At 47.9% G+C, this 60,249-nt stretch overlaps 4 protein-coding genes across 4 annotated transcripts in view; all 4 read right to left on the bottom strand.

The window, feature by feature from the left end:
• Positions 1-312: 312 nt before the first annotated feature.
• On the bottom strand, positions 313-15,976 carry LOC128908648 (E3 ubiquitin-protein ligase RBBP6-like). Its single transcript, XM_054199296.1, has 13 exons — positions 15,811-15,976; positions 14,826-14,925; positions 13,717-13,768; positions 9,781-9,825; positions 7,317-7,405; positions 7,102-7,198; positions 6,137-6,276; positions 5,698-5,873; positions 4,835-4,938; positions 4,259-4,392; positions 3,524-3,620; positions 3,366-3,421; positions 313-1,108 (listed from the first exon to the last, which is right to left on the bottom strand). The coding sequence occupies exons 1-13, from the start codon at positions 15,974-15,976 to the stop codon at positions 313-315; spliced, it is 2,052 nt and encodes a 683-aa protein (XP_054055271.1).
• Positions 15,977-23,385: 7,409 nt separating this feature from the next.
• LOC128908647 (kelch-like protein 10) lies at positions 23,386-28,674 on the bottom strand. The gene is made up of 3 exons (XM_054199295.1): positions 28,592-28,674; positions 24,415-24,558; positions 23,386-23,917 (listed from the first exon to the last, which is right to left on the bottom strand). Exons 1-3 carry the CDS (start codon positions 28,672-28,674, stop codon positions 23,386-23,388), a joined length of 759 nt encoding a protein of 252 aa, XP_054055270.1.
• Positions 28,675-33,868: 5,194 nt separating this feature from the next.
• On the bottom strand, positions 33,869-49,532 carry LOC128908645 (E3 ubiquitin-protein ligase RBBP6-like). The gene is made up of 13 exons (XM_054199294.1): positions 49,367-49,532; positions 48,382-48,481; positions 47,273-47,324; positions 43,337-43,381; positions 40,873-40,961; positions 40,658-40,754; positions 39,693-39,832; positions 39,254-39,429; positions 38,391-38,494; positions 37,815-37,948; positions 37,080-37,176; positions 36,922-36,977; positions 33,869-34,664 (listed from the first exon to the last, which is right to left on the bottom strand). The coding sequence occupies exons 1-13, from the start codon at positions 49,530-49,532 to the stop codon at positions 33,869-33,871; spliced, it is 2,052 nt and encodes a 683-aa protein (XP_054055269.1).
• A 10,712-nt stretch (positions 49,533-60,244) lies between these two features.
• The window catches only part of LOC128908644 (kelch-like protein 10), a 5,269-nt gene continuing 5,264 nt past the window's right edge, over positions 60,245-60,249 (bottom strand). The window contains exon 3 of the mRNA XM_054199293.1: positions 60,245-60,249. This exon is cut by the window's right edge and continues 527 nt beyond it. Within this exon, the coding sequence (XP_054055268.1) occupies positions 60,245-60,249 (5 nt within the window).

Genomic DNA, 60,249 nt, shown 5'->3' with positions numbered 1-60,249 from the left:
ACCATGAAGAGGTTCACAGTACCTGAAACTCCACCCAAAGTAATGAACGGTGGTTAAAACTAAGATGCCCCAGCAAAACCTTTCACGTTGCATTGTCACAACTCACAATTCTGAACAAAATGTTCACTTCTATAAAGCTCCAATGTAAAGATCCAGCTGCAATATTTCAAGGGCAGCACAGTCGCCTTCATGCCGTTACTTGCAACACTTGAATTCGTTCACATTTTAAGAAAATTTGATACAGATGACTTAAGAATTCATTCTTTTTTTCATTATCTGTCGTTCCGTGGAGTGACAGATTTCACTTTTTAGTCATCCTTCTCTTTGCTCTTCTTCGATTTTTTTCTTCTTGTGTTTGAGTTTTGTCCCAAACTCAGCATTGGGAAATCCTTTATTCTCATCCCCTTTTCTTCTCTTCTGGTGTTTTTTACATTCATTTCCTTTGCCATCTTCCAGCGGATATTCCATGTCCTTCTCATTTGATTGTGGTGGATCTTTCATGCCGTGGCGCTCTCTTCCAGAAGGTTTTTCAGGGTCACGTCCATCTCTATTATGACTTCTGTGGCTTTGCCCACCAGGAGAGTCTTCCCTGCGTCCCCGAGCATATGGCAAATTCTCTCGTCTGGTCCCAGGTGGACCAGACCTATCTGGAGAAATGCTCTCTCTATTTACTGCTGGTCGAGGTTGAGCGCCAGCAGCAAAGCCCTTGTAAAACTTTTCGTACCATTCTCTATAGTTCCGTTCCCATTCTCTGTATCTCTCCTTTTCAAAGCGACCTCTCAGGTCAACAGATCTGCCATGGTAAGCTTTCATATCATACGGGGGAACTTCTCGGTATCTCTTAAAGTACTGCCTTTCTCCATCCCCTCGAGGTATAGTCCGTTTAGTGGGAGACTGGCCTCGAAACGCTGGAGACCTTGACCTAGAGCGATAGTTACGACTCTTCCCTTTGCCTCTTCTTGGATAGGGTGGTGATCGCGAGAAGGAACGAGAAGGGGAACGCCTAAATGATCGAGAGTAGGAGCCAGAGCGGGAAGAACCTGATCTTGACTTGGAGTGGGTACACGAACTTCTAGAGTAAAATGAAGCACTATAGGGAGACTTGGACCTTAGAAAAAAAAACAACACAAAAACCATAAATGAAGTTAATTCAAAACAGTCACTCTCCTGGTTGATTTTTTTCCTCCCAAAATTAGTTGTTTGGGGGTTTTTCCCCTCTCCATATGCTTATGTCAAAGCTGCTTTCAGCTGCTGACATAACGCTACTGCAAATTGGAGAACGTGATAACATGTAAAAGTTTCTGCTTACAAGAGAGAACACCTGCTGCTTTGATAGTGTAAAAGCATAGAGGAAGGGTAAGTTTATATCCGCCATTTCTGTCACATGAACTGCCACAGCTCTTGATTGACTGAAGGTGGCCTATACTGGCTTCTGCTGGTCCGCAAAGGCACACGTGTTTCACTACTCAGGCACGACATGCAGTGCAAACCCTTTTTGGTGCAGTAAGACGCAAAAAGAGCAAGTCTTAATGGCTACAGTGCACTATCAAACATCAAGAAGACACGATTCAGCCTGAAGACAGTAAAGCTCCATTTTAAAATGCCCGCTCAGTCCATTTAACTTCACTACTGATTTGGCAATTTGTACAGGATGCAAAATACAGCAAAATACGGATTGTACAGCAATTCTACATACAGGACACTTCTAGCCACATGGCCTAGCAAAATTTTCCACATCATAGCTCTAACCAAGGATAGTGACGGCTTCTGAACTCAGCCTCTAGTACTACAACCCATTGCCATTACTCTAGGAAAGCTACTGGCAGCGTTACTAACAGAGCTGTTCAGACTCCTGCCCATGTGATTTTTGGGGACAGAAGACATGAGCTACCCTGAGCTTTTTCTTCACAAGTTTTGCTTTTATTAGTTTTTAAAGAACCATTTCACATTATTCTGCATATGTTCATTAGCATCATTCCTCCCCTTTAGGAAGAGACACACCTGCTCCTTAACAACTGCTGCCCAATTCTAACGGTCCGTCTGCTGTAGCCTCTGCCATATGTGAGCTAGTACCCTACATATGAAACCCCCATCGCTGCTAATCCCTTGAATCATCCAGTCCATCCAATGACAGAAGGATGGAGTGGAACTCCTCCTCATTCTTCTACACAATCTGCTTCTCCCTTACGGACTCTGCCCTGATTTTAAAGAGGAAAGAGAACAAAGCGGGAGCGTGGTGGCGAGCATTTTTCTCCCTGCTTTCTGTTCATTTGAGATGACACTCATTTCTTGATCTTCACACTTGCCCTCCACATCCTCATCCCCGGCACGTCCCTCAGTCTTCTCTCCTCATACTCAGCTTTGCGACTGTGCATGGAGGCTGCCCATGCTGAAAAGAGACTCCCATCTCCCGTGTGCCGAGTGCCCACCGCTCCTCTGCCACTCCTTGATACGCTTAATGCTTCCCACGTTGTTGATGACATATTTGGCCTGTTCTTGTCCCTGAACTGTTATTTTCTTCCTTACTGAATTTCAGATTTCAGACAATCTGTGGGATGGATCCTGGTTTCTGTTATTTATTTATCTTAAGATTTTAGAAACACAATGCACCCTTACAATCTACCTAGAACAAATTTATACCAAAAGGAAGGACGAGCTTGACACTGCGACAATAGATAAGGCAGGCTCCTCTCTCTCCCTCTGAGAGAAAGCAGCTTGGCTGTTGGAGATGACTATATTGAAGAAATTCAAAATTGTCAGAAACTAACAGCACTGACTTTTCCAATCATGTGCTCAATCAGTATCAACTAAGTTGTCAAAAAAAAAAAAAAGAGAATGTTGGAGTCTGGTTTCTATCAGGAAATCAATTTTTTCAGCTCTGTTCAGCCAGCAATCAAAAGCGTGGCTTTCCATCCGATCCTTTGATTCTGTTTCATTTTTATATGTAACTATAGTGTCCTCAAAAAAACGTCGTTTCTCAGAGTCCTCTTTTCAATCATGTACCGGGGTTTTATGTTAAATAATCTCACCGCAAGCACAGACTCCCTCCGTCAAAGCCAATTCAAATTAAGCCGTTTAAACATTAATTACCACTTGTATTCTCCACAGCTATCTGTGCATTCTTTCTTCATTGTAAATCAGCTGTTGTATAAGGTACGTGTTATGGCCTCGTTACAAGCAGTAATAGATTGAATTGCTGTGGAATACTTACAGTTCCCAGCCTGGTCTGCCACCTGCTGAGCGAGGTGTACTGGCTCTCGTTGGATGACGACCTTTTGGAGTCGGGAGAGGACAAAGAGAAAAATCCCATTCAGTGTATCTGAAGGCCATTTCTTTACAGAATTTCTGAAGTTATAGTTACTTACCAGTTGTGGGCACTGATTGTCCTTGGGGGCCCGGAAGACTTGGTAATGCTGGTTGTCTTCGTACAGGAACCTGACAGGCCTTGTGAGTAAATGCAGACGGTTGGAAAAGAAGCTCTACTAAATGCAAGAATCACTGCATATGTTGAAATACAACTTACCTTCTCTTTCAACAAACTGCTGACCGACAGCCAGGGAGATGCAGAAGGTTCAGCAGCAGTCACCAGAGCAGCAGGAGGTATAACACTATCAGCATTGCTACAAAAAAAACCCCAAATTTTTATTGTTCAAACAGTCTTTTGAAGGGCTACTGTCATGTCTGTAAATATTTCACATTTACAGTGTTTCAGTGTTTATTATCCAATCTGTACGCGTCACTGACTATGCTGTGTATTACTGAGGATGACTCTGACTTATCGTAATATTGATTATAGAAATACTGTAGAAAGAAGTACTGTGAAAACACCTGGCCTATTTTACCCAGGATTGTGCTTTTACACTTTTCATGGAAATATTATTTCCTCGGTACTAAAGAGAAATTAACCCACTCAAGAAGGTTTGCCATAACAAAATGGTTTCTTTAGGAATTGCTAGCCCCTTCAAATGAAAGGGCTCCTGGGGAAAAAGCGTTCCTCTCTCAGGCTAAGCCTGTACGGAATGACTGATACGGGACCCAAACAAGCAATACTTCTGAGAACATTCTTGCAGGAGGCACACTTCCGACTTTTCAAAGTGTCCTCTTTCAAAGTGAGGACTTTCACTAAACAGAACTTCCGCAGTTATCTGAAACTGTCACTAATGAGACGTAAATGGCTGGCAGCGCAGCTCAAGGAGAAGAATCTAACTTTGGCATCCTGGTGTCTTTTATGTTCATGTTGATCTACAGATTTACTTACTGAAAAGGTCCAGGAGGTGCAACAGTCATAGTCATGAGTGCTGGTGGAGGTGGTGGCGGCTGCTGCTGCTGCTGCTGAATCGTCTGGTGGAGCCCTTTTGTGTAGCCACTTCCATTGCTGAAGCTGTTCACAGCCTAGAGGCAGAAAAACATTTACCACAAGGTAATATGAAACTTCAGTAGATACATGAACAAAAGCCTCCACAGAGTAAAATTACTTGTGTAGTCCTGTAAATGCTGTCAATCCTAAAATGAATCAACACACAAATACATGCACACATCGCCTTAAACACTGAGAGTAACAACTGGTCACTCAGAGTACCTGTATCTAAAATACTTCAGTGTTAACACCGAATTTGACAGTAAGGCAATCACGTTAAACAAAAGCGCGACCTGAATTTGCCCCACTGTCTCTAAAGAGTTGTCAGCTTCTCCAGCAACAGATAATGGATTTGAAAAGTAAATGTAGCCGATTTAATTTAGCAGGTTTTGAGGAGATGTAAACTAATATTTTCTTCCCTTTTGGCTTTTTACAAATAGACTTGTCTTACAGTTTACGTAAAAGTCATCCTGTTACCTTGCGTAGGAACATGTTGGCAATTAAAGCATCAGGGGAAACGTCTGTCTGATGACACGTTGGGCACGTGTGTTCCTCAGACTCCAGCAATGTTGTTCTAATGCCTGTGCGTAATTAGAATCATCAAAGTAGGTTTAGCCAACAAAAGGAAATTTTGGAGGCTCCAATCAATCATAAAAAGAGATATATGATTAATGAGTGAATATGGTCTTGAATTGAGAGCATGAAGCTATAAATGTTCAACCATGGAAATCATTTCTAGGATGCAGCAAATAACTGTGCGGTTTTGATATTTCACTAACGTAACATTTGAAGACGGCTGCGTCTGGATGTTTTGACTGTCCTTTTTTCCACTCTCTAGTACAGTGAGAAGTCACCACCCTCCAGGTTAATGAATAAAACGCACCTCAAAAGAACATCAGAAGGACTGAGTTGCGAAGGTTTTAACCAGCTCTCCCGTGGAGAAGAATGTGGATTAAATGCCTAACTATCGGTTTGTGGCAGACCACAGTAAGGTTGGCTATACTGAGCCGACCAGAGTTGGCTATACCATTTTGTGTGAGGGAAAGGGCTGTGAGAAAAACTAAATGCATTCAATATCTAATACTGTAATCACCTGCGCAGCTGTGCACTCTTCTCACGCTTGTCCTTCCGCATGTAAAGAGGATTTAACAAGATACGTAAAAAAGGAAAAAAGCTTTCTGCCTTTTTTTTTCCTTTATACGAGAAGAGTCCTTTCCTATTCAGTGGACACTCAAGTATGGAATAGAACTGGTAACAAAGACATTTTGTCATCTCCTGTTTCTGCTTTCAGAAAATCAGATGTGGTGTTTGGAGTGAACGAACCGGGGAGTAACACTTACATTCATCACAATAACTGTTTCCACAGCAGGGAATAACGGCCGCATCAGTCATTATCTCTTTACAAATGAGACATAACAACTCATCTGGAACAGGGTCTTCGGAGGAGGAGGAGGAGGAGGACGGCTCCGCTGGTAAGAAGGGAGGCTTCTCCTTCTTTCCGCTAGCATAAGCTTCCCTGGAGGGCCGGGTGAGGAAGGAAAAATTTAACAATGGGTACGGGAAAACTTTTCCAAGCTCTGGAGTTCCCGGGGCATGAACAGTAGGACCGCCCTATTTTAGTACGAGAAAGCATCACGGATTTTGAGGTTAACATACAATGACAATGCTTCCTCCCCCGTGGTTACAGATGCCGGCCAACTTGGCTGCATTGCCACTCAGACATTTACGCATGGTTTCTCTCCTTCACCTTTTGGTCAGCCCAACTAGTTCCATACTTACGCATTAATAATTGGTATTGCATATGTTCCGCTCTTTGTCAGCATAGCACCCTTTGTATTGGGATCTTTCACCTCCATCATGAAACTCCTTGGAATGCCCGTGCTTTTCTTAATTCTGGCAACAGGCTCAACATTTTTGTCCTGTTAAGAAAAGGAATGCAGACATAGCTCGTCTTAAGACCCACACTTAAAATGACACTTTGATGATTAATTTAAGCAGCAAAAGCCCTTAATTCTCTCCTTCTACCTAGCCTAAGGGTTACTCGACCAAAAATACTTGTTTTCCTACAGAAATATAGCCAGGATGTTTCAAGGACTTGAGCAGCATTTTGAACTCCGTGGACATTCTTTTGCTAAACTTCAGCTTCCGCAAGGATTACATATGGCTTAGCTCACCATCCACTCAGAGGAGAGGCACAAACCCACTCCTCCTCCACAGCGCAATGCAGAGGGAGAGCCCCATTCAGGGCTCTGAACCAGTCACTGGAGAAACTTAGTTCACCATCGATATGTACGAAGGTTGCATATGCATTCGGCGACTAAAGTTAGATGGCGTGAATACTCAACCAGAGACTTGTGTCATTAAAACACACAAATATTCAATAGGTGGGGTCAAGAGAAACATCTTCCTTTTATACGGAATTCTAAACACTGTGAACTGTCATTAAAAAGCGTTAAAACCAGAAAGATTTTTAATAGTATTGAAATACATAAAAATACGCATGACAGTTCACAGAGAAAGATCTATGGACATATTTAATAGCTACGACCAAGAAAAAAGAACATTTTACCTTTTAAATTCCAGGTTTCCCTTGAATTTTGAAGGGGTTTGCAACATTGCCCTATAACCTCTGGATTTCACCCCACGAGAAACAATGCCTAATCTGAGTGTTCTTGTATTTGTTATGTAATTGCCAGGTGAAAAAGGAAAAGCGAAGTAACACCAGAAGTCCCCTGCACTCTTACCCCATTCGTTGGGCAGTTCTTTATGTAGTGGCCAGGTTTTCCGCAACGAAAGCATATATAGGATGGTGGAGGCGTATCCCAGGGTTTGGTCATGTAACTAAAGGGTTTTTGAGAAAAGAAGAAAAAGGTATGCACGTGTCTCTCTTGTTAAAACAAACATCTCTACAATTTGTCCACAATCTTCAAAGAACAGATTTGACGTTATCGACACTTACTTGATTGGATTGTATTCACGGCAAGACTGCATCATCATAGCTTTTATTTTGTCTTCTTCGGAAGCATTGGCTGCAGCCAGATTGTCGGTCTGTTTAAGAGGTAAGCATTTGACACACGCATTAGAAACACATTTGCGCCCACACAGCCAGAGACGAGACCACTCACCCCATCCTGTAAAGAGCAGCACAACGCTAGCTGGGGCTGCATGAAAACAGCTGCTTATAGAAAATACTGTTGTCCTGAAGGTGTTCTGGGCAGTCCTTACGCCATCACATGACGTTTATGTGCCCGTTAACTTCTTGGGCACTCAAAACCTTAGGCTCTGTTTGCACTTCACATCAAGACTCGTGTAACCAATCCAGTTTTCTTCCAAGCGGACTGAAGCCATGTGTAGAAAAAATGACGCTACCCAGTATTCTTCAACTGATTTTTAAGCTCCAGACTACTGGAAGGAGGAGATAGCCACTGTACGTTTACTGGAGAAAGAGGTATGCAACTATCAGTATTTACGCTCTGCAGCGTTAAAAGGACACTCAACTCAAGAGTCGGGGAAGCTCTTTCTGCTTGCTGAAATTCAGCTTCAGACACAGAAGTGTTAAAAGGAATCAAGCTTTTTATAATCCCTCAGCAAGACAACAGACTCTTTGCAGTAGAAGTTTGGCCATCACGTGCTCTCGGCAGTCCAAACCACGTGTTTGGACTCCCCCTACTAACTTCTTCATATTAAGTGATTTAACTACAGTAAGGAAAACCTGCAGGTTTTTTCCAGTTGACTGTGTCCTTTTAACATACAAATTGTCATATAAGCCTTGTGCACCGCTAGATCTTCAAATTATGGAAGCCCGCTGGATTTCTTTAAGCAGCATTTCTTAAAACGCTTTTATTACACACAAGCCCAGTTACAAGCCGGGTCTAAGGGACTGACTGTCAATGATTTGGACCTTCAGGTACCCATCCTTCAGATCAGCCCCTCGTGGCTTTGGTTTTATATGCATTCATTCACAAAAGCAACAAACTAGTTTCTACATTTTATTAAATGGTTGTTTCTTAGACATAGTGTTTTCTCAACAGTAACATAATCCAGAGGGACATCTCTGAAATCATTTCCATTAACATTTACAGAAAACTTTACAGACGCTTCACTCATTTGTTGGAACCCAAACGGTTTACAAAGCACGTCCAAAACCCACAAAACATTACTAGGAATAGACCAAAATTGAAATACAGCATTTAATACGTCGTAATCACAAACCAGAAGCCTGATAACACATTGCCTCCATGCTAAGCCAGTCTGCACTAAAGAGGTCAGAGAAAGTAACAGGTTTGAGCTGCCGTATTTTTCTGAAATACTTAAATTCTCTCAAAAGCCTAAAAGTGTACCCCACTTGGACAGTTTTTCACATTTTAGAGTAAAACTTCACGTGAGGTTCCAGAACTTCACAGACAGGACACGTTTAGGGACAGCACTGATGGAGACCACTGTCTTTTGGTGGATACCTTCCAAACTCTTTCTGTTTTTCTTTATTCCCCCCCACAAATGTACACATTAGGAAACGTGTCTCACACTGCAGTGAGAGAGGGAAGAAGTTCCCAGCGGGAAAAGATTCCTCTTTCTTGGAAATGAACTCCCGCCTTTATTATAATCTTTGTAACTTTAAAGACTGGTGTTTTAATTGGCTAGCGCTACGCCTTTTCACAAGGTGCAATTGCTAGGGCTTTCCCAGACAAAGTTACGCATTGTTGAGCAAAAAATGCAAGCAGTTCCAGAGCAAAACACGGTATTACAACAGTTTCAGAGGTCACATCTGCTAATACGCCACACATAGACATTGGTAGATTCCAATAAATGATTAGGCGCTTTTTCAGAATTTACACAGTCTGCGTGCAAACAAATTAGGTTGTGTTGCTCACTGTAGATGCACTACAATTTATGAAGTTGTGCAGCTCTCAAAGAATGGATCTGTAACTGTAATGACCGGCAATTCAGAAATAGCCATGCAAGTGTCCGCGTTACAGAAACGCTTCTATTTTGGCTGTGGCAAAGCCCCCTGAAATGTCCACACCTTGCAGCCAATTCCATTCTTCTGTAAAAAATGTTTTCGTTTCCAACACAAAATTAACGAGATGTATGAAAAATGGTAAACAGCGTCTGAAGGGCTTCTTTTTTGTCTCTTGAAGATGAGTAATCCTGCAACGTTACGTTGAGGCTGATAAGGTACTCCCCTTCTCTCTGCCCAAGCTGGGAACTGCTCTTTACAGGATAGTATCAAAATACACACGCATTGTAAAGTTAAAATAAATACTTTAAGTTATTGAAAATTAAATTAAGGTTTTGTTCACATTACAACAGCTATCCAGCTATAGACCACAGCATCAGAGTTAAAAATACAAAGCAAACGATTTCTTTGGGGAGGGAGTAGGGGTAAGTATTTGACAAGATTATATATATATACATATATTTACCTTCACAAGCTGGGCCAGAGAAAGAGGTGCAGGAGAGTCATCAATCTGTTCACAAAACATGAAACACATATTCAAGTTCCACAGTCAAAACACAGCGATAGTTCACCTCTACTCTAGTCTGAGAGTAACACTATACCCTCTGGGCGTCACTGAAAGAGGCGTTTCAAACCCGGTGTAATTTGTCTTTGTCCAAAACAAAGTCCAAAACTATGAGAGCTTAGGAGTGCCCGTGTGGTTAATGAGAAGAAACTAAATGAATCGAACTGGCTTGAGATGAACTGCTTGCTCCCGAATACCTCAGAGAGGGACCCTTGTCAAATGCTCACAACTGCTTGAAAGTCGAAGGGGTAAGGCGGCTGTCAATTTTCAGCTGAAAAGGTTTTTAAAAAAATATTTATTTGAGAAGGACCCATCACTGCGGGAAACTTATCTTCAGCGTAGTTTGTAAACTAATGGTTAATTTCCCATCATTGATACAGGCACATGGTTATGCTTCTAGGAACAGAGTGTAGCTGCCTGTCAAAATAAAGCACCCGCACATCGGCCCTGGAACATGAACTCTGCCCCTCCGCTCAAGAAGGTTAAAAATGCCAAGCTCGCCATACCCCACAAAGCCCAAACAAAAACAGCAATCCAAAACATCAGCCAATAAAAAGAACCCATCACCTTGTCTAGAAAAAGAATAAGCTGCTCAAATTCCTGAAATGAAGGGGTTTACTACGACAGAGATCCTTGCAGTCACTGACACAGCCACACTAAAAGGATCCCCTTCCGTGCTTTGGCTGTAGTAACAGCAGGAGAGCAGCACACATTTGCAAGCGTGGAATGACAGCTAACGTAAGAGCAAGGTGATGAAGCAATAGCCAAAGAATAAGCTTTTGTGCATCCTGTTTAAAACAATCTTAACTAATGTTAAGTTTGCTGCTTTACTCTACAGCAACAATTGGCAAGCTTTCCAGTGATTTATTCCTACCACGCTAAGATCCAGGTTCTGCTTTGAAATACATCCAGAAACATGCGTATTTCAAACAAAACAAAACAAAATCCCCACACTTTTGACCAAGACCTGAGGTAGGTTTCAGACTAAAGCTAATTGTGTCTCCAACACTAGAAGCACCTGAGGCTGCGCTGATTTACAGTGAGAGAGAGGTCACGTAAAGAGCGATGCGAGGCTTCTGCCCTCCCTCCTTTGGTTTTTTGGGGGCTTTTTTGAGACACCTCTGTTAGCTGGTGGTAAGATGCTACTTAGAAATATAATGCAGACATGGCAGGGAACACACGAGGCGAAAAGAATGGTAACTTTATTTATGAACATGTGATTCCTGTTTATACACATGCTAGCAAACAACAAGAAAAATAATGCTTTTCAAAAAATAAAAACCCATCGGAATTAGATCAAATACTACAAATGTGGCTTACATAAATGCACTACATTAAGTGCTGGGGTCACCGGGTCAGTTAAAGTAACTCCAACTCGAGTGATCGGATCCAGTGATCCAGGGTTAGTGTAATGCCTCACACCACTCTAGTGAAGAAAAAGCAGTTCTACTTCAAATAACGATGAAAAACTAAAACCATCACACAGTAAGTTTTATACTACAAGGACTATTTTGAAACACACAGTTTCACACCGTATTCAAGCCAAGTGCCAAATCCAGACCTAGACCACTACCAGTCAAGTATTTCCCTGGGTTACTGATCTAGATTTTAGCAGCAGACTGACAGCGTTTTCAAACCTCAAGAAAAATGCTGCCCCTTTTCCCAATGTAAATTCAAAGTGGTGGTATACTAAAGAAAGGCTTAACCTTTGGGAAATGAAAGCAGCATCCAACCCTGAAAACACCCAGATCCAAAAAGGTACTGCAGGCAGAAGTTAAGAAAAGTGACAGGGATTTTACCCACAAATGCACCACGCTATGCACAAATGCACCAGAGCGGGCAGGGGTGAGCGGCCCTGCTCCCTGCGCCGCAGGGAGACCCTGGGCACAGACCCCAGCCCCCCAGACCCAGACCCCAGCCCCGTGCCTGCCTGGGCACCCAGAAGCTCCCTCCTCTTTGCAGGCAGCCTTTGGGCTCAGTGCTGCTCCGCAGGCAGGGATCATCTCCCAGGGCTCCAGCCTGGAAAGGGGCAGCGGAGGCACCAGCTCAGGCTCCGGGCAGCACCCAGCTGCTCCCAGCGAGCATCCCTCCGGCACCAGCCCAGGGGACCCTGGGCTCCCCGGGGGATGTGTCCCCCGGTGCAGGGAGGCCCGATCCCAGCAGAGCATGAGCAGCCCAGAAAGGCTTCTCCCAGCCCCTGGCCTTGCAGGGGTGGGGGGAGAGGGCAAGCCAAGCTCCCGGCCCTCCGAGCTCCCCAGAGCAGGGTGCCCACCCCACTCCATCCCCACGGTGCCTGCTCCAGCCTGCCCGGGCAGTGGGGGTGCCCACCTCCCTGGAGTGGGGCCCTACCTCTGGCAGCACAAGTGTCCTCTCCTTTAGGGCTTTCATGATGCCTCCTAAATGTCAGCACACACAGAGAGGTTTTGGGCCCCAGGAAGGGCTGGGTGTGTTGTTTGAGGGGTCAGGAGCAGGGGCAAAGGGCTGCGTGGGGAGCAGGGGAGCAGTGCTGTGTTGTGCCCGTCACCAGGCACCGGCAGTTGCAGCTGGAACACGGGCCATGGCAACAGGAGCGCAGTGGGGACGGGAACAAGCCCCCTTACAGGGCGGGCAGCTCAATACATACATGCCCCCCAAAGTTAATAATCCCAACACATTAGACTTCCTCCCTGTCTTAAGCGGTTCTTCCTAACCATGCCCTCATTTAACAAGTGGGTTTGCCCAGAGCATTGCAGACTGTCTTTGGGACGCTGGGGCAAGTGCAGCACGTCCTTCCAAAGAAGTCTGGATGTACCGACATGCCAAGGAAAAACCCAGCCTGTCCTCATCTACAAGTGCTAGCCCAGGCTCCAGGCAGCGCCTTCTGGGCCTTTGAGCCACCGACCCTTCACCATCCTCCGTTCCTTACCATCTCACCATACAACAGCTCTTACGGGTTAGTAGATGAGCAGCCACAAGAGAAGCCCAAAGGCAAAACCCCAGAGGAAACACAGCTACAATTCTGAAAAGCAATCAACAGGTCCCAGTGACACCAAGGGGTCACTGCAGTCTACGGGCAGGGCTGGAACGTGTACTTCTGGTGGCATTTGATCCAAGGCACCTCCTACAGAGCACCCAGCCCTGCTGGGACAGGCGATGCTCTCTGCCTTGGCTCAAACAGTATCACTTCAATTGTACAGTTTTTAGGAACAAATACCCAAGTATTTAAGGACATGAAAAGGAATCGGAACTGTCCTCAAAACGTATGGGATGTGTTGGGATCGGTATTTGTTGAGCCCCCGAGTCAAAAGCAAGAAACAGTACCAAGTTCAGCAATAATGGTTTCTCAGTGGCTTTTGAAAACATTTTCAAAAAGCATTAGGCAAAAAAGTACTTAAAAACAAAAGCTAAGTGATACAATGGGAAAAGGGAAAAAAATACGCTCTAAACATTTTTTGTTGCAACAAACAAAGACCCCACACACCCCCATACAAACATACATATTGGCTAGCTACAGACAGATGTAGCACATCAGTGTGCAAACCTTGAACCAGCATGATCTAAAAACCATCATATATCACCTGTTCAACACAAAGTCATACAGGAAATAGCCTGGCATGTTCAATATGAAATACAATGCATTTGAGGCACAAATACCAATATTCACATTCGAACTGCGCAAGCGATGGCATTACTCAGTCTTTACTACGCTGAATAAGATACACTGTATTTGCAATATATACTGTGTTTTACTGGAAAATACATGAAGTTAATGTTTGCAGAATTAACACAAGGCTATTTGTTTAGGATTTGCTTAGAATGTCTTGTTTAGAATTAAGGGTGTTGAAAAAAGGGTGAGATTGTGTTTTTACATACCGTTTTTGATGTTCCACTCAGTGGCTCAGTTCCGCCTCTAGAAAAAGAAATAAAGGTGATCAGAACTTTAAATAAAGCACTCGTAGCAAACATAAAGCAGTGAAAACAGATCACAAAACCTGAACATCATAACATTATGTTCTAAATAATCTAGTGAATATGGAAATTCATTTGCATACATAAACTGTTCTCTCTTGGTGCACTCAGTGCAACTAATAAAACCCTCCAAAGTCACGTTTCTTTGGCCATACAGTGGTTTCTTCATCCATTTACCTTGAAGAACATACTACAAGGCAAGTAACGCATGTTTGAAAGGCCTCTCCACCATTGCAGCGTACTTTCATCATTCCCAAACATCGGCCCCTCTCCCAGTGGTTTCTGCCATGTTTCCAGCTGAAGGAACAGAAAGCTCACCTGCCTGGTTAATTGTCAACATTAGCACAGCAGTGCTGGTCTGTCCTTATCCCCACGTACGGGTGTTTGTTTGATCTTTGATGCCAGCAGCATCTACCCTCTCATTTTGGGGCAGCATGACAATACCCGGGGAGGGTGCCAGCCAGCCAGAAGCGGAGGATGCATTGACAAGGTAGCACTAAGCACACATATTTCAATACATACATTCACCCCCAAAGCAAGGCCACGTTTATAAGCACAAGGCTGCCGTGTCCAGAATTACTAGGGAGTGCCTGAAGGCATCTCCTCTGAGATGGAAACAAATTATGAGTTTACACTACAATGGCTATCTGTCGTTGCTATAAAAGCAATAAAAGCAAACGCATATAATAAGGGAGCTCTCCACGGAGAGGAAACAGGATCTACAACTTGGGTCTCAGAAGAGCCAACCCCAAGGACAAACCCAGGAGAATCCTCTTAAAAGTTACCGTTGATGGAGTTGGAACCCCATCTCCCAGCAGGCCTAAAAATGTCAGCCTACTTCGGGACAGATACGGTAACATCTGCCCCACGACGACAAACATTTACTGCAGCTTTAACGAGAGAGATACAAGCAGAATGCCTCCGTAAACTAATAGCCATTAAAAAAGTTCACACGTTGAAACCCCTAGCCAAGAATTCAACACTTTATGGACACTCACATGGCAGATGTTTTGCCGGCAGCTTTAACTCCTCCAACAGGGATTCTTCTCACAATTACCGACGAGTTCTTAGCAATCAGGGCGTTGTCATCTGTGTACTCTGGAACAACATAAACACAGAAAAAAAATCAGCCAATTTGTAAGAACGCATATTAATTTGTAATTACATAGCACTCCAGAGGATCCTTTTGCAGCTATAAATGCAAAATCCTATACGTAACAGCGCGCTGTTATCGTCTCAACATACTAAGAGGACTTTTCAAGAAGCACATACTTCTTCACTGAGTTGTGATTACGCATGGAAACAAAGAAACACACTTTGTAAAAATGCTATGACGTATATTACAGTAATACTTCAGGGGCTAATATATTTATGAGCATCAATGTTTCACCTAAAACTTTCCTTTCGGTTTCTCAACTGCCATAACAGGATCTCCGTGTTTGGCCTATTTCAAAACATTTTTTCTCCCGGTGACAACAACTGGGCCCATCACAGTTTATTGCCGTCGAACGTTCTGGGTTTAATGCTCTGCTTTACACAGACCCAGCCGTTACAGAAGGGACATCAGCCAGGCAGCCATTCAGCCTGCTGGCATTCGTCAGGCTAGAAGTTCATTAGCAACTGAAGGCAAATTCAGAGACCCTTCTGCAGCAAAGCCCTTCAAGCAAATTAAACCTTTTTCAAAAGCTCTTCACAGTTTTAGTCAACACTACGAGAAAAATCCGGGACTCCCAAAATGTACCTCTACCTACTCTGCGAGGCCCCCAGCACAAGTCACAGCTCCCGATGGCGGCCGAATCTCATCATGGCTTCCCGCCCCGCTTCATCCCCGCCCCGCATCCCTCCTGGTGCTCCCCACGCCCACGACACGGGCCCCGGCTGGACCCGGGCCACCTGGGGCGACCCGCAGAGAGCCCAGCATGGCTCCCGCAGGCCGCGGCCATCATGGGGGGTCCCCGAGGCCCTGCGCTACGCCCCACGCACCTGCTCCAGTCTGGGCGTTGCTGATCTGCAAGTCGCTGGTGGCCGCCTTCAGCTTCTCGCGGGCCATGATCTGGCGCTTGAGGTCCCGCAGGCAGATGTTCAGGCCGCTGAAGATGACCCTGTCATACGCCAGCTTGGCAGCGAACTTGTAGTGGATGCACGACATGGTTGTGGCCAGGTGGTCCAGGGGCCACGGCATCCACAGCGGTACCAAGTGTGGCGGCCTCTGTGCTGGGTTGGGCTGGTGGCAGCGCAGGGAAGGGCCCGCCGAGGGGCCGGGGAAAGCGGTGCGGGCTGAGCCGAGCTCTGTCCCTGCTCCCTCTCTCCCACACAGTGTTGCCAGGCCTGGCCAGTCACTATGGCCACTGGGCAACGGCCCACCGCCCCACCCCCACGCCTCAGGGGACCCAGCGCATTGTGACAAAAGGGCTGTCACTGCCCCTGGCTGCTGGTGTCCCTGGTGTCCCCTGGCCTGTCACCGGCCACTGTCCTGTCACCCCCCAGGTCTGCGGGGTCCCTCCTGTCACCCCCAGGCTGCCACCCCCGCTATCCCCTCCTCCGGGCAGCCAGACGAGCCAAGACAGCCTGGGGGAGATGCAGCCGGCTCTGCAGTGTGGCGCCCGGCTGCCCGCACCGCAGGGCCAGCGAAGGCAGGGGACATCTCAGGGGGGCTGAGTGTTCCTTGGGGCAGCTACCGAAAGGTCAGCCAAAGGGGCCAATGACCACCCGGTTTATGGCCACAAGCCAATGTACTTCCCAACCATGGCACACCCACAGCGGCGTGAACTCTGTCTGGAGAGGAGGACTAAGAAGTCAGGAATGAACCATCGGCGTTAGGAGATGCCCCAGGACAACCTTTCTTGCTTTCTCAACCATGAAAGCTGCTGCTGCAACAGCCCTAGCGCAGGAGTTCGTGCCTTGAATGACCAGGTCGAGTTCTGTTGAGTAATATGCTACGGCTTGCAGGTGCTTCCGGCCCAACTGGCTATTCCTTTCTGTTCATATAAATATAAAAGCCTTCTTGTGGTCTGGCAGGGCTAAGGAGGGAGCTTCCACGACTGCTTGCTTTACATCTTTAAATGCCTTTTGGGTTTCCGGAGTCAGGAAATCCTTTTGATTTCAGTGCTGTCCTCTGTATAAAAGACATCATTAATTTTGCTCTTGGTGTCTATTTTTCCTGTTAATGGTCATTTGGAAGCCCAGGTTTTAATATGGTAGCCTTGCCCGTAAGCCTGTGGTGGATTATACGTATTCATTCCACAACTCGCCCATCGCCACAGTCCAAACCACAGCAGCAGAGGAAAAAAGCCCCACTGTTGGATATGCACTAAAAGCCCATCCTCTGCCAGAAACACTCTCCTGGGAACCTGTCCCGGTGAAGTCTCATCGGTACAGGGACGGGCATCTATGTTACTTTTGAAATTTCACTGAGGAAGGGAAGGATACCAGCCTTCCACCAAGACGGGTTTGTCACTAGTCTGAAAGGAGATCCCTGGCTATGCCTGGAGAGCAAACCTATTCACAAGCTCACACGCTCTCCAGGGGCTGGGCACTGGAAATGCCAATAGAGCTCTTAGGGCCGTACAGATGAAAAGGGGAGTCTTGCGCCTGGAACCTTCCATAGATTTGTTCCTATGCCTAAAGGCAATTGGTTTTCCTCCACAGACAGGCTGGGCAGTCTCACCTTGGTGCCCGGCAGGATCACGCAGCAGATCTTCCTGGAAACTCTGCTGAGGCACATGGAATATAGGGAGTGCAATGATAGGACATGGGGCAACGGTTTCAAACAGAAAGAGGGTCGATTTAGATTGGATATCAGGAAGAAATTCTTTACTGTAAGGGTGGTGAGGCACTGGAAGAAGTTGCCCAGGGAAGCTGTCGATGCCCCATCCCTGGAAGTGTTCAAGGCTGGGTGAGGCTTTGGGCAGCCTGGTCTAGTGGGACGTGTCCCTGCCCATGGCAGGGGGGCTGGAACTAGATGATCTTTAGGGTCCCTTCCAACTCGAACCATTCTGTGATTCTGTGATTCTGTGATCAGCGACAGCCAACATGGCTTTACTAAGGGCACACGGTGCCTGACAAATTTGGTGGCCTTCTACAACGGGGTTACAGTGTTGGTGGATAAGGGAAGAGCAGCTGACATCATCTGACTGGACTCGGGCAAGGTATCTGACACTGTCCCACATGACATCCTTGTCTCTAAATTGGAGAGACATGGCTTTGACAGATGGACCACTCGGTGGCTAAGGAATTGGACGGATGGCTGCACTCAGAGAGGTTTGGTCAACAGCTTGATGACCAAGTGGTAAGCAGTGATGAATGGTGTTCTATTTAACATCTTTGTTGGTGACATGGATGTTGGGATTGAATTCACCCTCAGCAAGTTTGCCGACGACACCGAGCTGTGTGGCACGGTCGACACGCTGGAGCCATCCAGAGGGACCCGGACAGGCTGGAGAAGTTCAATTGGGCCAAGTTCAAGGCCCTACACATGGGCTGAGGCAATCCCAAGCAAAAATACAGACTGGGAGGAGAATGGTTTGAGAGCAGCCCTGAGGAGAAGGACTTGGGGGTGTTGGTGGGTGAGAAGCTCAACGTGAGCTGGCAATGTGCACTTGCAGCCCAGAAAGCCAACCATATCCTCGGCTGCATCAAAAGAAGCATAGCCAGCAGGTCGAGTGACATGATTCTGTCCCTCTACTCTGCCCTCGTGAGAACCCACCTGAAGTACTGCCTCCAGCTCTGGGGCCCCAGACATGCAAAGGACATGGAACTGTTGGAGTGAGTGCAGAGGAGACCACAAAAATGACCAGAGGGCTCAAGCCCCTCTGCTGTGAGGACAGGCTGAGAGACTTGGGGTTGTTCACACTGGAGAAGAGAAGGCTCTGGGGAGACCTTATAGCAGCCTTCCAGTACTACCTAAAGGGGGCCTACAGAAAAGGTGGAGAGGGACTCTTGGTCAGGGAGTGGAGCAATAGGACGAGGGGAACGGTTTTAAACTGAAAGAGGGTAGATTTAGATAAGATATTAAGAAGACATTCTTTTTGCCGAGGGCGGTGTGCCGCTGGCACAGGCTGCCCAGAGAACTTGTGGATGCCCCATCCCTGGAATTGTTCAAGGCCAGGCTGGACAGGGCAGCCTGGCCTAGTGAGAGGTGTCCCATGGCAGGGAGGTTGGGACTAGATGATCTTTAAAGTCCCTTCTAACTCTACCCATTCTATGACTCTATGATTTGCCAGCAATGTTTCAAGTCACACAATACCCAGTTGAGTTACAAAATGTCACTAAACTTAACGACAGCAGCCTCTTTGCAGGTTTCTAACTCAAAAGCAAAACCCAGAAAGCCTGGTCCTTCCATGTGGCTGGCATCTTCCCATGGCTCTTCCTCAAGGCAGGAGAAATGACCCTGAATTTGGAAGTCCATGGAAATTTAGAAGTACGCATAGTCCTCTGGCAGTCATTACTTATGGGCCAGAAGTCAGAAACGAGTCGGACTGCACCAGAAGTGGCACTGCCCCACCTGCAGGAGACATATTGGACCAGAAATGATGGTTTCAAGATAGAAAACACAATACAATCCACCAAAACAGCAAAAAAACCCCAAACAGATAAAACATTGTACACAAAACAAAGACCCCCATCTAAACCTTAAAATGGTAAACAAGCTGAAAAAGAGGACGCTCCACAAAAAGAGACCATGCAGAACACAGGATAACATAAAAATAACATAACCCCAGGAAGCCAGGGCCAACACACCCGGATCCTGTACATAACAGTAAAACCTGGGTTAAACACTCCTGGGGAGAAAGGTTGAGGCCCTCGGAGACTTTGAACTGGCCAGCCATGGACACCGGGCTTCAGCTCATCATTTCTTTGTCAGATGTCAGATGACCCTGTCCTCCCTGTGAGACCCCTCAGGGCAGCTGTACCCAGCTCCAGGGGGTGGATACGGCCTCGGCGTTATGGTGAGGTGCTTGCTGGCAGCAAGATCTCTCACGGAGGCACTGGGAAACCCTGGACCCTGACACCCTGCGCATGTACCTCGTCCCACGATCTGATCTAGGAACATCTCCTTCTGCCCATCGCCGCCACGGGGTGCAGAAAGCAGCGCCATTGGCCCTGGCGTGGTCCTGAGCCATGCCTCAACAGATGACTCTTTAACCAGCTGGCTTGAAAAGAGGGAAAATTGCCCAGAATTAAGCTGTGCTCTAGTTTTTGCAGGCAGTGGGATTTTTTGAGCTGCCTGGCGGTGCCGCTCCGGAGGAGCGCTCAAGACCCAGGGCGGCTGCCTGTACCTGCGAGCAGGCGGTGCAGTGTGCGCAGCGGGAGCCAGCGGTGGTTTGTGTGGCTGTTGGACGGCTTTGGGCTCTAAATGTGCCCAACCTAGTACGCCTGGGTCCTTTCTCCTTACAGGTTGTATTTAGAGCTTAAATGGTATTATTTTAAAAAGCAAAACCAACAAGCAAACAAACGCAAAACCAACAAGCAAACAGACAAAAAAACAGCTGGCTGATTCCCCCCCCGCCCCGAGCTGGGCTTTTTCCCCACAGTCCCAGCCACTCTGCAGGGCGACGTTCATCACCAATATTAGGCAGCAGGACTGAGCCCAGGGAAGGGCTTTTGCAGGCAGCGCATTCCTTGAGGCGCCTGGTAATGCCACTGCTGGGGGGTGCTCAAGAAATGGAGTCAGTTGCCCGTAGTTGCTATTTGTGGTCCCTCCTCATCGCTCTCTGCCTGGCTCCCTGCCCCCATCTTTTAATTCCTCCCGCCCTGTCTCTAGCCCATCACTATTTTTTCCTTTCTCTGTCTTTCTCTGGCCGGCTCCCTGATCTTATGCTTTTCATCCCTCCCTCCCTGCCATACAGCCTGGTTTTCTCTTTGCTATTTTTGTCTTTCTCTACATCTCTCTCCCCCACTCCCTGCCCTTCTCTCTTTTCTATCGCTCTGTCCACCAGCCTGGCCTCATCTTCCTTGCTGTCCTGCAGCCCGTCCCCTTTCCTGCCTGTCTGCCTGGGCCTTCCCTCTTCCCTCTGGGCCTCCATCCCACTCCCCGTCCCCTTTTGCTCTTCCCCCACCTCAGCCCTGGAGGCCGTCGCTCTTCTGTCCTTCTCCGCCTCCTCGTCCTGACCCTGGCCCCTGCCCTCCATCTCTTTCCCGCTCTCCCCCTGCCCCTCATCAGCATTTCTCCTCCCTCCGCTCCCTGCCCAGCTCCCCCCTGCTCTCCCCGTTGTCCCTCTGGCCCTTCCCACCCCTCTCTGCTGCTCTCTCCCTCTCTGCCCTCCTCCTCCTCCCGGCTCCACCAGGGCCTTGGGCCGGGGCAGCCCCGGGGAGGCGGCTCTGGTTCCTGCGGGGGTCAGAGGGCAGGAAGGGGCGCCCCGGGGCACGCTGGGAGCTGTAGTCCCGGCACAGGGCTCCCGGCAGCCATGTTGTGTCAGGGGCTGTAGCCTCTGCTCCCGGCGCGGCCCGGTCGTGTAATTGCTGTGACTTTCGCTCTCTAGAGACCACACATGCTCTTATTTTTTTGACCACCAGTCTTAAATAACATACAGAAAACCTACAGTAAGCCCATCATGAAACAGCTAAAACTTCTGAGTCGTAAACCGTAGCCCAACCCTTTAGCACCACAAGTGCTGCTCACCTGTCCTTTCTGAAGGGGTAGATTACTGGCCTTAATGGTTTATGTCCCTTCAGTACTGACCCTTCAGCCGATGTCTGCTGAAATTTACAGAGACAGGCTTGGTATGGCTGGGTAACTATGGAATGAAATAATTACCTTGGCGTCGTTCTTCCTTCTTAGAGACCTGATATATAGAAGGTTCCTGCGTCAGCTGAAAAGGCAATGGATATTTTGGAATCTTTTTCAGAGAATCAAATGGCCTAAAGACAATCATAAATGAGCCGGAAAAGGCTAACATGAAGGCTGTGTATTAACTGTATTTTTGTTAACAGAGCTCTCTACCCATTAGAGCGCAAACCATCTCATGATGCCTGCAATATCAAGTCACAGTGTCAAGGAAAAGTGGTTGGAACAGCATGCATGCATACATTTACGTCTCATAATCCCATCTTTAACAACCACCTAAACTCAAACTAACACAGTCAGGTAACTGAGGCATGACCATTAGAGGGAATGGATGACCTTTCCACAGTGAAAGTAAGCTCTCCAGTGAGGGCATCTCTGCTTTTCTCCAGGCATCCTTCCCCTTTATTTTACCTACAGCAAATTCTCTAATGACAAACTTGCTTGCAGACGGTTGCAGCTCTCCAGGGGTAAACCAGCCTGATGCACTGAAGACAAACTCTCTGAGAAGAGATGGCTAAAAAATACCAGGACGTCTGGGAGGAACACTTTGTCTGGGCTGGCCAGAGCGGTCTAGCTGGGGTTCAGCTCTCAGGGCTGGGCACATGGCAGCAGCGGACATCGTCCCTTGTTACCCTTTACATTGCTTTTAACCCAAGGTAAACTGTTTTAAACCACTGCAGAAAAAGACTTGGCAGCAATGAGGACAGCACCGCCCTCATCTTCGCCTGGCCCACTGGCTCCTGCGTTGCCACTTTTGGGTGAGCGGTGGTGCCGTGTGCTGTTGGCGGGCAGGAGAGGTTCCCCAGCATGGCCATGCCGTGCTGGGAATGGACTCTGCCCTGCCTGCAGAGCCTGGGCAGGGAGCAGGCAGCACGCCGGCAGGGAGGGAGGGAGGCAGGGAGGTTTTGGGGTACCATCAAGCTCCAGACAGTTTCTTTTCTTGCTACTAAAACTCTGTAAGATTGGTTGTTAAGCTCTGCCATGGCAACTTAACGCAAGGCTACCTTGCCTTACCCTGTGGTAACTTTTAGTCATAAAGGAACACACCATGATGCATTACGGCATCCACAGACACCACTGTCAGGGTAGGTGTGCAGGTGGACTTCCAAAGTTCAGAATTTCTAATATAACCGTGCCACCCATACAAAAGGCATTTAGAGATGGAAAATCAAGCGCCCGCAAAAAGCGGGGATGAATTGGTGTTCTAGAGGAAAAAGATTCATCAAGTTGAAACAACTGAGGACAATAAAGCTTATTAATTGATCACAGATATTGAGCCACTACCCGACAGCTGCTGGAAAAGCAGCATGGCGAGCTGTAGGCAATCCAGGAGACTGCCAGAACCGAATGCCTTGAAGATAACTTCTTGAGCCAGGTGATAGACAGCCCCACCAGAGGAGCGGCCATACTGGACCTGAAGGGCACCAACGCAAATGAGCTAATGGGTGACATCAAGATTGGAGGCAGCCTGGGCTGCGGTGGTCAGGCGCTGGCGGAGTGCACAGTCCCGAGGGGTCTGGGCATGTGGGGAAGAGTAAAGTCAGGACCCTGAATTTCAGGAAAGCAAACTTCCAGCTCTTCAAAGAGCTGGTCAATAAGACCTTCTGGGACACTGATGAAAATCTAGTTCCTGTGAAACTGATAGAAATGGCACTTGCAGATTTGCATGAGGGACGTGTAAGTACAGGGAACATGGACTACAAATTCATACCACTGCGCACGTATGAGTTCAAAATTTTTAAGCAAAGTCTTAACTGTCAGTAACGCTGAGTTTATTTAGAGAAAAAAAATCCCTTCTGTCCACACTTCCACCCTTCCTTGCCCAGCAAGACTACAACGTGCTGCCTCCTGTTCTGCAGGTCATGAGCAACCCATTTCAGAACGGCCTCGAACACGGCCTCTTCTTTCACAGGGAGCTCATCCTTCTCCAGCAGGCGTTCCAGGTCATTGAAGGAGAGCGCCACAAACTCTGTGGACACCCTGCTCACCTCCTCAAAGTGATGCAGGATGAACTCATGGGCTGCTTCTCGCAGGTCAGGACAGTAGTAGTAGCCTGTGAATCTCCAGATGCCGACACAATTTTCCAAGCACAGCTGGGATTTTAAGAACTCGCAGCACAGTCTGACGATGTCCAGGACATTGAACTGGTCTGCTGCGATGAGCAAACTTTCAACGTTGTCATCCGTGACCTGCACTGTCCCGGTGTAGGCATATTCCATAAGGAGCCTCATCATTTCAGAGGAAGTGCCGGGGATCTTATAGACCTTCCTCTCGGCATTGCTCCAGTTGCTGGAGAACAAAGCCCTGAAAAAAACAAAGCAGCGCTGGGGAAGAAAGTGGCCTTGCTGTGTGACACCCTGACCCCATTATCCCCTGTGCCTCCTTCCCCGGCCACCAATTTGGGCACTAGCAGTAGCCATGCTGGGAGGCCGGGGAGTTTTATGAAGGAATCTTTTACTAGCCGGTTGTTTTAATAAGGAGCCACAGGGCAAGTGGGCACCTTGCTTCAACAAGAACACCAGAGAGTAACGGTGTGTGGGGAAGGCAAACCAGGCCAGCCAGGCTGGCCACGCTCCCAGCCCTGCACCGTATCTGGGGCTTCGCCAGACACCACTTCCAGCGCTGCTGTTCGATCCCAGCTTGTGGATGAATGTTGGTGTCCGAGGAGGTACCAGGACTAGGGGGAACTGCTGGAGGAAAGTTTGAGGGCCGAGGGAAGCGCTGGAGATACACGAAGGCACAGTGTGGCACAGAGCAGGAAATACTGTTTGGCCCCATCCCCTCCTCCTTCAAGCACTCACCTGAAGTACGGACTGCAGCTGGAGAGGATCATCTTGTAAGCAATGAATTCAATGCCGTCCACGCTGATGATCCCATCGCCCAGCTTCCCTTCTGGGTAAAGCCCATGGAAGGCGGGGCAAGCCACTGCACTCATCTTCCTCTCCCTGGGTGAGGAGGAGTATGCGGTGCAAGCCAAGCTATCGCCCACCTCGAAGCCTGGGGCAGTGGGAGATGCTTCTCTCTGGGGTGCTCACAGCACTTGGTCCTTGCCCTCCCTCCAACATCATAGTAGAACCCCTGCCTGTCCGGTGGATCTGGAACGTGCCCCATAATGACATCACAGACGTGGGGGGGACCGGGACCGGCCGTGAGCCCCTCCACAGCCCCTCTGTGGGGCCGAGGTCTGGGTCCCCACGGTCCATGTTGCCGTGGGGCAGAGCCGTAGGGTCCCTGGGCTCTGTGGACTTCCACACAGGAGAGGAAATAAAAGATGTACACAGCTCTAGGCACCGTCTCTAAAAGACTCCAAGCTTTTAAAAGAAAGCAAAGAGGGGGAAAGAGGCATTTGGGAAACAGGAAAATAGACAGAGAAAGCAAGCTTTCAAAACAAGTAGCAGCGTATATTGCTCACTGTAAGGCATTATTGCCATGAGCATCTACCGTAGCTAGAAAAGAAAAATGCTTGCCAGCCTCGCCTTGGAAGCTTGGTACCTGAAAAACACTTGTGTTTAACAGAAGCTCTCTCAAGAGCTAGCGGTTTGAGGCAGCAACGCTACCAGGTTCAAGGCCCACATCTCCTCAGTGCACATGCTTATGTCAGTTTTGCAAAGCCAGCCAGAAAGCTGAATGGACCCTGAAAATACCAACCGCCTCCTTCCACTAATGCCAGTAAAAATGCCACGAATACAGCAGGATTGGAAGTTTTGTTATAAATACATGAACTGCAACAGAATCCTAATCGTCTGCTCATGTAGTATATGCATTTTCAACCCCATACAACAAGAAAAAATGCAACTCCACTGGCAGTCTCTAGAAAAGACACAATTCTAGCAGATAGGACTACATATGAAGACATGTACAGGTCTATGCAACTTGGTGGGGTTCCCATGGGTATTTGGGGTTCCCGGGGGGGATATTGAGGGTTTTTTGGGTCCTGTGGGTGGGACTTAGGAGGCTCTTGGGGGCCATTAGATGGTTCAAGGGAGGCTTTGGAGGGCATTGGGTGCCCTTGGTGGAGTTTGGGAGGGGTTCCAATCCTCGTGTTTCCAATTTTCCCCAACAGGGTAAAATTCAACTTCTTTTCGGACGAGACAGGCCAGCATATGTGTTAAAATGGTGCAGGTTTCTTTTGATGTAACCAGGAACAGTGGTGCGTACAATGATTTGAAAAGAAATGTTGCAGTAGAAAATCAGCAAGGGCGGCAATCTGGTAAATGATCAAGAAATGAAAAATTGCACGTTCATCCCTTGCCTTGGAGCTGCAAGGGTTGCTTTCCCATTTGAAACTCTGAAGTGTCACTAATACTACATATATTAAGAACGCTGGTACATGGGGAAGGTGGATTGCTTTCGCACACCAGTTCTTTTCTCATTTACAAACGTGTCACAATTGGCAGCAGGTCTCCTTTCAGAAAAGGAGTCAGAGATGTTCATATTCAGATACATCCAAAGCTCATTTATTGCTTTAAACTTTCAGTAAACCAAGTCGCTGCTGGGTGCCCGGAGTCGGATCCCTTTTGGTGCAGAAGAGCAGGAGAGGGAAATGGCCGCTGGCGAAGGCAGGGGGCCGCAGGGCCAACCTCCTCTTTGAGGGTGCAGACGTCTCCTCTTTTCCATCGGTCACATTGATTTCTCTGCAGGCAGCAGCTCCTTTTCTGAGCAAACATTTTTGGCAACCAAATTTCTGCTGTCCAGACACAAGTGGGATGGAGGATGCCCTTCTAAGCAGCTGAAGCAAGGAAGCGCAGGGAAATGTCACTCCAGTGTTAAAGGTGATCTTTTCTCGTTAGACACAGCAAAATCCTTTGAGTGGCCATTTGCAGGTTTGACGAGGAGGAACGTGGGCCAAATGCTGAGGCTCTGGTGCATGCCAGTGGGATAGAGGGGATGCCCGCGGCGTGATGGAGAAGGAAGGGGGAGCCCTCTCCCCTTCGGGAGGGCACAATTTTGCTCACAGGCTGGTGTGGCTGAAGCCTGGCCGGCAGCTCAGCACCACACAGCCGCTCCCTCGCTCCTGCGCAGTGGGGTGCAGGGGGAGCATCGGAAGGGGGAAAGGGAGAAAAGTGGTGGCTTAGAAACAAGGAGAGCGGAAAAGAAAGCCCAAGGAAAACAAGGGATGCAAAAGAAAGCCATTGCCGACCAGCAAGCCAGCGATGCCCAGCCAGGCCCCGAGCAAGGGCAGACCCCGCCCACCTTCGCCCCCCACCCCCACCCCGTTTCATTGCTGAGCACGCTGTGGTAGGCTGTGGGATATGCCTTTGGGTGGTTGGCCTCAGATGTCCCCACTCTGTCCCCTCCCAGCCTCTTGGGCACCCCCAGCACACTCGCTGGCTTGCAGTCTGAGGAGCAGAACAGCCCTCGGTGCCGCGCAAGCACTGCAAGAACTAGCGCATCCCGGGGCCCTCCGGGCTCTTTTCAGCACAGCTGCAAAACAGAGCCCCGCACGAGCTGCTGGGAAGAATTCTCATCGTTAAGCTCATGAGACGCTCACAGGTCAGGACGTGTTTGGCACCCTTTTACAACCCTCCTGGCCTTCACTCGCCTGTGCCAGCGCTTGAGGCTGCTCTAGGTTCTGCCAGTCCCCCTGGGCCATGAGGGTCCCAGCCAGACCAGCCTCCAGACGTGCCAGGCCCCACACACCCAGGGAAAAGGCCCGAGCAGAGAAGAGCTTCCCCTGGGGCGAGAGGATCTGCTGGGCTCAGCGGGCAGAGGAGGAGCTCAGGCAACACTTCAGCAAAGTGCAGATGCCCAAGTCCCTGCCGGGCCCTGCTGGGCTGCACCCTCAAGTGCCCGGGGAGCCGGCAGATGGGCTGGGGAGGCCACTCCAACAGGGAGCTGTGCCTCACGACTGCACGCAAGCAACCACCAGCCCCGGGCTGGGGCGCAGCAGAGCCAGCTCTCTGCTCAGGGAGAGCCTCTTGCCCACACTGCCTGCTGGGGCCAGCAGGGGCAGTGACTGGCATGTTTCCCCTGGGCAGGGCTGGCAGCTGCGGGAAGGCCTGGGCAGGTCAGGTGACCCAAACTGACCAATGGGGTGTTCCCTCCCAGCTCCCACGCTCTGTGGAAAAGGCGAGGCATCAATGGCTTGGGTCTGCATCAATGGCTTGGGGCTGCATCAATGGCTTGGGGCTGCATCAATGGCTTGGGGCTGCGTCTATGGCCCCTGGCTGAGGAGGACCCTGCCAGTTTTTCTACCTTCTTTCCTTATGCACCAAATGTAAATGAAGTGGCTAGCAGGGTACGACAATATGAAGGCAGTCCCTCTTGTCCCCTTCCTGTTGCAGGTGTGGAAAAAATGACTGAGAAAATCGAGGAAACGACCAAGACAACAGCCAAGCAAAACGAGGTAACAGCTAAGAAAAATTACAAACTGTTTTTTCAACTGTCCAGGCTGGAGAAAGAATCCCACTCTTCCTCTGAACCGTCCCACTCTCGGCCATTCAGAAATAACACCCTCCCACGAAACCCATTCAAGAGAAACAGGACCCGCTCTGGGATTTCCTGTGGCTTTGCCGCTGCGACTATGGAGAGCACAGGAGTAAATGGGGTAGAAAATCTACCCCGGTACCACGAGCACGAAAGCTTGAGTTGCAAGGCAAAGCAGAGCAAAGAGAGAATTCTTCCAGGAGGGTGGCTGCTCCACTCCTTGGTAAGCGGTTCTCTGGTCCGCATAGGAACTCCTCTGCTAATAGTGCAGTGCGCAGTGTACCCTGTTGCCTTCGAATCATAAAGGGGCAAAATCTGTCACTATTTCTGGTGGGACAGGCGGGTCTCGAGAACTGACTGCACTGGAGGCTGAAGTGAGCCTAACAGGGAATAAAGGGGAGCCGCATCCCGTTGTGACTGGCCCTGTTGCTCCGTGCATCCTTGGCATAGGCTGCCTCAAGAGAGGGTATTTCAAAGACCTGAAAGGGTATTGGTGGGCTTTTGGTACAGCAGCTGGAGAGACTGAGGACAATACACAGCTGTCTGCCTTACCTGGCCTTTCCGCTGACCCGTCTGTGGTGGGACTGCTGAAGGTTAAAGAACAGCAGGTGCCAGTTGCTACTGCCACAGATCATTGACGACAGTACTGCACCGACCGAGACTCCCTGATTCCCATCCAGAACCTGGTTCGTCAGATGGAGACCCAAGGAGTGCTCAGCAAGACTCGCTCACCCTTTAACAGCCCAATATGGCCAGTGTGGAAGTCTGATGGAGACGGGAGATTAACAGTAGATTACCATGGCCCAAAGGAAGCCACACCACCACTGACTGCTGCTGTGCCAGACCTGCTAGAAGTGCAACATCAACTGGAGTCAAAGGCAGCCAAATGGTATGCTCCAATTGACCCTGCTAATGCATTTTTCTCTCTTCCTTCAGCAGCAGGGTGCAGGCCACAGTTTGCTTTCGCCTGCAGAGGCATCCAGTATGGACTGCCCCAGGGGTGGAAAGACAGCCCTGCTATTTGCCATGGGCTGGTCCAGACTGCACTGGAGAAGGCTGGGGCTCCAGGACACATGCAATACATTGATGATATGATTGTGTGGGGTAATGCAGCAGAAGAAGGTTTCAAGAAAGGTCAGAAAATAACCAAGACCCTTCTGAAAGTGGGTTTTGCCATGAAAAGAGGTAAGGTCAAGGGACCTGCAGGAGACATCCAGTTCTTGGGACTCAAGTGGCAAGATGCTCGTCGCCAGACCCCAATGGATGTGATTAACAAAAGAACAGCTATGTCGCCACCTCCTAACAAAAAGGAAACACAAGCCGTTGCAGGTGTTGTGGGTTTCTGTAGCATGCACATTCCAGGTTATAAGCAGATTGTGAAACCTCTCTATGAAGGGACTGGAAAGAAAAAGGATTTTAGGCGGGGTCCTGAGCCACGACAGGCCTTTAAGCAAATTAAACAAGAGACTGTGCATGCAGCAGCTCTTAGAGCAGTCGGAACAGGACGGGACATTAAAAATGTGCTCTCCACTGCAGCCGGGGACAATGGACCTACCTGGAGCCTCTGGCAGAAGGCACCAGGGGAGACTCGAGGTCGACCCCTAGGATTCTGAGGTTGAGGATACAAAGGCTCCAAGGCCAACTATACTCCAGCTGAGAAAGAAATTCTGGCAGCATGTGAAGGAGTTGGAGCTGCTTCAGAGGTAATTGGTACCCGAGCACAGCTCCTCCTGGTGCCCCCATGGCCAGTGCTGGGCTGGATGTTCAAAGGCAAAGTTCCTTCTACTCATCATGCTCCCGATGCTACCTGGAGTAAGTGGGTTGCCTTAATCACGCAGTGAGCTGGAATAGGAAACCCAAATTGTCCAAGAATTGTAGAAGTGATGACAAACTGGCCTGAAGGCAAAGACTCCGGAATGCCACCAGAGGAGGTGGTGTCTCGTGCTGAGGAAGCCCCACCATATAACGAACTCTCTGATAAGGAGAAACAGGATGCTCTGTTCACTGATGCCTCTTGTCGTCCTATGGCTCCACTCCGTGATCAAGGGTCCCTCCCCACCTTTCCTGTAGGCCCCCTTTAGGGACTGGAAGGCAGCTCTAAGGTCTTCTGGTGCCTTCTCTTCTCCAGGCAGAACAATCCCGGCTCTCTCCGCCGGTCCTCACAGCAGAGGGGCTCCAGCCCTCTGAGCATCTTCATGGCCCTCCTCTGGACCCGTTCCAAGAGGTCCATGGCCTTCTTGTGCAGAGGACTCCAACAAACGTGTAAACACACGTTGTTCTCATCTGCGGCAGCGCTCAGGTTTCCACACCGTGCTCTCACAGCCAGAGTTTGTAGAGACAGGCCCAGGTCTGACTCTTGTTCTTCAGTTTGAGCATGACTGTTCCTCCTCCTCTTATCTCCTGTGTGTTTATACACTATAAAATAATCGGCCAAATTTGGAGTGATATTACAACAAATATGTAAACACAATCCAGCTCTTTTCCCCTTTGAAGGTAGGTACAAGGTTTACTCTTCAGTCGGCAGAGGTGTAACGCCATCCCTCGGCTTGTAAAAGGCCCTTTGGCTCGTACCCTGACTACCCAAGCAGTTGTTTTATCCGAAACATTGTTTAACATACTCTTTTCTCTGGCCCATGATCCTGGTATTTTACTGACCTAAATTTCCCTGAAGCTGGTTACAATCAACCTTTTCTGGTGAAGACTAAGGAAAAATGTATTTGCCGCTACTGTTCCAACCGTTATTTCTTCTCTCTCGTTAGGCAATAGATATAAGCTTTTCCTTCCTGGCCTTTACTTTTAAAATGCAAAACAATTATTAGGGGCTCTAACTAAAATTCATTTCGTGTCCTAGGTTTCTTGATTTTACCTCTAGCCATGCACGACATTATCCTGTGCCTTATGCCTTTGTCTTCTTCACACAGTTCTTTTTTTCAGAGCTGTGGATGATAACCGCCGAGTCTGTCACCCACTTTGGGGGAGCTTTCTGTTTGGTCATTTCCACTTAGATTTTCCAACCACCTACGTCTCTGCCTGAGCTTTTCCAGCTGAAGAGTTGCCACGTGTCGGTGTGTTCAAACCGCTCAGACCCGTTCCGCCTCACCTGAAGAGGGGAGATGAGGTATCTTGGTCCAAGGGTTTTCTGAAGACAGACCGTGGGATCTGTGATCATTTCCATGGAACGGACCACACTTAACCTCTAGCAGATGACCAAGCAGTATTGTTCCAGAAGGAACATACTAAATTTAGTCACTGAGTCAACATCTGTTTCTTATGTCTGAACAACAGTCCAAACTGATTTTGCTCTGTAAGCGTGCTTTCCTTCACTGTGGTTTCACCACCTGAACTCTCTGTAAGCGTGCTTTCCTTCACTGCGGTTTCACCACCTGAACTGTATTTCACCGCCTGGAGTCAGACGTGTTCCAGCATTTACCCTCACCCAGAGCGCCCTGTTCGCATACCTCCCTTCACACTGCTGTCGGCACTGCCTAAGAACTTCAGAAATTCGGTCAGGAGACTTCTAAACACGCATGTAGTAAAAATTAACTACTCAGGCCGGAGCATAGCTGCATTCCAGGTGTTCTGCAGCTCAGAAAGCCTGGAAAAAAGTAATCATAAGAAACTCCACATGCAGAGTAAACTAAATTCACAGGAGACTGAAAAATCACCTGGAATGCTGCTACAGTGCTCTGAAAAGAGAGGAGAGTTTAACTGAGCTTGACAGGCTTCGACTACAGCTTTTTTGGCACAAGGTGATATAACAATAGGGGATTCTGCCTGGTTTTATGGAGCTATTCCATAAAGAAACGTCCAAAATTTTACTTCCATGCAATTACTAAGTATTCTGAACCTTGATAATAAGGCATACTTCACACATTCCAACTCTTATAAGAATCCCATTTCACCGAGTCCTAAATTTTCAGTCTCTCATTAGGCCAAAGTATGTTCACAGGGACTGGTGAGAAAGAAGTCTTTGGTTTTCAGTGGCCTCATCATCACGAGCACAGACCATGCAAAGGGAGAGTCGGAGCTGCCTGAAATTCTCACACATCTGGAGTTGGCTTTGGTGATACGAGTTCCCTGGAGCATACATAGGAAATGCCGGGTGAGCACGCTGAACGACTAGGATGGACCGGTGCTTTTTGATTCTGGGAAGTCAAAATTTGAGTCGCTGAACTGGAAAGCCTGCTTTGCCTTGTGCAGAAAACACCTGAAATCCACCAGGAACGCCCTGACACGAGAAGGCACAAACTACAGGAACTGAAATCCAGGACTAATTCTGGTTTGTTCTTGTTTTAACCCTGAGAAGTAGAGGATGCCCAGTCTCTAACCCAATATTTAAAATGTGATAGTCACCCCCACTGCAAAGCAAGATGGATTATCCCTAGTACTATTTACTATTTACTATTCGCTATTCCTGTATAGTCCTAAATACCCCAGTAACAGTACCTATAAACTATGACACTTTTTGAACAAAATAGTCTCTGCGAATGGGAAGCCCTAAAATGCTGCTTTAATTTATCGTACTTCCAAACAGAACTCCTTTGGGGCAAATCCCAACAGCCAAACAGTCAAGGGCTTTCCCTACTGAATTCAACCGTTACCGTGATGTTATGCCCTTAATGCACAACGAGAAGTATTTCCTACCGTGCTGGCTTTCTGGCAGTGGAGCAACACCCACCACTGCCACTTCTTTTTTTTTTTTTTTTTTTTTTTTAAATTACGTCTGTCTTAAAAAGATCCCGCTAATTAAATTTATGCCTTCTAGATTGTCACTGTTCAAAGCAGTTTAAAGCAGAAGCCTGACTTTCTAGTGGGCTTTCTTCTTCTGCCAAACTCATCTGCTGAACCCCACTATTAATGGAAGGGTTAGGTCTGTGTCATGGCACCACCATGTGAAAATGCTACTACTGAAGGTTCTGTTTCAAAAACACAAGCATCCTGGGGATCAGCAGAGTTATGAGAGGAAATACAGATTACAGGGCATCTTAAAGCATGTGTGTAAATGTTTGCTGGCAAATGACAACAGCTTTCTAAACAAACTAGAACAATGTTGAAATGTGACAGCTTCACACGTAACAGTATTTTAAAACAGTCAGTCCCAGCTGTTAATACTGGCTGTACGTTTGGGGCCATATGCTACCTTTTACAATATAAAACCAAGTCCACTTGGCACGTGAAAAACGTGCACCTCTCAGCAATACCTCCCCACGTTGCGCCAGTTCAAAAGATTTAAAGTCCTACCAGTCTTTTCAAAACCAAATGCGTTGCTGTGTTATTTTGCACACATGTAAGCTACCAGCAAGCTTTTACTGCTGGCGTTTTTCTGTCGCTAGTCTTTTCTCGGCTAATCTCCCACTCTCACTGGAAATCTCACCACGTTGGACGGTTTACTGAAAACATTTTATTGTAATCAAAAAGTGACGTATCAGGGCTCTGCGTATTCTGCAAATCATTCTGCTGATATTTCATAATCGGTTGTAACAGCTGCTTCTGGCAGGCAATTAAAAAACATACTCAACCATGAAGAGGTTCACAGTACCTGAAACTCCACCCAAAGTAATGAACGGTGGTTAAAACTAAGATGCCCCAGCAAAACCTTTCACGTTGCATTGTCACAACTCACAATTCTGAACAAAATGTTCACTTCTATAAAGCTCCAATGTAAAGATCCAGCTGCAATATTTCAAGGGCAGCACAGTCGCCTTCATGCCGTTACTTGCAACACTTGAATTCGTTCACATTTTAAGAAAATTTGATACAGATGACTTAAGAATTCATTCTTTTTTTCATTATCTGTCGTTCCGTGGAGTGACAGATTTCACTTTTTAGTCATCCTTCTCTTTGCTCTTCTTCGATTTTTTTCTTCTTGTGTTTGAGTTTTGTCCCAAACTCAGCATTGGGAAATCCTTTATTCTCATCCCCTTTTCTTCTCTTCTGGTGTTTTTTACATTCATTTCCTTTGCCATCTTCCAGCGGATATTCCATGTCCTTCTCATTTGATTGTGGTGGATCTTTCATGCCGTGGCGCTCTCTTCCAGAAGGTTTTTCAGGGTCACGTCCATCTCTATTATGACTTCTGTGGCTTTGCCCACCAGGAGAGTCTTCCCTGCGTCCCCGAGCATATGGCAAATTCTCTCGTCTGGTCCCAGGTGGACCAGACCTATCTGGAGAAATGCTCTCTCTATTTACTGCTGGTCGAGGTTGAGCGCCAGCAGCAAAGCCCTTGTAAAACTTTTCGTACCATTCTCTATAGTTCCGTTCCCATTCTCTGTATCTCTCCTTTTCAAAGCGACCTCTCAGGTCAACAGATCTGCCATGGTAAGCTTTCATATCATACGGGGGAACTTCTCGGTATCTCTTAAAGTACTGCCTTTCTCCATCCCCTCGAGGTATAGTCCGTTTAGTGGGAGACTGGCCTCGAAACGCTGGAGACCTTGACCTAGAGCGATAGTTACGACTCTTCCCTTTGCCTCTTCTTGGATAGGGTGGTGATCGCGAGAAGGAACGAGAAGGGGAACGCCTAAATGATCGAGAGTAGGAGCCAGAGCGGGAAGAACCTGATCTTGACTTGGAGTGGGTACACGAACTTCTAGAGTAAAATGAAGCACTATAGGGAGACTTGGACCTTAGAAAAAAAAACAACACAAAAACCATAAATGAAGTTAATTCAAAACAGTCACTCTCCTGGTTGATTTTTTTCCTCCCAAAATTAGTTGTTTGGGGGTTTTTCCCCTCTCCATATGCTTATGTCAAAGCTGCTTTCAGCTGCTGACATAACGCTACTGCAAATTGGAGAACGTGATAACATGTAAAAGTTTCTGCTTACAAGAGAGAACACCTGCTGCTTTGATAGTGTAAAAGCATAGAGGAAGGGTAAGTTTATATCCACCATTTCTGTCACATGAACTGCCACAGCTCTTGATTGACTGAAGGTGGCCTATACTGGCTTCTGCTGGTCCGCAAAGGCACACGTGTTTCACTACTCAGGCACGACATGCAGTGCAAACCCTTTTTGGTGCAGTAAGACGCAAAAAGAGCAAGTCTTAATGGCTACAGTGCACTATCAAACATCAAGAAGACACGATTCAGCCTGAAGACAGTAAAGCTCCATTTTAAAATGCCCGCTCAGTCCATTTAACTTCACTACTGATTTGGCAATTTGTACAGGATGCAAAATACAGCAAAATACGGATTGTACAGCAATTCTACATACAGGACACTTCTAGCCACATGGCCTAGCAAAATTTTCCACATCATAGCTCTAACCAAGGATAGTGACGGCTTCTGAACTCAGCCTCTAGTACTACAACCCATTGCCATTACTCTAGGAAAGCTACTGGCAGCGTTACTAACAGAGCTGTTCAGACTCCTGCCCATGTGATTTTTGGGGACAGAAGACATGAGCTACCCTGAGCTTTTTCTTCACAAGTTTTGCTTTTATTAGTTTTTAAAGAACCATTTCACATTATTCTGCATATGTTCATTAGCATCATTCCTCCCCTTTAGGAAGAGACACACCTGCTCCTTAACAACTGCTGCCCAATTCTAACGGTCCGTCTGCTGTAGCCTCTGCCATATGTGAGCTAGTACCCTACATATGAAACCCCCATCGCTGCTAATCCCTTGAATCATCCAGTCCATCCAATGACAGAAGGATGGAGTGGAACTCCTCCTCATTCTTCTACACAATCTGCTTCTCCCTTACGGACTCTGCCCTGATTTTAAAGAGGAAAGAGAACAAAGCGGGAGCGTGGTGGCGAGCATTTTTCTCCCTGCTTTCTGTTCATTTGAGATGACACTCATTTCTTGATCTTCACACTTGCCCTCCACATCCTCATCCCCGGCACGTCCCTCAGTCTTCTCTCCTCATACTCAGCTTTGCGACTGTGCATGGAGGCTGCCCATGCTGAAAAGAGACTCCCATCTCCCGTGTGCCGAGTGCCCACCGCTCCTCTGCCACTCCTTGATACGCTTAATGCTTCCCACGTTGTTGATGACATATTTGGCCTGTTCTTGTCCCTGAACTGTTATTTTCTTCCTTACTGAATTTCAGATTTCAGACAATCTGTGGGATGGATCCTGGTTTCTGTTATTTATTTATCTTAAGATTTTAGAAACACAATGCACCCTTACAATCTACCTAGAACAAATTTATACCAAAAGGAAGGACGAGCTTGACACTGCGACAATAGATAAGGCAGGCTCCTCTCTCTCCCTCTGAGAGAAAGCAGCTTGGCTGTTGGAGATGACTATATTGAAGAAATTCAAAATTGTCAGAAACTAACAGCACTGACTTTTCCAATCATGTGCTCAATCAGTATCAACTAAGTTGTCAAAAAAAAAAAAAAGAGAATGTTGGAGTCTGGTTTCTATCAGGAAATCAATTTTTTCAGCTCTGTTCAGCCAGCAATCAAAAGCGTGGCTTTCCATCCGATCCTTTGATTCTGTTTCATTTTTATATGTAACTATAGTGTCCTCAAAAAAACGTCGTTTCTCAGAGTCCTCTTTTCAATCATGTACCGGGGTTTTATGTTAAATAATCTCACCGCAAGCACAGACTCCCTCCGTCAAAGCCAATTCAAATTAAGCCGTTTAAACATTAATTACCACTTGTATTCTCCACAGCTATCTGTGCATTCTTTCTTCATTGTAAATCAGCTGTTGTATAAGGTACGTGTTATGGCCTCGTTACAAGCAGTAATAGATTGAATTGCTGTGGAATACTTACAGTTCCCAGCCTGGTCTGCCACCTGCTGAGCGAGGTGTACTGGCTCTCGTTGGATGACGACCTTTTGGAGTCGGGAGAGGACAAAGAGAAAAATCCCATTCAGTGTATCTGAAGGCCATTTCTTTACAGAATTTCTGAAGTTATAGTTACTTACCAGTTGTGGGCACTGATTGTCCTTGGGGGCCCGGAAGACTTGGTAATGCTGGTTGTCTTCGTACAGGAACCTGACAGGCCTTGTGAGTAAATGCAGACGGTTGGAAAAGAAGCTCTACTAAATGCAAGAATCACTGCATATGTTGAAATACAACTTACCTTCTCTTTCAACAAACTGCTGACCGACAGCCAGGGAGATGCAGAAGGTTCAGCAGCAGTCACCAGAGCAGCAGGAGGTATAACACTATCAGCATTGCTACAAAAAAAACCCCAAATTTTTATTGTTCAAACAGTCTTTTGAAGGGCTACTGTCATGTCTGTAAATATTTCACATTTACAGTGTTTCAGTGTTTATTATCCAATCTGTACGCGTCACTGACTATGCTGTGTATTACTGAGGATGACTCTGACTTATCGTAATATTGATTATAGAAATACTGTAGAAAGAAGTACTGTGAAAACACCTGGCCTATTTTACCCAGGATTGTGCTTTTACACTTTTCATGGAAATATTATTTCCTCGGTACTAAAGAGAAATTAACCCACTCAAGAAGGTTTGCCATAACAAAATGGTTTCTTTAGGAATTGCTAGCCCCTTCAAATGAAAGGGCTCCTGGGGAAAAAGCGTTCCTCTCTCAGGCTAAGCCTGTACGGAATGACTGATACGGGACCCAAACAAGCAATACTTCTGAGAACATTCTTGCAGGAGGCACACTTCCGACTTTTCAAAGTGTCCTCTTTCAAAGTGAGGACTTTCACTAAACAGAACTTCCGCAGTTATCTGAAACTGTCACTAATGAGACGTAAATGGCTGGCAGCGCAGCTCAAGGAGAAGAATCTAACTTTGGCATCCTGGTGTCTTTTATGTTCATGTTGATCTACAGATTTACTTACTGAAAAGGTCCAGGAGGTGCAACAGTCATAGTCATGAGTGCTGGTGGAGGTGGTGGCGGCTGCTGCTGCTGCTGCTGAATCGTCTGGTGGAGCCCTTTTGTGTAGCCACTTCCATTGCTGAAGCTGTTCACAGCCTAGAGGCAGAAAAACATTTACCACAAGGTAATATGAAACTTCAGTAGATACATGAACAAAAGCCTCCACAGAGTAAAATTACTTGTGTAGTCCTGTAAATGCTGTCAATCCTAAAATGAATCAACACACAAATACATGCACACATCGCCTTAAACACTGAGAGTAACAACTGGTCACTCAGAGTACCTGTATCTAAAATACTTCAGTGTTAACACCGAATTTGACAGTAAGGCAATCACGTTAAACAAAAGCGCGACCTGAATTTGCCCCACTGTCTCTAAAGAGTTGTCAGCTTCTCCAGCAACAGATAATGGATTTGAAAAGTAAATGTAGCCGATTTAATTTAGCAGGTTTTGAGGAGATGTAAACTAATATTTTCTTCCCTTTTGGCTTTTTACAAATAGACTTGTCTTACAGTTTACGTAAAAGTCATCCTGTTACCTTGCGTAGGAACATGTTGGCAATTAAAGCATCAGGGGAAACGTCTGTCTGATGACACGTTGGGCACGTGTGTTCCTCAGACTCCAGCAATGTTGTTCTAATGCCTGTGCGTAATTAGAATCATCAAAGTAGGTTTAGCCAACAAAAGGAAATTTTGGAGGCTCCAATCAATCATAAAAAGAGATATATGATTAATGAGTGAATATGGTCTTGAATTGAGAGCATGAAGCTATAAATGTTCAACCATGGAAATCATTTCTAGGATGCAGCAAATAACTGTGCGGTTTTGATATTTCACTAACGTAACATTTGAAGACGGCTGCGTCTGGATGTTTTGACTGTCCTTTTTTCCACTCTCTAGTACAGTGAGAAGTCACCACCCTCCAGGTTAATGAATAAAACGCACCTCAAAAGAACATCAGAAGGACTGAGTTGCGAAGGTTTTAACCAGCTCTCCCGTGGAGAAGAATGTGGATTAAATGCCTAACTATCGGTTTGTGGCAGACCACAGTAAGGTTGGCTATACTGAGCCGACCAGAGTTGGCTATACCATTTTGTGTGAGGGAAAGGGCTGTGAGAAAAACTAAATGCATTCAATATCTAATACTGTAATCACCTGCGCAGCTGTGCACTCTTCTCACGCTTGTCCTTCCGCATGTAAAGAGGATTTAACAAGATACGTAAAAAAGGAAAAAAGCTTTCTGCCTTTTTTTTTCCTTTATACGAGAAGAGTCCTTTCCTATTCAGTGGACACTCAAGTATGGAATAGAACTGGTAACAAAGACATTTTGTCATCTCCTGTTTCTGCTTTCAGAAAATCAGATGTGGTGTTTGGAGTGAACGAACCGGGGAGTAACACTTACATTCATCACAATAACTGTTTCCACAGCAGGGAATAACGGCCGCATCAGTCATTATCTCTTTACAAATGAGACATAACAACTCATCTGGAACAGGGTCTTCGGAGGAGGAGGAGGAGGAGGACGGCTCCGCTGGTAAGAAGGGAGGCTTCTCCTTCTTTCCGCTAGCATAAGCTTCCCTGGAGGGCCGGGTGAGGAAGGAAAAATTTAACAATGGGTACGGGAAAACTTTTCCAAGCTCTGGAGTTCCCGGGGCATGAACAGTAGGACCGCCCTATTTTAGTACGAGAAAGCATCACGGATTTTGAGGTTAACATACAATGACAATGCTTCCTCCCCCGTGGTTACAGATGCCGGCCAACTTGGCTGCATTGCCACTCAGACATTTACGCATGGTTTCTCTCCTTCACCTTTTGGTCAGCCCAACTAGTTCCATACTTACGCATTAATAATTGGTATTGCATATGTTCCGCTCTTTGTCAGCATAGCACCCTTTGTATTGGGATCTTTCACCTCCATCATGAAACTCCTTGGAATGCCCGTGCTTTTCTTAATTCTGGCAACAGGCTCAACATTTTTGTCCTGTTAAGAAAAGGAATGCAGACATAGCTCGTCTTAAGACCCACACTTAAAATGACACTTTGATGATTAATTTAAGCAGCAAAAGCCCTTAATTCTCTCCTTCTACCTAGCCTAAGGGTTACTCGACCAAAAATACTTGTTTTCCTACAGAAATATAGCCAGGATGTTTCAAGGACTTGAGCAGCATTTTGAACTCCGTGGACATTCTTTTGCTAAACTTCAGCTTCCGCAAGGATTACATATGGCTTAGCTCACCATCCACTCAGAGGAGAGGCACAAACCCACTCCTCCTCCACAGCGCAATGCAGAGGGAGAGCCCCATTCAGGGCTCTGAACCAGTCACTGGAGAAACTTAGTTCACCATCGATATGTACGAAGGTTGCATATGCATTCGGCGACTAAAGTTAGATGGCGTGAATACTCAACCAGAGACTTGTGTCATTAAAACACACAAATATTCAATAGGTGGGGTCAAGAGAAACATCTTCCTTTTATACGGAATTCTAAACACTGTGAACTGTCATTAAAAAGCGTTAAAACCAGAAAGATTTTTAATAGTATTGAAATACATAAAAATACGCATGACAGTTCACAGAGAAAGATCTATGGACATATTTAATAGCTACGACCAAGAAAAAAGAACATTTTACCTTTTAAATTCCAGGTTTCCCTTGAATTTTGAAGGGGTTTGCAACATTGCCCTATAACCTCTGGATTTCACCCCACGAGAAACAATGCCTAATCTGAGTGTTCTTGTATTTGTTATGTAATTGCCAGGTGAAAAAGGAAAAGCGAAGTAACACCAGAAGTCCCCTGCACTCTTACCCCATTCGTTGGGCAGTTCTTTATGTAGTGGCCAGGTTTTCCGCAACGAAAGCATATATAGGATGGTGGAGGCGTATCCCAGGGTTTGGTCATGTAACTAAAGGGTTTTTGAGAAAAGAAGAAAAAGGTATGCACGTGTCTCTCTTGTTAAAACAAACATCTCTACAATTTGTCCACAATCTTCAAAGAACAGATTTGACGTTATCGACACTTACTTGATTGGATTGTATTCACGGCAAGACTGCATCATCATAGCTTTTATTTTGTCTTCTTCGGAAGCATTGGCTGCAGCCAGATTGTCGGTCTGTTTAAGAGGTAAGCATTTGACACACGCATTAGAAACACATTTGCGCCCACACAGCCAGAGACGAGACCACTCACCCCATCCTGTAAAGAGCAGCACAACGCTAGCTGGGGCTGCATGAAAACAGCTGCTTATAGAAAATACTGTTGTCCTGAAGGTGTTCTGGGCAGTCCTTACGCCATCACATGACGTTTATGTGCCCGTTAACTTCTTGGGCACTCAAAACCTTAGGCTCTGTTTGCACTTCACATCAAGACTCGTGTAACCAATCCAGTTTTCTTCCAAGCGGACTGAAGCCATGTGTAGAAAAAATGACGCTACCCAGTACTCTTCAACTGATTTTTAAGCTCCAGACTACTGGAAGGAGGAGATAGCCACTGTACGTTTACTGGAGAAAGAGGTATGCAACTATCAGTATTTACGCTCTGCAGCGTTAAAAGGACACTCAACTCAAGAGTCGGGGAAGCTCTTTCTGCTTGCTGAAATTCAGCTTCAGACACAGAAGTGTTAAAAGGAATCAAGCTTTTTATAATCCCTCAGCAAGACAACAGACTCTTTGCAGTAGAAGTTTGGCCATCACGTGCTCTCGGCAGTCCAAACCACGTGTTTGGACTCCCCCTACTAACTTCTTCATATTAAGTGATTTAACTACAGTAAGGAAAACCTGCAGGTTTTTTCCAGTTGACTGTGTCCTTTTAACATACAAATTGTCATATAAGCCTTGTGCACCGCTAGATCTTCAAATTATGGAAGCCCGCTGGATTTCTTTAAGCAGCATTTCTTAAAACGCTTTTATTACACACAAGCCCAGTTACAAGCCGGGTCTAAGGGACTGACTGTCAATGATTTGGACCTTCAGGTACCCATCCTTCAGATCAGCCCCTCGTGGCTTTGGTTTTATATGCATTCATTCACAAAAGCAACAAACTAGTTTCTACATTTTATTAAATGGTTGTTTCTTAGACATAGTGTTTTCTCAACAGTAACATAATCCAGAGGGACATCTCTGAAATCATTTCCATTAACATTTACAGAAAACTTTACAGACGCTTCACTCATTTGTTGGAACCCAAACGGTTTACAAAGCACGTCCAAAACCCACAAAACATTACTAGGAATAGACCAAAATTGAAATACAGCATTTAATACGTCGTAATCACAAACCAGAAGCCTGATAACACATTGCCTCCATGCTAAGCCAGTCTGCACTAAAGAGGTCAGAGAAAGTAACAGGTTTGAGCTGCCGTATTTTTCTGAAATACTTAAATTCTCTCAAAAGCCTAAAAGTGTACCCCACTTGGACAGTTTTTCACATTTTAGAGTAAAACTTCACGTGAGGTTCCAGAACTTCACAGACAGGACACGTTTAGGGACAGCACTGATGGAGACCACTGTCTTTTGGTGGATACCTTCCAAACTCTTTCTGTTTTTCTTTATTCCCCCCCACAAATGTACACATTAGGAAACGTGTCTCACACTGCAGTGAGAGAGGGAAGAAGTTCCCAGCGGGAAAAGATTCCTCTTTCTTGGAAATGAACTCCCGCCTTTATTATAATCTTTGTAACTTTAAAGACTGGTGTTTTAATTGGCTAGCGCTACGCCTTTTCACAAGGTGCAATTGCTAGGGCTTTCCCAGACAAAGTTACGCATTGTTGAGCAAAAAATGCAAGCAGTTCCAGAGCAAAACACGGTATTACAACAGTTTCAGAGGTCACATCTGCTAATACGCCACACATAGACATTGGTAGATTCCAATAAATGATTAGGCGCTTTTTCAGAATTTACACAGTCTGCGTGCAAACAAATTAGGTTGTGTTGCTCACTGTAGATGCACTACAATTTATGAAGTTGTGCAGCTCTCAAAGAATGGATCTGTAACTGTAATGACCGGCAATTCAGAAATAGCCATGCAAGTGTCCGCGTTACAGAAACGCTTCTATTTTGGCTGTGGCAAAGCCCCCTGAAATGTCCACACCTTGCAGCCAATTCCATTCTTCTGTAAAAAATGTTTTCGTTTCCAACACAAAATTAACGAGATGTATGAAAAATGGTAAACAGCGTCTGAAGGGCTTCTTTTTTGTCTCTTGAAGATGAGTAATCCTGCAACGTTACGTTGAGGCTGATAAGGTACTCCCCTTCTCTCTGCCCAAGCTGGGAACTGCTCTTTACAGGATAGTATCAAAATACACACGCATTGTAAAGTTAAAATAAATACTTTAAGTTATTGAAAATTAAATTAAGGTTTTGTTCACATTACAACAGCTATCCAGCTATAGACCACAGCATCAGAGTTAAAAATACAAAGCAAACGATTTCTTTGGGGAGGGAGTAGGGGTAAGTATTTGACAAGATTATATATATATACATATATTTACCTTCACAAGCTGGGCCAGAGAAAGAGGTGCAGGAGAGTCATCAATCTGTTCACAAAACATGAAACACATATTCAAGTTCCACAGTCAAAACACAGCGATAGTTCACCTCTACTCTAGTCTGAGAGTAACACTATACCCTCTGGGCGTCACTGAAAGAGGCGTTTCAAACCCGGTGTAATTTGTCTTTGTCCAAAACAAAGTCCAAAACTATGAGAGCTTAGGAGTGCCCGTGTGGTTAATGAGAAGAAACTAAATGAATCGAACTGGCTTGAGATGAACTGCTTGCTCCCGAATACCTCAGAGAGGGACCCTTGTCAAATGCTCACAACTGCTTGAAAGTCGAAGGGGTAAGGCGGCTGTCAATTTTCAGCTGAAAAGGTTTTTAAAAAAATATTTATTTGAGAAGGACCCATCACTGCGGGAAACTTATCTTCAGCGTAGTTTGTAAACTAATGGTTAATTTCCCATCATTGATACAGGCACATGGTTATGCTTCTAGGAACAGAGTGTAGCTGCCTGTCAAAATAAAGCACCCGCACATCGGCCCTGGAACATGAACTCTGCCCCTCCGCTCAAGAAGGTTAAAAATGCCAAGCTCGCCATACCCCACAAAGCCCAAACAAAAACAGCAATCCAAAACATCAGCCAATAAAAAGAACCCATCACCTTGTCTAGAAAAAGAATAAGCTGCTCAAATTCCTGAAATGAAGGGGTTTACTACGACAGAGATCCTTGCAGTCACTGACACAGCCACACTAAAAGGATCCCCTTCCGTGCTTTGGCTGTAGTAACAGCAGGAGAGCAGCACACATTTGCAAGCGTGGAATGACAGCTAACGTAAGAACAAGGTGATGAAGCAATAGCCAAAGAATAAGCTTTTGTGCATCCTGTTTAAAACAATCTTAACTAATGTTAAGTTTGCTGCTTTACTCTACAGCAACAATTGGCAAGCTTTCCAGTGATTTATTCCTACCACGCTAAGATCCAGGTTCTGCTTTGAAATACATCCAGAAACATGCGTATTTCAAACAAAACAAAACAAAATCCCCACACTTTTGACCAAGACCTGAGGTAGGTTTCAGACTAAAGCTAATTGTGTCTCCAACACTAGAAGCACCTGAGGCTGCGCTGATTTACAGTGAGAGAGAGGTCACGTAAAGAGCGATGCGAGGCTTCTGCCCTCCCTCCTTTGGTTTTTTGGGGGCTTTTTTGAGACACCTCTGTTAGCTGGTGGTAAGATGCTACTTAGAAATATAATGCAGACATGGCAGGGAACACACGAGGCGAAAAGAATGGTAACTTTATTTATGAACATGTGATTCCTGTTTATACACATGCTAGCAAACAACAAGAAAAATAATGCTTTTCAAGAAATAAAAACCCATCGGAATTAGATCAAATACTACAAATGTGGCTTACATAAATGCACTACATTAAGTGCTGGGGTCACCGGGTCAGTTAAAGTAACTCCAACTCGAGTGATCGGATCCAGTGATCCAGGGTTAGTGTAATGCCTCACACCACTCTAGTGAAGAAAAAGCAGTTCTACTTCAAATAACGATGAAAAACTAAAACCATCACACAGTAAGTTTTATACTACAAGGACTATTTTGAAACACACAGTTTCACACCGTATTCAAGCCAAGTGCCAAATCCAGACCTAGACCACTACCAGTCAAGTATTTCCCTGGGTTACTGATCTAGATTTTAGCAGCAGACTGACAGCGTTTTCAAACCTCAAGAAAAATGCTGCCCCTTTTCCCAATGTAAATTCAAAGTGGTGGTATACTAAAGAAAGGCTTAACCTTTGGGAAATGAAAGCAGCATCCAACCCTGAAAACACCCAGATCCAAAAAGGTACTGCAGGCAGAAGTTAAGAAAAGTGACAGGGATTTTACCCACAAATGCACCACGCTATGCACAAATGCACCAGAGCGGGCAGGGGTGAGCGGCCCTGCTCCCTGCCCCGCAGGGAGACCCTGGGCACAGACCCCAGCCCCCCAGACCCAGACCCCAGCCCCGTGCCTGCCTGGGCACCCAGAAGCTCCCTCCTCTTTGCAGGCAGCCTTTGGGCTCAGTGCTGCTCCGCAGGCAGGGATCATCTCCCAGGGCTCCAGCCTGGAAAGGGGCAGCGGAGGCACCAGCTCAGGCTCCGGGCAGCACCCAGCTGCTCCCAGCGAGCATCCCTCCGGCACCAGCCCAGGGGACCCTGGGCTCCCCGGGGGATGTGTCCCCCGGTGCAGGGAGGCCCGATCCCAGCAGAGCATGAGCAGCCCAGAAAGGCTTCTCCCAGCCCCTGGCCTTGCAGGGGTGGGGGGAGAGGGCAAGCCAAGCTCCCGGCCCTCCGAGCTCCCCAGAGCAGGGTGCCCACCCCACTCCATCCCCACGGTGCCTGCTCCAGCCTGCCCGGGCAGTGGGGGTGCCCACCTCCCTGGAGTGGGGCCCTACCTCTGGCAGCACAAGTGTCCTCTCCTTTAGGGCTTTCATGATGCCTCCTAAATGTCAGCACACACAGAGAGGTTTTGGGCCCCAGGAAGGGCTGGGTGTGTTGTTTGAGGGGTCAGGAGCAGGGGCAAAGGGCTGCGTGGGGAGCAGGGGAGCAGTGCTGTGTTGTGCCCGTCACCAGGCACCGGCAGTTGCAGCTGGAACACGGGCCATGGCAACAGGAGCGCAGTGGGGACGGGAACAAGCCCCCTTACAGGGCGGGCAGCTCAATACATACATGCCCCCCAAAGTTAATAATCCCAACACATTAGACTTCCTCCCTGTCTTAAGCGGTTCTTCCTAACCATGCCCTCATTTAACAAGTGGGTTTGCCCAGAGCATTGCAGACTGTCTTTGGGACGCTGGGGCAAGTGCAGCACGTCCTTCCAAAGAAGTCTGGATGTACCGACATGCCAAGGAAAAACCCAGCCTGTCCTCATCTACAAGTGCTAGCCCAGGCTCCAGGCAGCGCCTTCTGGGCCTTTGAGCCACCGACCCTTCACCATCCTCCGTTCCTTACCATCTCACCATACAACAGCTCTTACGGGTTAGTAGATGAGCAGCCACAAGAGAAGCCCAAAGGCAAAACCCCAGAGGAAACACAGCTACAATTCTGAAAAGCAATCAACAGGTCCCAGTGACACCAAGGGGTCACTGCAGTCTACGGGCAGGGCTGGAACGTGTACTTCTGGTGGCATTTGATCCAAGGCACCTCCTACAGAGCACCCAGCCCTGCTGGGACAGGCGATGCTCTCTGCCTTGGCTCAAACAGTATCACTTCAATTGTACAGTTTTTAGGAACAAATACCCAAGTATTTAAGGACATGAAAAGGAATCGGAACTGTCCTCAAAACGTATGGGATGTGTTGGGATCGGTATTTGTTGAGCCCCCGAGTCAAAAGCAAGAAACAGTACCAAGTTCAGCAATAATGGTTTCTCAGTGGCTTTTGAAAACATTTTCAAAAAGCATTAGGCAAAAAAGTACTTAAAAACAAAAGCTAAGTGATACAATGGGAAAAGGGAAAAAAATACGCTCTAAACATTTTTTGTTGCAACAAACAAAGACCCCACACACCCCCATACAAACATACATATTGGCTAGCTACAGACAGATGTAGCACATCAGTGTGCAAACCTTGAACCAGCATGATCTAAAAACCATCATATATCACCTGTTCAACACAAAGTCATACAGGAAATAGCCTGGCATGTTCAATATGAAATACAATGCATTTGAGGCACAAATACCAATATTCACATTCGAACTGCGCAAGCGATGGCATTACTCAGTCTTTACTACGCTGAATAAGATACACTGTATTTGCAATATATACTGTGTTTTACTGGAAAATACATGAAGTTAATGTTTGCAGAATTAACACAAGGCTATTTGTTTAGGATTTGCTTAGAATGTCTTGTTTAGAATTAAGGGTGTTGAAAAAAGGGTGAGATTGTGTTTTTACATACCATTTTTGATGTTCCACTCAGTGGCTCAGTTCCGCCTCTAGAAAAAGAAATAAAGGTGATCAGAACTTTAAATAAAGCACTCGTAGCAAACATAAAGCAGTGAAAACAGATCACAAAACCTGAACATCATAACATTATGTTCTAAATAATCTAGTGAATATGGAAATTCATTTGCATACATAAACTGTTCTCTCTTGGTGCACTCAGTGCAACTAATAAAACCCTCCAAAGTCACGTTTCTTTGGCCATACAGTGGTTTCTTCATCCATTTACCTTGAAGAACATACTACAAGGCAAGTAACGCATGTTTGAAAGGCCTCTCCACCATTGCAGCGTACTTTCATCATTCCCAAACATCAGCCCCTCTCCCAGTGGTTTCTGCCATGTTTCCAGCTGAAGGAACAGAAAGCTCACCTGCCTGGTTAATTGTCAACATTAGCACAGCAGTGCTGGTCTGTCCTTATCCCCACGTACGGGTGTTTGTTTGATCTTTGATGCCAGCAGCATCTACCCTCTCATTTTGGGGCAGCATGACAATACCCGGGGAGGGTGCCAGCCAGCCAGAAGCGGAGGATGCATTGACAAGGTAGCACTAAGCACACATATTTCAATACATACATTCACCCCCAAAGCAAGGCCACGTTTATAAGCACAAGGCTGCCGTGTCCAGAATTACTAGGGAGTGCCTGAAGGCATCTCCTCTGAGATGGAAACAAATTATGAGTTTACACTACAATGGCTATCTGTCGTTGCTATAAAAGCAATAAAAGCAAACGCATATAATAAGGGAGCTCTCCACGGAGAGGAAACAGGATCTACAACTTGGGTCTCAGAAGAGCCAACCCCAAGGACAAACCCAGGAGAATCCTCTTAAAAGTTACCGTTGATGGAGTTGGAACCCCATCTCCCAGCAGGCCTAAAAATGTCAGCCTACTTCGGGACAGATACGGTAACATCTGCCCCACGACGACAAACATTTACTGCAGCTTTAACGAGAGAGATACAAGCAGAATGCCTCCGTAAACTAATAGCCATTAAAAAAGTTCACACGTTGAAACCCCTAGCCAAGAATTCAACGCTTTATGGACACTCACATGGCAGATGTTTTGCCGGCAGCTTTAACTCCTCCAACAGGGATTCTTCTCACAATTACTGACGAGTTCTTAGCAATCAGGGCGTTGTCATCTGTGTACTCTGGAACAACATAAACACAGAAAAAAAATCAGCCAATTTGTAAGAACGCATATTAATTTGTAATTACATAGCACTCCAGAGGATCCTTTTGCAGCTATAAATGCAAAATCCTATACGTAACAGCGCGCTGTTATCGTCTCAACATACTAAGAGGACTTTTCAAGAAGCACATACTTCTTCACTGAGTTGTGATTACGCATGGAAACAAAGAAACACACTTTGTAAAAATGCTATGACGTATATTACAGTAATACTTCAGGGGCTAATATATTTATGAGCATCAATGTTTCACCTAAAACTTTCCTTTCGGTTTCTCAACTGCCATAACAGGATCTCCGTGTTTGGCCTATTTCAAAACATTTTTTCTCCCGGTGACAACAACTGGGCCCATCACAGTTTATTGCCGTCGAACGTTCTGGGTTTAATGCTCTGCTTTACACAGACCCAGCCGTTACAGAAGGGACATCAGCCAGGCAGCCATTCAGCCTGCTGGCATTCGTCAGGCTAGAAGTTCATTAGCAACTGAAGGCAAATTCAGAGACCCTTCTGCAGCAAAGCCCTTCAAGCAAATTAAACCTTTTTCAAAAGCTCTTCACAGTTTTAGTCAACACTACGAGAGAAATCCGGGACTCCCAAAATGTACCTCTACCTACTCTGCGAGGCCCCCAGCACAAGTCACAGCTCCCGATGGCGGCCGAATCTCATCATGGCTTCCCGCCCCGCTTCATCCCCGCCCCGCATCCCTCTTGGTGCTCCCCACGCCCACGACACGGGCCCCGGCTGGACTCGGGCCACCTGGGGCGACCCGCAGAGAGCCCAGCATGGCTCCCGCAGGCCGCGGCCACCACGGGGGGTCCCCGAGGCCCCGCGCTGCTCCCCACGCACCTGCTCCAGTCTGGGCGTTGCTGATCTGCAAGTCGCTGGTGGCCGCCTTCAGCTTCTCGCGGGCCATGATCTGGCGCTTGAGGTCCCGCAGGCAGATGTTCAGGCCGCTGAAGATGACCCTGTCATACGCCAGCTTGGCAGCGAACTTGTAGTGGATGCACGACATGGTTGTGGCCAGGTGGTCCAGGGGCCACGGCGTCCACAGCGGTACCAAGTGTGGCGGCCTCTGTGCTGGGTTGGGCTGGTGGCAGCGCAGGGAAGGGCCCGCCGAGGGGCCGGGGAAAGCGGTGCGGGCTGAGCCGAGCTCTGTCCCTGCTCCCTCTCTCCCACACAGTGTTGCCAGGCCTGGCCAGTCACTATGGCCACTGGGCAACGGCCCACCGCCCCACCCCCACGCCTCAGGGGACCCAGCGCATTGTGACAAAAGGGCTGTCACTGCCCCTGGCTGCTGGTGTCCCTGGTGTCCCCTGGCCTGTCACCGGCCACTGTCCTGTCACCCCCCAGGTCTGCGGGGTCCCTCCTGTCACCCCCAGGCTGCCACCCCCGCTATCCCCTCCTCCGGGCAGCCAGACGAGCCAAGACAGCCTGGGGGAGATGCAGCCGGCTCTGCAGTGTGGCGCCCGGCTGCCCGCACCGCAGGGCCAGCGAAGGCAGGGGACATCTCAGGGGGGCTGAGTGTTCCTTGGGGCAGCTACCGAAAGGTCAGCCAAAGGGGCCAATGACCACCCGGTTTATGGCCACAAGCCAATGTACTTCCCAACCATGGCACACCCACAGCGGCGTGAACTCTGTCTGGAGAGGAGGACTAAGAAGTCAGGAATGAACCATCAGCGTTAGGAGGTGCCCCAGGACAACCTTTCTTGCTTTCTCAACCATGAAAGCTGCTGCTGCAACAGCCCTAGCGCAGGAGTTCGTGCCTTGAATGACCAGGTCGAGTTCTGTTGAGTAATATGCTACGGCTTGCAGGTGCTTCCGGCCCAACTGGCTATTCCTTTCTGTTCATATAAATATAAAAGCCTTCTTGTGGTCTGGCAGGGCTAAGGAGGGAGCTTCCACGACTGCTTGCTTTACATCTTTAAATGCCTTTTGGGTTTCCGGAGTCAGGAAATCCTTTTGATTTCAGTGCTGTCCTCTGTATAAAAGACATCATTAATTTTGCTCTTGGTGTCTATTTTTCCTGTTAATGGTCATTTGGAAGCCCAGGTTTTAATATGGTAGCCTTGCCCGTAAGCCTGTGGTGGATTATACGTATTCATTCCACAACTCGCCCATCGCCACAGTCCAAACCACAGCAGCAGAGGAAAAAAGCCCCACTGTTGGATATGCACTAAAAGCCCATCCTCTGCCAGAAACACTCTCCTGGGAACCTGTCCCGGTGAAGTCTCATTGGTACAGGGACGGGCATCTATGTTACTTTTGAAATTTCACTGAGGAAGGGAAGGATACCAGCCTTCCACCAAGACGGGTTTGTCACTAGTCTGAAAGGAGATCCCTGGCTATGCCTGGAGAGCAAACCTATTCACAAGCTCACACGCTCTCCAGGGGCTGGGCACTGGAAATGCCAATAGAGCTCTTAGGGCCGTACAGATGAAAAGGGGAGTCTTGCGCCTGGAACCTTCCATAGATTTGTTCCTATGCCTAAAGGCAATTGGTTTTCCTCCACAGACAGGCTGGGCAGTCTCACCTCGGTGCCCGGCAGGATCATGCAGCAGATCTTCCTGGAAACTCTGCTGAGGCATGGAATATAGGGAGTGCAATGATAGGACATGGGGCAACGGTTTCAAACAGAAAGAGGGTCGATTTAGATTGGATATCAGGAAGAAATTCTTTACTGTAAGGGTGGTGAGGCACTGGAAGAAGTTGCCCAGGGAAGCTGTCGATGCCCCATCCCTGGAAGTGTTCAAGGCTGGGTGAGACTTTGGGCAGCCTGGTCTAGTGGGACGTGTCCCTGCCCATGGCAGGGGGGCTGGAACTAGATGATCTTTAGGGTCCCTTCCAACTCGAACCATTCTGTGATTCTGTGATTCTGTGATCAGCAACAGCCAACATGGCTTCACTAAGGGCACACGGTGCCTGACAAATTTGGTGGCCTTCTACAACGGGGTTACAGTGTTGGTGGATAAGGGAAGAGCAGCTGACATCATCTGACTGGACTCGGGCAAGGTATCTGACACTGTCCCACATGACATCCTTGTCTCTAAATTGGAGAGACATGGCTTTGACAGATGGACCACTCGGTGGCTAAGGAATTGGACGGATGGCTGCACTCAGAGAGGTTTGGTCAACAGCTTGATGACCAAGTGGTGAGCAGTGATGAATGGTGTTCTATTTAACATCTTTGTTGGTGACATGGATGTTGGGATTGAATTCACCCTCAGCAAGTTTGCCGACGACACCGAGCTGTGTGGCACGGTCGACACGCTGGAGCCATCCAGAGGGACCCGGACAGGCTGGAGAAGTTCAATTGGGCCAAGTTCAAGGCCCTACACATGGGCTGAGGCAATCCCAAGCAAAAATACAGACTGGGAGGAGAATGGTTTGAGAGCAGCCCTGAGGAGAAGGACTTGGGGGTGTTGGTGGGTGAGAAGCTCAACGTGAGCTGGCAATGTGCACTTGCAGCCCAGAAAGCCAACCATATCCTCGGCTGCATCAAAAGAAGCATGGCCAGCAGGTCGAGTGACATGATTCTGTCCCTCTACTCTGCCCTTGTGAGAACCCACCTGAAGTACTGCCTCCAGCTCTGGGGCCCCAAGCATGCAAAGGACATGGAACTGTTGGAGTGAGTGCAGAGGAGACCACAAAAATCATAGAATCATAGAATCAAATGTTTCCTAATATCTAATCTAAACATATCTAATCTAAACCTCCCCTGACGTAACTTGAACCCGTTTCCCCTCATCCTATCACTTGTCACCAGGGAGAAGAGGTCAGCCCCCATCTCTCTACAACCTCCTTTCAGGTAGTTGTAGAGGGTGATAAGGTCTCCCCTCAGGCTCCTCTTCTCCAGGCTAAACAACCCCAGCTCCCTCAGTCGTTCTTCATAAGGTTTGTCCTCCAGACCCCTCACCAGCTTTGTAGCCCTTCTCTGGACACGCTCCAACACCTCAATGTCCCTCTTTTAGCGAGGGGTCCAAAACTGAACGCAGTACTCGAGGTGGGGCCTCACCAGTGCCGAGTACAGGGGGATGATCACTTCCCTAGTCCGGCTCACCACACTATTCCTGATACAGGCTAGGATGCTGTTGGCCTTCTTGGCCACCTGGGCACACTGCTGGCTCATATTCAGCCGGCTGTCAACCAACACTCCCAAGTCCTTTTCTGTCGAGCTGCTTTCGAGCCACTCTGCCCCAATCCTGTAGCGCTGCATGGGGTTGTTGTGTCCCAAGTGCAGGACCCGGCATTTGGCCTTGTTGAACCTCATACCATTAGTCTCAGCCCATCGGTCCAGCCTGTCCAGATCCCTCTGCAGAGCCAACCTACCCTCAAGCAGATCAACACGCCCGCCCAGTTTAGTGTCATCTCCGAACTTACTGAGGGTGCATTCGATCCCTTCATCCAGATCATTGATAAAGATATTAAAGAGAACCGGCCCCAGCACCGAGCCCTGGGGGACACCACTTGTGACTGGACACCAACTGGATTTAACTCCATTTACCACCACTCTCTGGGCACGGCCATACAGCCAGTTTTTTACCCAGCGAAGAGTACACCTGTCCAGGCCATGAGCAGCCAGTTTCTCCAGGAGAATGCTGTGGGAAACAGTGTCAAAAGCTTTGCAAAAATCCAAGTAGATAACATCCACAGCTTTTCCCTCATCCACTGAGTGGGTCACCTTATCATAGAAGGATATTAGGTTTGATAGGCATGACCTGCCCTTCACAAACCCATGCTGACTGGGCCTGATCACCCTGTTCTCCTGCATGTGCCGTGTAATGGCACTGAGGAGGATCTGTTCCATGACCTTCCCAGGCACCGAGGTCAGACTGACTGGCCTGTAGTTCCCCGGATCCTCCTTCCGGCCCTTCTTGTGGATGGGTGTCACATTTGCTAACCTCCAGTCAGCTGGGACCTCCCCGGTTGTCCAGGACTGCTCATAAATGATACCAAGTGGCCTGGCGAGCACCTCCGCCAGCTCTTTCAATACCCTTGGGTGGATCCCATCCGGCCCCACAGATTTGTGCACCTCCAGGTGCTGAAGCAGGTCCCTCACCGTTTCCCTTTGGATTACGGGGGCTTCATTCTGCTCCCCATCCCTGTCTTCTAGTTCAGGGGTCTGGGTGCTCAGGGAACAACTGGTCCTACTGCTGAAGACTGAGGCAAAGACTTCATTAAGTACCTCAGCCTTTTCCTCATCCTTGGTCACTATGTTGCCGGCCCTATCTACTAGAGGACAGAGATAATCCTTAGTCCTCTTCTTATTGCTAATATATTTATAGAAACTTTTTTTGTTGTCCTTGACAACAGAAGCCAGGTTTAGCTCTAGCTGGGCTTTGGCCCTCCTGATTTTTTCCCTACATAGCTTAACTACCTCTTTGTAGTCGTCTTGAGTGGCCTGCCCTTACTTCCAGAGGCCATAGATCCTCTTTTTTTCCCTAAGTTGCAACACTAGCTCCCTGTGTAGCCAGGCCAGCCTTTTTCCCCGACGGCTTGTCTTCTGGCACATGGGGACAGCCTGCTCCTGCGCCTTTAAGACTTCCTTCTTGAAAATCATCCAGGCTTCCTGGGCTCCTTTGCCCTGGAGGACTGCCTCCCAGGGGACTTTGTCAACCAGGCTCCTGAAAAGCCCAAAGTCCGCCCTCCGGAAGTCCAAGGTAGCAGTTCTGCTGACCCCTCTCCTTGCTTCTCACAGAATCGAAAACTCTATCATTTCATGGTCACTGTTCCCAAGACAGCCTCCAACCTTCACATCCCCCACAAGACCTTCCCTATTTACAAACAACAGATCCAAAAATGATCGGAGGGCTCAAGCCCCTCTGTTGTGAGGACAGGCTGAGAGACTTGGGGTTGTTCACACTGGAGAAGAGAAGGCTCCAGGGAGACCTTATAGCAGCCTTCCAGTACTACCTAAAGGGGGCCTACAGAAAAGGTGGAGAGGGACTCTTGGTCAGGGAGTGGAGCAATAGGACGAGGGGAACGGTTTTAAACTGAAAGAGGGTAGATTTAGATAAGATATTAAGAAGACATTCTTTTTGCCGAGGGCGGTGTGCCGCTGGCACAGGCTGCCCAGAGAACTTGTGGATGCCCCATCCCTGGAATTGTTCAAGGCCAGGCTGGACAGGGCTTTGAGCAGCCTGGCCTAGTCAGAGGTGTCCCTGCCCATGGCAGGGAGGTTGGGACTAGATGATCATTAAAGTCCCTTCTAACTCTACCCATTCTATGACTCTATGATTTGCCAGCAATGTTTCAAGTCACACAATACCCAGTTGCGGATTCACGGAATCACGGAATCTTCAGAGTTGGAAGGGACCTCTAGAGATCATCTAGTCCAACTCCCCTGCTAGAGCAGGATTGCCTAAAGCACATCCCTCAGGGCTGCATCTAGGCGGGTCTTGAAAATCTCCAGAGAAGGGGACTCCACAACCTCCCTGGGCAGCCTGTTCCAGTGCTCTGTCACCCTCACTGTAAAGAAGTTTTTCCGTGTATTTGAACGGAACTTCCTATGTTCTAGCTTGTGCCCATTGCCCCTTGTCCTGTCACTGGGAACCATTGAAAAGAGCCTGGCTCCGTCCTCCTTAAACCCACCCTTTAGATACTTGTAAACATTAATCAGGTCCCCCCTCAACCTTCTCTTCTCCAGGCTAAAGAGTCCCAGCTCTTTCAGCCTTTCCTCATAAGGGAGGTGCTCCAGTCCCATAATCATCTTGGTTGCCCTTCGCTGGACTCGCTCCAGTAGTTCCCTGTCCCTCTTGAACTGGGGAGCCCAAAACTGGACACAGTACTCCAGTTGTGGCCTCACCAGTGCAGAGTAGAGGGGGAGAATGACCTCCCTCGACCTACTGGCCACAGTCTTCCCTATGCAGCCCAGGATGCCATTGGCCTTCTTGGCGACAAGGGCACACTGCTGGCTCATGGATAATTTGCTGTCTACCAGGATCCCCAGGTCCTTCTCCTCAGAGCTGCTTCCCAGCCTGTCTGCCCCTAGCCTATACTGGTGTTTGGCATTCTTCCTTCCCAGGTGCAGGACCCTACACTTGCTTTGGTTGAACCTCATTAGGTTCTTCTCTGCCCAGCTCTCCAGCCTGTCCAGGTCACGCTGGATGGCAGCGCGGCCCTCTGGAGTGTCGGCCACCCCTCCCAGCTTGGTATCATCAGCAAACTTGCTGAGGATACACTCTGTCCCCTCATCTAGGTCATTAATGAGTATATTGAACAAAATTGGTCCAAGTATTGACCCCTGAGGGACACCACTGGTTACAGGCCTCCAACTGGACTCTGTGCCGCTGATCACAACCCTCTGAGTTCTATCACTCAGCCAGCTCTCGATCCACCTCACTGTCACCTCGTCTAGCCCATACTTCCTCAGCTTCCTAATGAGGATGTTATGGGAGACAGTGTCAAAAGCCTTGCTAAGGTCAAGGTAGATGACATCTACGGCTCTCCCCTCATCCAGCCAACCCGTTATAACATCATAGAAAGCTATCAGATTGGTCAGGCATGATTTGCCCTTGGTAAATCCATGCTGACCACTTCCAATAACTTCCTGTTCCTCTACATGTTTGGAGACGACATCCAGAATGAGTCGCTCCATTACCTTCCCAGGGACAGAGGTGAGACTAACCGGCCTGTAGTTCCCTGGGTCCTCCTTCTTGCCTTTTTTGAAGATTGGAGTGATATCAGCCTTCCTCCAGTCCTCAGGCACCTCTCCTGTTCCCCATGACCTTGCAAAGACAATGGAGAGCGGTCTAGCGATAACATCTGCCAGCTCTCTCAGCACTCGCGGGTGCATCCCGTCAGGGCCCATGGATTTATGAATGTCCAGCTTGGCCAAGTGGTCTCTGACCCGGTCCTCCTCAACTAAGGGAAAATCTTCCTCTCTCCCGACCTTCCCCCTTGCCTCCAGGGTATGGGATTCGTGAGGGACGGCTTTATCAGTGAAGACCGAAGAAAAGAAGGCATTCAGTAACTCTGCCTTCTCTGTGTCTTCCACCACTAGGGCACCCGTCTCATTCATCAGTGGACCTATATTTTCCCTAGTCTTCCTTTTTGTGTTGATATACTGGAAAAATCTCTTCTTGTTGTCTTTAACTGCAGTGGCCAAGCTGAGTTCTGATTGAGCTTTGGCCCTTCTAATCTTCCCCCTGCATAGCTTTGTTATATCTTGATAATCCTCATAAGTTGCTAAGCCCCTTTTCCAGAGAATGTAAGCCTTCCTTTTTTTCCTGAGGTCCAGCCAGAGCTCTCTATTTAGCCAGGCTGGCCTTCTTCCCCGTCGGCTCGTCTTTCGGGACATGGGGATGGCCTTCTCCTGTGCTTCTAAGAGCACCTGCTTGAAGTATGCGTTACAAAATGTCACTAAACTTAACGACAGCAGCCTCTTTGCAGGTTTCTAACTCAAAAGCAAAACCCAAAAAGCCTGGTCCTTCCATGTGGCTGGCGTCTTCCCATGGCTCTTCCTCAAGGCAGGAGAAATGACCCTGAATTTGGAAGTCCATGGAAATTTAGAAGTACGCATAGTCCTCTGGCAGTCATTACTTATGGGCCAGAAGTCAGAAACGAGTCGGACTGCACCAGAAGTGGCACTGCCCCACCTGCAGGAGACATATTGGACCAGAAATGATGGTTTCAAGATAGAAAACACAATACAATCCACCAAAACAGCAAAAAAACCCCAAACAGATAAAACATTGTACACAAAACAAAGACCCCCATCTAAACCTTAAAATGGTAAACAAGCTGAAAAAGAGGACGCTCCACAAAAAAAGACCATGCAGAACACAGGATAACATAAAAATAACATAACCCCAGGAAGCCAGGGCCAACACACCCGGATCCTGTACATAACAGTAAAACCTGGGTTAAACACTCCCGGGGAGAAAGGTTGAGGCCCTCGGAGACTTCGAACCGGCCAGCCATGGCCACCGGGCTTCAGCTCATTATTTCTGTGTCAGATGACCCTGTCCTCCCTGTGAGACCCCTCAGGGCAGCTGTACCCAGCTCCAGGGGGGTGGATACGGCCTCGGCATTATGGGGAGGTGCTTCCTGGGAGCAAGATCTCTCACAGGGGCACTGGGAAACCCCCCTCAGGCCTGGATGCCTGAGAAACATCTCTGCACTGCTCCACATCTCACCAAAACCAGGGGCAGAGGAAGGCTGCTGTGGTGGCCTCCAAGAGAACCAGCTCACCTGGGCTGTTCTGCAGCCACCAGGTGCCTTTGCTGTCAGGCGGGTCTCAGCGTTGGTCTGCAAACGGCTGTCACCTCCCTGCAGGATGCTCTTCAGCACACGGTACGTCTGCACTGAGTCTTCTTGGGCATGAAGTCCCAAAGGGAGGGATGACCTTTCACTGAAGGTCCTGAACGCAGTTCACGTAAGGAAGCGTCATATCTGCTTGTGATAAATTATATTCCTCCAATCTAAAATGCTAAATGTCAGTCGCCGAGGTGCGCTGGCCCGATCTGCAGCAGAGTGGCAGAGCTTGATGCACAGGGGGGTTTCCCGAGGCAGGGAAAAGCCAGGGCGGTGGAGAGACCCACCAAGAGCCAGCAGCTCTGGTGGAAGACGCTGACAAGGTGTGGGCATTGACAGAGCCACAGCGGCTACCCCACACCTATAAAAAACAGCCTGGGGACTAGAAGTGACCAGGAGTGCTGCAAACAGAGTGTGGCACAGTCTGCGTGGCAGGGCATCCTCACTCTACCAGCTCAAAAGGTGAGCTCCATTGGTGGTCATCACAATCTCAGAAGGAGCACAGCTACCGTATCCACCTGGCAGAAAGCCACGTCCTCTGCACTCGCCGGAATGGATGTGGCAACCCAGACAGAGCTCCAGTGAAATCATGCAGGTCTTGGGCTGCAGGGCTTGCCAGAGAATTTCGCTAGTAACGGAGGGCAGCAGTGAGAACAGCAGTGTGAGGTGTGACCAGGGGGACGATCTGCTCAGCGAGGTGACAGGGCTACGGGAGGTAGTAGAAAGGTTAAGGAGCATCAGGGAGTCCAAGAAAGAGATAGACTGGTGGAATCATGCTCTGCCCTCCCTGAGACAGAAACAGGAACAGCCACCAGAAAAAAAACAAGATCAAGGGGATCCTGCAACCTCCCCCTGCCGGGCTTTGACAGTAGCTTCAAGGAAAGGAGCAAATGGAGGCAAGTCCATGCCCAGGGTGGATGGAGAACCCCCTCCTTGCCCAGCCTACCTTCCCAGGTGCCGCAACGCATAGTCCAAGGACCACCAAAAGAGACTTCGGGGCCTCGGGACAGTTGGTAAGGAAATCTGAACCACAGGGTATTTTCTCCTCTCTCCTTCCCGTTGTGGGCAGCAACATAGGAAGAAATAGATGGACACAGTCTATTAATACGTGGCTCTGTGGCTGATGTCACCCATACAATTTTGGGGTTTCCGAGAATGGGGCGGCCTGCACAGCACAAGGCTTGCTGGCGTCAGATGGGATTCACCTTTCTGAAAGGGGGAAGAGGGTCTTCGCTCACAAGTGAGCAGAGCTCATTGACTTAAACTAGGCTTGAAAGGGCAGGGGGACAATATCAGGCTTGGCCGTGACAAGTGGTGGGACAACACACCAAGGTAGAGGGTTGGGGTGCTAGCAAGGGCACTCAGCCTGTTGGTCTGACACGTGCTGGGAACACTGGAGGACGCTTGAAGTCTTACAGAGATGAGGGAATGGCTCCTGAGGTAATGGGGGGGAGCCAAAAGGGGAGGAGTCAAGAGGGGAGGAGAAAAGAGGGGAACACCAGTAAATAGCTCAAAGGAATCAAGGTGTGTTCCTCTAAGAAGGTGAGATGGCTGACAGACCAGCTATAAAGTGCCTCGACACCAATGCATGCAGCATGGGCAACAAACGGGAGGAGCTGGAAGCTGCCGCGCTGCTGGAAAGCTGACACCTAGTTGCCATTCCTGAAACCTGGTGGGACGAATCCCATGACTGGAGTGTGACTATCCATGGCCAGCAACAGGGGAGGAAGCGGGGACAGAGGAGCTACCCTCTAGGTCAAGAAACAGGTAGAGTGTGAACAGCTGTCTCTAAAGAATAGCCAAGAGCAGGTTGAAAGCTTATGGGTAAGAATTAGAGAGCCAGGCAACAGAGGGAGCCTTGGGGTTGGTGTCTGCTCCAGGCCGCCCGATCAAGGGGAGCCTATTGGCGAAGCCTTCTTCCTCCAGCTACATCAGCAGGCATCGCGCTCACAGCTTCTCATCCTGCTGGGGGACTTCCGCCACCCCCACAGCTGCTGGAATAGTAGTACAGCAAGCTGTAGGCAATCCAGGAGACTGCCAGAACCGAGTGCCTTGAAGATAACTTCTTGAGCCAGGTGATAGACAGCCCCACCAGAGGAGCGGCCATACTGGACCTGAAGGGCACCAACGCAAATGAGCTAATGGGTGACATCAAGATTGGAGGCAGCCTGGGCTGCGGTGGTCAGGCGCTGGCGGAGTGCACAGTCCCGAGGGGTCTGGGCATGTGGGGAAGAGTAAAGTCAGGACCCTGAATTTCAGGAAAGCAAACTTCCAGCTCTTCAAAGAGCTGGTCAATAAGACCTTCTGGGACACTGATGAAAATCTAGTTCCTGTGAAACTGATAGAAATGGCACTTGCAGATTTGCATGAGGGACGTGTAAGTACAGGGAACATGGACTACAAATTCATACCACTGCGCACGTATGAGTTCAAAATTTTTAAGCAAAGTCTTAACTGTCAGTAACGCTGAGTTTATT

This window comes from Rissa tridactyla, chromosome 4 (assembly GCF_028500815.1).
Source record: "Rissa tridactyla isolate bRisTri1 chromosome 4, bRisTri1.patW.cur.20221130, whole genome shotgun sequence".
Lineage (NCBI taxonomy): Eukaryota > Metazoa > Chordata > Aves > Charadriiformes > Laridae > Rissa > Rissa tridactyla.
Note: the sequence above shows the minus strand (reverse complement) of the source record. Positions and strands in the feature narration are given on the sequence as shown.

Bases quoted from the DNA above. Each gene is read 5' to 3' on its own strand.
- LOC128908645 (XM_054199294.1), bottom strand. From the start codon at position 49,532: ATGTCGTGCATCCACTACAAGTTCGCTGCCAAGCTGGCGTATGACAGG. The intron at 39,430-39,692 runs GTAAGTATGGAA...CCGGCCCTCCAG, and splicing joins GCAATACCAATTATTAATGC to GGAAGCTTATGCTAGCGGAA. The intron at 36,978-37,079 runs GTAAGTTGTATT...TCCTGTACGAAG, and splicing joins GCAGTTTGTTGAAAGAGAAG to ACAACCAGCATTACCAAGTC.
- LOC128908647 (XM_054199295.1), bottom strand. From the start codon at position 28,674: ATGATCTGTGGCAGTAGCAACTGGCACCTGCTGTTCTTTAACCTTCAG. The intron at 24,559-28,591 runs GTAAGGCAGACA...CTCCTCACCCAG, and splicing joins CGGGTCAGCGGAAAGGCCAG to GGAGAGGAAGATGAGTGCAG. The intron at 23,918-24,414 runs GTGAGTGCTTGA...TGTTTTTTTCAG, and splicing joins AGCTGCAGTCCGTACTTCAG to GGCTTTGTTCTCCAGCAACT.
- LOC128908648 (XM_054199296.1), bottom strand. From the start codon at position 15,976: ATGTCGTGCATCCACTACAAGTTCGCTGCCAAGCTGGCGTATGACAGG. The intron at 13,769-14,825 runs GTGAGTGTCCAT...TTCTTTTTCTAG, and splicing joins GCCGGCAAAACATCTGCCAT to AGGCGGAACTGAGCCACTGA. The intron at 4,939-5,697 runs GTAAGTGTTACT...AATTACGCACAG, and splicing joins AAACAGTTATTGTGATGAAT to GCATTAGAACAACATTGCTG.